Raw genomic sequence first — 72,089 nt, 5'->3', positions numbered from 1 at the left:
ATTTTATATTGCTTTATATGAATTTTAAGAAAAGTAAAAATGTACAGGAGAAAACATGCCATGACATAGTGCTAATAAAGCACAGTAGTTAGAATTCATGGAGAATTAAAATACAATTTCAAAAAGTACAATAAGTTAAAATTGATATTATGTGACAAACTCATGGACTTATCTTCACTAATTGACCATTTTCCACTGTCTGTGTTGCATACACCATGCTTTGGTTTGTCCTGAGTTACTCAGAAGGCAAACTAAATGATTCACAAGAAATTTCAAGAAAATGCACAGAGCAATAATCAGCATTATCTAAATTAGCAAAGTGTGTTGAATGAGAATAGCAAAGTTCTTACATTGATAAAAATGATAAAGATCATAAAAATGAGATGAGTGAGCGCATTCATTTAGAGAATAGGCATCTATTTCACTAGTAAAATTTAAAAAAAAAATGTACTGAGTTTATCCCCTTCCTAGATGAATAGTCCAGGAAACCCACCAGAAGAAAATCTCACTGAATGGATGGAATTTGTTCTTTTGGGATTTAGAGATGTTCCCCACCTCCAGTGGTTTCTGTTTGGATTCTTCTTCATCATCTATGTCACTGTGTTGTTGGGCAATGGCACCATAATACTAATTACAAAAGTGGAGCCTTCTCTCCAGACTCCCATGTACTTTTTGCTTGGCAACTTCTCCTTTTTGGAAATCTGTTACATGTCAGTGACTCCCCAGAATGCCTGTGAACCTTGCAACCTAGAGGAGAACCATTTCTGGTTGCCTGTGCTGCACAAATGTGCTGGGTCCTTATATTGGGAGCCACCAAGTGTTTCCTGCTGGCCATGATGGCTTATGACTGCTATGTGGCCATCTGCAGCCTTCTACACTACCCTCTAGTCATGAACCACAAGGCCTGCACCAAGCTGGTCATTGGATCCTGGTTCAGTGGCATTCCAGTCCAGGTAGGGCAGACATTTCAGGTTTTCTCTCTCTCCTTCTGTGGTTCTAGCCATATTAACCACTTCTCCTGTGACATCCTACCACTGCTTCAGCTGGCCTGTGGGGAAACCTTTGTGAATCAGTTGATGGTCTACATAGTTGCTGTGTTGTTTGTCTCTCTTCCGTTTCTGCTAATCCTTATCTCCTACAGCAAAATCATCTCCACAGTCCTGAAGTTTCCATAAGCCACAGGTTGGTCCAAAGCCTTCTCCACCTGCTCCTTTCATCTTGCAGTTGTGGTCTTATTCTTTGGATCAGCCATTATTACATATTTAAGACCGAAGTCCAGCCGATCCTCAGGAACTGACAAAGTGCTTTCTGTTTTCTATACTATTGCAACTCCCTTGTTTAACCCCATGATTTATAGTCTAAGGAATAAGGATGTCATAATGGCACTGAGGAGATTATTATGTAAATAATATGTTTGAAGAAAACATGAATTTTCAGGACTTGCTTTTTATGTATATATAATAAAATTTCAAAAGGTATCTATCTTTTGTTCTTTGTCTTATCTGTCTTTACAGTGATCAGTTTTTTCATACTAAACCTTATAAGCCTGAGAGATACTTCTCCCTATAAGAATTATGCAAATGTCACCAAATCATAAATCATTCCATTTGTAATTCTATAATTGTTTTGTGTAATAACCATTATCACAAGAACTATTGGCACTGATGATGCAACTGATTCAGTTATATACTAGAGATGGTTATTATGCTATAATGTACATTACAAGTCATATAATTCATTTACATATGCATCTGCAATCTTTCTAAAAGTAATATAGGTAAAAAACCAGTAAATGAAACACATACAGATATATTTTGATCTAAAAGCAACCAATCTATAAAGTTAATTCTTAGCTAAAGATCAATATTTTGGAGTACGTAGTTTTGAAAGTAGGCTGGTACAACAAGAGCAGTGAATATCATTGATGTTTAATACATACATAAAATTAATTATTACTATGTGGTGTGTCACAGAATTTCTTAGAATAAATATTTCTAAAAGTATGGATATAGAGCCAGGTATAGTGATATAAGACTATAATCCAAACACTCTGAGAGACTGAGGCAGAAGAATTATAATTTTGAGTCCAGGCTGGGGAACACAGTGATATAGTAAGATTATACATTGGAAAGGGAACTAGCTTAGCAGGAAAAGACTATTTTCAGCCACCAGTACCTAATTAAATAGAAAAATGTACTTAAAAAGAACTTATTTCATCTGTATCAAAGTCAATATGGCCAGATCAAAATCACATTTATCTGCAAGTATCTCAGAAAATCACTATGAATCTTGGAGAGTAGAACAATCAGAAGTTACTAAAATCTACTGGAAGTTATTTATAATGGGAGAATGAAAGGGAGAAAAATACAGTAGAAAACCTTCAAACAAATTTCCAGGCAGGTGTGGAAGTTCAGTCTATTGCAAGTAGAAAGGGGTGAGGGAAGTTTTATTTATTTGTTTTTCTCCTTGTCCCTCTTTTCAAAAGTAGCAAAAGGAAAATTGAGAGAATCAAGTTTGGTGGGAGCCAAACTCTGACTCTAGTAAGAATAGCGCATTGGTCTGGTGTGGTGCAGCCAAACTGCCAGGAGACAGCTGGCTGACCACCTTAGGAAGCATTGCTGTGGGAAGAATTCTGTGTAGTATTACATATGCTCCTGACAGATGGACTACTCTTCACTGGCTCTACTCAGACAGAGGGTGAAGATTGGAAGTTCACATGCTGAGCCCCTGCCTATCCTCCCATGCACTGTGTCAGTGTGGTCCCTTGGTGCATGAGCTCATTGGACTGTGACCATGGTAGCAGAAGGAGGCTGGATGGCAGCTACAGGATGGTTCACTTCTCCACTGGAACATTACAGACCTCCTCTGCTGAGGTCACATTCACATGGGAATCACTCACATGGGAAACTCATGCCTCCACTTTCTGTGAGCATTCCACAAGACCTAGTCACATTTCCCTTTCAGAGACATTTTTTGTGATCAACTTTCCACCATAATCCTTCCAATCCCTGACTGTTTAGTCAGTCCATTAGCTTCTGCCAATGGATGGGTTCACAACCTCATCTCCGGCTATTTCTCCTTCCAAATACACTGCTGAGAGTTCTGCCCCTGGGTGTACACTCTTCTCCAGTCTCCTTTAGGGATAGCCCCAGAAGTGGTGATGTTGTTGCCAGCTTCTGATCTGTGATGATTCCTGCACATCACATAGCACCATGGAAATGACTCTGTAGCAGACATCCCTGCCCAGGATTAGCAGGCTGTAAGTGGCAGAAGCTTCTTGCCTCTCCATAATTCGGCTGTATTATATCCTAATATGTGGCTCAAATGGGCATGTCATATAGCCAAATAGAACCAAGTTTTGGTCCATGAAGCAGCAGAGCCCTGCTGAGTTAACTTCCAGCCAAGGTCAGCTTGACTTCAACTAAATTCTTTTCCTCTGAATTACCTGTCTGTTCTCTTCAGCAAGATATGCTAGTGACTCCCTTTTACAGTCCTGTCTGCAATACTCACTATCACCAAAAAGCATACCCTGCTCCCCTCCTTCCCATACTTGTAAAGAATAAACACTGGATGTCTTGGTGCCTTTTGTCTTTGCTGCCCAGAACAGTTTAGATCAGTGCTAGTCTCAGCTTTCTCTTTAAGTCTCTGTGTCTCTCTTTTGTTCTCTCTCTCTCTCCCTCTCTCTCTCCCTCTCTCTCTCTCCATACTGTCTCCTGGAAGATCAGAACCCACTGCAGGGGTGTTCAATACTATTTCCAGGTTTTCTCTTGCTCAGGCAGCTGCTCCGAGGATTCTCCCTTTGAAGCCACAGGTAGGGAATTGGAGAGAAGACTGAAGGAGCAGAATCAAGCCTGAATGTCAGGCCCCATTCACGCACAACTAACTAAACATTCAGGGTCTCCTCTAGTTCTGTCAACCACACCAATTCCATGCAATCTCTGGAATTTTGGACTTCATGATGTTGTTTACAAACTCATTTTCTCTAATATGAGCTCTACAAAAATGAACAATTTTATTTTCAGAAAAGATAATAGTTGATGGATTTGAAAGAATCAGTTTTATCTAACCAGAATATCATTGTGTTGTCACAGATACTCTTCAATATTCCCTTCACATGGACTTTGGATTCTGATGTGCATGCTTCCCTTTATTTCTGAGGTATTCTAGTTGTGACTTGTCTCTATTTTCTTTTCAGTCCTCAAAAAATACATAATGTTTTGAAGTTTACATATGACAAGGTTTTTGTCTTTCAGTTTATAAAATCTCAATTATTTCTTCTTTTTAATTTTTTCCTTCTGCTTAATTTGCTTCCTATCATTATGCTCTCTTAAGTTATTGAGGTTAAATCTTAAATTATTAAATTTAGGTCTTATTCTAATGTTCTAATAGAAATAGTAAGTGCTGTACAACTTCTACAATGTATTGTTTTAGATTTTATGTGCCCCATTGATATTAAAATACACTACAATAATTCAAAGATCTCCAAATACTTGAACAGAAATGGCATGGTTCTTAATAATCTATGAGTAAAATAAAATCTTTAGTGATTTTTTAAAAAGTAAAACAAAAATACACTGCATTAAATTTTATAGAACATTCTAAAGTATTGCTTAGATGGAAAAGTATAGAGCTAAATAATATTAGTAGAGATTTAAAATGTCTGCCATTAATAAACTAAGTATACAAATTAGGAAAATTAAAAATACAGAAAAAGAAGCAAAATATCAAGAAAAATCTAATGGAGTGCATTTTGTTTTATAATCAAACATCAATGAAATAAAAAATTGGAATACAAGAATAAAATACACATTTAAAAGTGAAACCATTTGGCTCGCTTGTGTATTTAGAGTATTATTTCAATTTCTTGCTGCAGGTCAATGTAAATATCATATATCATATTTTTGTAAGTCATTTTTGATATGATGTCATTCTAGAAATTTATATATTTGTCTGAGATGCCTAATTGCTTGGTGAAATATTTGTGTCCAGTTTACAGCAATTTTAATTCTTTCAGTGTGCCTTGTGATATATGTAAAAGAAAGTGTAAAATCACTGTTTTAAGTTACTGTTTTACCTATTTGCATTTAAGTGATATAAAAGGAAGTAGGAATAACTATATGCATTATGCTTTACAATTGTCTTTACCAGTGATCCTTTTTGTAATTTTTAGTTTTATTTGTTGTCACCATCTTTCAACTTAAAGTCTGTTTCATATAACTCATAGAGCAGGACTTCCAGCCGCAATCTGCTGAAGCTATTAATTTTGTTTCTCTGCATAGCTCACACTTTCTTCTTAATTTAGTTTCCAAAGACTTTGATTAAAGCTAAATAAACAATTTATCTAAATTACTAAAGGAACTCTGGATTTTATTCATATCTGGGAAAGTTTGTTGTTGTTGCCATTTATTTTTTAGTAACTTGTTGGGAATAAGTTTCAGAGAATTGCTCTGCTTTACAGTGTGAAGTGCCTGATACATTTAAATTGTAATTGTTATTCATATTTAAATGACTGACTTCACATAGTCAGTTCTCACATTGCTCAGCTGTGGTTTGATGGTCACACAATGATACTGTCCTTGAATATTCTAAGCCAGCAAAACTTTTACCATTTACTGATGAATCCATGGTTGATCAGGAAAACAAATTCACATTTCATCAACTGATTACAAACTTGTGGTAGATTTTGCTTTCTGCATTTAAAAGCTCACATTCAATCCAAGAGTTCTCTGGACTCTTATACTAGTGTGTGCAGCCTTACACTTGCACATGGTCTTCCACATCACAACACATATGACTTTAATAATGTCCACTTTCATTTCCTCATTCCACAAAAATCCCTGCGAAATGTCTTTTCTAATCTGTTCCAAAATTTATGGAGACTCTAGAGTAGAAATAATATTGGCCTTCCCTGATTATTTATACTGAGGTTGCCATTATTTGTGACAATAACCTTGGTAATTACAACCCCCTCCTTCTACTTGAAGTTGCTGTGCCTTCTCCTATCAGCATAATGGAGCTGCCTGCCTTCCAGCATGTGGAGGCCTAGTCAATATCTATTCCATGTGGCTGAGACCATAGGGAAGGGTCCGTTGCGAAAACAGTACACTGATGTTCTTCTTACTGAGGTTGCTTAAAGTGTCTAGAACATTCGTAATTCCTTGATGCCTATATCTCTCCAGATTTTACAAAAATATCAATCTGTTTGTGATACATACTGGATTGGTTCATTGTGGTGAGTTGACACATACACATACACATATCCCATTTAGCCCTAAGAGTACAGTTGACAGTTGTGTCTTATTTTACTGTTTTCTGCATTGGTCTTTCCAGTACTTTGGGAAGCTTGCGCTATTGTTTGTTGGGAAAGATGCAAAGGTTTTTCAATGAAGAGAATATGTTCTTTTAAAATGCATGACTTTGGAGAGGTTGAATTTTTGAATACAAAGAAAATCAAACCCCAAACCCCAAATTCATACCTTAAGAAGCTCAAAGATGCATCAGTGGCTTAATAATAGAATGTTAAAGAATACAGTTGTTGCAAGACAATATATGAAAAAGTATTTGTCATGAGTGACAGGGATCCTGCATTGATGAATCACCAAAGGCACAATCCACAAAATCAAATATGAATTTGATTTTATCAGTGCTGAATCATTTTATTCTATGTTGATATTCTTAACAGAATGAAAGTACAAGCTCAGAGTCAATAAAATTTTAGCAATTCACATATCCATCACGGTAAATATATGTGGCTTATTTGGAGATCTCTCTAAACACAACAGCTTGAGAAGAAATAGACTGAAATATATGAAGGAATTGAATAGATGGCATACTTATTTTAATAAATATATATATTTATGAGTTAAATAATCACATCAAAGATGCTTGTCATCATTGACAATTATTAAAATGCAAATTACAACAAAAATCAATACTGCATATGTAATTTACTATATAGGATTAAAATAAATTAATCATAGCTTTTCAAAATTGGTAGGGAAATATATAGACCTTATAAATGGTAATTTTCTACATGTATGTGATGAGGTTGTATGTTTCTAAAATATAATTTTTCGTTAGCCTAATCATTAGTCTTTATATTTGTATGCATATCCTAGGCTGCTGCAGCTATATCTAATATTCACCTCAATCACATTTTTTGAGTGTGAGTCTATGTGTGGAGTGCCTGCAGAATACTATTTTACTTACAGAAAACTATTTTATTGTTTTATAATCAGCCTGAAGAGGTCCTTGACCAGGAACTCTAGCAGCAACTAGTTGAAATTCTGGGTTACAACAATAGAAGAAAATTAATGGAAAAATGAAGAAATTTAGTTGGATACATAGCAGTCTAGCTAGTCATGATATTTCATAGCACTGTATATGTGACTTTCTATTAGATCATCTTAATTTGCATCATGTGTAATCTGGAGTTACAGATTTTTAATGCTTTCAATGTTTGTATTTCTAAATAATCACAAAAAATGAATAGAAAAATTATAGAGAATGGTAGATGAAGAATGTTCTGGCTTGTTTTACTAACTAATTGAGTGGCAGGACCAACAGGTTCCTTCAGTTAAGATGTGCCATGGGAAGGGGATGCACCCTAGGGTACAGAAGATTCCTACTTAAAGAACACTGCTCTGATAGTAGACTGTACATCAGAAGAAGGTTACCCTGTACTACAAGTAAAAGCAGACTCCTAAATTTAATGAAAAATCCAACTTCTTTGTCCTTGTCTACTTTTTGTCAGACAATGAAGGTAAGCATTATAATTAAACTAATTCCAAACATATAAACCTGAACTACTCTTGACAAACATGAAATTTATTTTACATATGCTTTCATTTATTAACATTGGCAAAAAGATTATATTACAGAAAATATTTTAAAAAGAATCATTCATTGATGATTAGTTTTATCTCAAAACTGTTCTAACATTTGATATTATTAGAAAAAATGAGAACAAAACGTGAAATATTTTTAATCTAAAAAGCTAATATAGTAAAGATTATTATTACCATTGCTTGATAGTCTTTTATGGGTTAGAATTTGTTAAGTGATTTTAATGTGTGAAACAACTATTTAAACATTTTACATGCATTAAATGTGAAGATTTTACCTTATGAAACCACAGTTACCCATAACAGAAGAGCAAAAATATTGAGTGGACATTATTGAAGAAGTAGACATCACACTACTGTCAAAGCTACACTTCTTAAGAGGTAATATTTATGACAAATGAATATAAAATCTTAGAGAAATACTAGCATGTTTTCATTTTTCTATTTAGAATCTTCTTCCAGGAGAAATAAATATTTCTGAAATGTATGTACTAATAGCTACTTTTAACTCCTGCCTTCTGTTTAATTTCATAAACTTAATTGGAGTAGAAGCTCTATGTTCACAGTGATGCTTTTGTTATATAAAAATATCTACACCAAGATAAACCATTGTTTCAAAGGAGATGTAACTATAATAAACTTGAAGTATTTAAAACAAAGTTTTGAATTTACCTTAAACATCTACTGCTATTTATTTTATCATGATATAGAAATTTCTAAATTTTTTCAAAAATGAGAGAAACCAGTGAGAATTTTGAAGGATTTGAGGAAATTCTTTTGGCAAGATCATGTTTAGAATATGAGTACAATTTGAATAGATTACAGTACAACATTTATAATTTTACATAATTTTTGCACAGAGAATTTCATTGAACATTCTTAAAATTGCTGTTATGTTTTCAAATAGAAATGTGGGGCAGTTTCATCAAACAGAAAAAACAAAGAGATTTCAGTACATGCGCAAGTCTGCTCCGGTGTGTTTTAATTTTTATTATCTGCTTTAGAAATCAATATAATTTCCTTTGTAAATGTATACTCCTGCTTGAATAGTGGATAATAACATATAGCACAGCAAAGAGCCTAATACAAACAGAAGATCAAATAAAAAGAAAAATATATATAAATTTCTGAGGACAATGTTTATATAAATGAATGTGGGATATATAAGCAGGGCAGTCTCCAATAAACTGATGATTCAGTCAAGTTTTCATCATTACCCATCTCTTAATTTTGCATTTAATTAAATAGTGGCATATATGTTTGCAATTTTAGGATGTTACATTAAAAAATTACACCATGGTATAGATTGTATAGAAAGCCTTGAAATCGTAGCTCATAATGACTCTTGTTACATAATTGTCTCTAACTTGGAGTTGTAGTTAAAACATGTTTACATACTAATATCACAATTTTCATTAACTTTAAGAATCCTCACTACTTTAGTATTTAATATTTTACAAGGAATAACAATTGCTATTTACTATTTCTATTGTCAATTAAAGAAACCTCAGTATGCCCAGGCTGGCATGGACTGTTGCTCCTTCTTCATTTCTCTCTACACTTTGAGGCTGAAATCCTCCATTCCCTTCTTAACCCGTGCTTGGCCTGTGCCTCCTGTGTGCAGTGAGTTAGTCCCTTTGGGTTTAAGTTAGTTACAATGAAAATGGAAATTCATAGCCAGTATTTACTACAAAGAGAGGGGTTGTTTCTCCAGGAGTGAATGAGTTATGCCACCTCCTACCAACTCTGCACTGTGAGCCTGATCACTATGTACTGCAAAACATCTACTAATGAAAATAAAAATAAAAATTCAAAACAAGAACCAACCTCAAAAATATATCCTAAATTCTACACAGCCATTTCTCACACACACACACACACACACGTACACATACACTTAGCAGACAAGAACAAATTATATGACTCATTTGAAATTTATACTAGGAGTCAGCAGTTCAAATTGTATGGAATAAATATACTATACATTACAAAGAAAGTGTGTATAGCATATATCCAAAGAAACTCTAACAAAGGCATGGAGATAAATAAAACATAAATAAATAATAACATGACAACATGCTTATGTGGGAACTTACACAAACACATGCAATTGAGCAGAGTGACTGAATAAATGAGCTCTGTAGAAAGCAGTGGCATTGATGCTACTACTGAGAATGTAAATGATTTAAGTAACAAATTACAGAGATGAATTGTGATTGATGTCTGTTTTATAAATAGGTTTTTCTTCAGAGAAAAGATCTGCAACTTCTATTTAGAATTGTTTTTTGAATAATGAGACTGCTTCTCTACTCTTGAGGTTCTCTGGATAGGAAACCTACCTTGATTTTTTATACCATTCCAGTTTTTTAGCAACAATCTAAAAATCACTTATACTACAATGTCTAATAGAAATGCATGGCTTTGGATTTCATAGACTTTAGAGTGTGATGAAAACTTTTAAGGGTTAAATATTGTAGTATAATACTTGGAAGTCAGTTGATGATTTAAAAAATAATAAAAGAAACTATAAACAGAATGTCAAAGCTAAAAAGTGGGATTACTTTACTGTACATCACTTTTAAAAATTATAAGTATATACTTCCTGAAATTATTTTAAGTATCTCAAAATGTTACTACACAGTGGAATTAATCATTAAATTAGAATAACAAAATAAACATTGGTAAGAAAGAAAGCAACTAATACAACAGAAACATTGATGTAACTGAACAAAAATCTAACTTTGCATTTGTGAGTGTTCATGTGAAAATTTTAAGAGACATGCTTCCTTCTCAGAAACAAGCGTATGAAAAAAACTTTAACAGAACAGTAATAAAAATTTACTTATGGATATACAAGCTAAGAAAAAGGATGTTTCACTAAAAATTCGTACCTCATGAAAGTCATAGGTTTTGATCATACAGAGAATTAGGAAATTTGGAAACAAATCATCTTTGCTTTATATATAAACAAAGAAAGCTAAATAGAGAGAAGTAACTTCATCCTCTGGCTGAATTCTTCCCACAGATGACACATGAAGAGATAAATGCAGGAGACAATGTTTCATGGAGAGGCACTTTGTCCTGCTGGGGGTTTCTGACCTTCCGAACCTCCAGGGGTTTCTGTCTGGGGTGTTTGCCATCATTTGCTTGGTTGTGCTAATTGGAAATGGCCTCATAATCATAATAACAATCCTGGACCCTGCACTACAGAGACCTATGTACTTTTTCCTGGCAAATTTTTCTTCTTTGGAAATCTGTTATGTTTCAGTAACTCTTCCTAGGATTCTGTTCAACCTTTGGACACAGTGCTGTGCCACGCAACTGTGTTTCTTCCTTATACTAGCAGCCACTGAATGCTTCCTACTAGTCATGATGTCCTACAACCGCCATGTGGCCATCTGTCACCCTCTGTGCTACTATCTGTTCATGAACCCAAAGAAGTGTGCTCAGCTGGCAGCCAGCTCCTGGTTGGATAGAATCCCAGACCAGATAGGGCAAATGTGCCAGATATTCTCTCTGCATTTCTGTAAGTCCAACCAAATTCCTCACTTCTTCTGTGACATACCGCCATTCTCAAGCTGACCTGTGGGGACACTTCTGCTCACGAGGTGTCTGTCTATGTAGTAGTCATGTTGGTTGCTGCTGTCCCTTTCATGCTGATCCTTGCCTCTTATAGCAAAATTGTTTCCACCATTCTGAAGTTGCCAACAGCCCAAGGATGAACCAAGGCCTTCTCCACATGCTCTTCCCACCTGCTGGTTGTGGTGCTATTTTTTAGATCTGATACCATCGCCTGCCTAAGGCCGAAGTCCAGCCATTCTGCAGGAACTGACAAACTGCTGTCGCTCTTCTACACTATTGTGACTTCCGTGTTCAACCCCTTGATATATAGCCTCAGGAACAAAGATGTGATTGCAGCACTGAGAAAATTATTGCTAAAAATGTAGTGATGGGAGTTTAATGTTTTTTAATCTTCTTATGATACAGTTATCAGACAAACATTTCAATTCCCTATATTCTCTCTTGGAAAAATCAATCACTTCAATCTTATGATGTATATGTTATTTCTGAATACTGGAGTGAATTTACTCTGCTTGGACATTTTCTAGGCAAATTATCTATGTTCAATATTCCTTGCCTAAAGAAAATATTTCCTCAGCAATAAAATTATTTTTATCCCATAGTCTATGTTAATACTATGAGCAATATATAAAGATGTAACATAGCTCTTTTTCTCCTAGCTGTAAAATGATCAATAGAGTGAAGAGACAACCTGTGAAATGTGAAAAATATAGTCAGTCCATATATTTTATAAGTGGTTCCTAGAAAATATGTATAAGTGTGTATAGGGAACTAAGGAAACTCAATATGAAGCAAATAATCTCATCAAAAATGGGGTAAAGACATGAGTAGACAATTCTAAAGACATGAAAACAACTAACCGATATGTGAAAAAAACTAAATCATCACTAATTAACAGAGATGAGCAAATTTAAAGCATGTCACTTTACTCCTACTGGAATGACTATTAACCATAAGTTGAAAACAGTGCTGGTGCAGAAGCAGAGAAAATAATGCATATTCCCACTTGGGTGGTAACAAAATTAGAATGAGCATCTTGGAAAACAATATGGAGGTCCCTCAAATAATTAGAAGTAGGATTCCAGTGTGATCCTGGAATTACCTAATCTTTACATATTCAAAGGTAACAAAGTTGATATGATGAAACATAACTGTGGATGTGATTTATTTTGTTTCTCTGCATAGCTCATACTTTCTTCTTACTTTCCTTTCCAAAGAGTTTGATTAAAACTGGACAATTTAATGCACTAAACAACTCTGTATTTTATTGTCATCAGGAAATGTTCATTTTTGACATTTATTTGTTTAATCAGTTGTTGGGACTAATTTTCAGAGAATTGTTTTGATTTTTTAAAAAATTGTAATGGTTATTTATATTTAAATGAGAGACTTCATATAGTCAGTCCCCACATTGATCAGCTCTGGTTTGGTGGTCACACAATGATACTGTATTTGAATATTCTGAGCCTACAAAACTTTTAGCATTTATTGATGAATCCATGGTTGATTTGGACAATATATTCAAATTTCATTAATTTATTACAAATTTGTGCCTGAAGCTGCAATATTAATTGTGTCTAAAGCAGGCTGTAAGCAGTGCAGGCTGCAAAGAGTGAAATGCCTCAGTTGGCTTACTTTATGAAGTGAGTCTCACTGAAGCTGCTTGACTCACAGAAGCACCTCATGAGCACTGTGGTAGCACATGGATTAGCATGATCTCCCTGCTAATGGCCACAGCAAAGACTGGAGAAATGGTCTGTGAAGCCCTGGGGCTTACATGAGATAACATAGTAGCCCAGGTTAGAGTAACTCACACCCAAATTCCATTCCTGTGACTAAAACCTTCTTTGTTTTATATATAAACAAAGGAAAGCTAAGGAGAGGGAAATTAACTTCAACTTCTGGCTGAATTCATCCCACAGAGGTCACATGAAGAGATAAATGCAGGAGACAGTGTTTCCACTTTGAGGTACTTTGTCCTGCTGGGGTTTTCTGACCTTCCAAACCTCCAGGGGTTTCTGTCTGGGGTGTTATTAATGCTGAAAATCTAGTGACCCCAGTGTAGTTAGAATTTTTTAATCTTCTTATGATACAGTTATCAGACAAATATTTCAATTCTCTACATTTTACTTTGAAATATCAATCACTTGGAGCTTCTGACATATGTGTTATTTGCATGAAATTTACTCTCCTTGGACATTTTCTAGGTAAATTATCTATTTTCAATATTCCTTACATAAAAAATATTTTCTCATTAATAAAATTTAACATTTATCCCATATTCTATGTAAATACTACAAGCAATATATAAAGGTATAACATAGCTATTTTGCTCATAGTTGTAAAATGATCAATAGAGTGAAGAGTCAACCTGTAAAATATGAAAAGTATACTCAATCCATATATTTTATATGTGGTTCATATCAAATGTGTATAGTGAACTCAGGAAACTCAATATGAAGTAAATAATCTCATCAAAACTGGGAAAGACATGAGTAGACAATTTTAAAGATTTAAAAACTAGCAGCTATGCAAAAAAATTTAAAACATCACTAACAATCAGAGAAGTACAAATTAAAAGCATGAGAATGACTTAACAAAAAGTTGGAAAAGGATGTAGAGAAAATAAAACATGTTCCCATTTGAGTAGTAATAAAATTAGAATAACCATCTTGGAAAACAACGTGGAGGTCCCTCAAATAATTATAAGTAGAATTCCAATGTGATTCTGGAATCAACATAATCTTTACACATTCAAAGGAACAAAATCAATATGTTGAAAGGTAACTGCTCTGCCACGTTAACTGAACCATAATTTACAAGTCAAGGCACGGATTAAACTTATTTACCCATTAAGTGCTTATTGGATAAAAGAGATATTTTATATACAATTTAATTCATTTGGATCTCCAAAAAGAATGAAATACTGTTATTTGTGGTAATGTAGAAGAACCTAGAGTGCATTGTATAAGGTCCTGTAAGCCAGGCTTGTGTACAGTTCCCTTCCTGAGACTGACTTGCTTTACTTAACTTAATACTCTCCAGGTCTATCCATGCTAGCACATATGAAGGGATTTTGTTATTTTTTGGCTGAGTAGTTTTTTATTGCATGTATGCACCGTATTTTGTTTATTCATCAGCTGAGGAATATTTGGGTTTTTTCTACTTCCTGGCTCTGGTGAATAGTATTTCACTCAACACGGGAATACAGACATCTTTTGGATACACTGGTTTCATTTTCTTTGAAGATATATTCAGCAATGGGATTTCTGGATCATACCATAGTCTAACTTTCCTTTTATGAGTAATTTCCAATACTGCTTTTCATAATTGCTGTACTATTTTATCCTTCTTCCAATAGCATACAAAGCTTTTTTTCTCTGCATCAGCAATAGTTTTCATTTGTCTTTTGGGCAGTAAAAATTCTTCCAGTAGCGAGGTGATGCCTCACTGTGGTATTGATACATGTTTCTCTGATTCATGATACGAAACATTTTCCATATATCTGTTGGTCATTTGCATGTCTTCTTTTGAGAAACATCACCTGAGTTCTATTTCCCAAATAAACTTCTACAAATTTAAAGTTTATACAGGTTAAATTGTTTGAATAAATACATGTATACAAGTTAAATCTGATATATATCTTACTGTGTAAAATGAAAATTATTTGAAGGAGCACTGCATTCGACAATTCCAGGGAGTGAAGAGAAAATAAGAATATTATTGTTCACTGAAATTATACAATGTGGTGGTTTGGGGATGGTCTCTATATTAGCCATGAATAATTTTCTATATGTCTTGAGTATTTCACCCATCAATCTTGATTATAAATATAAAATTAAAATTTTTGAATCCTAAGGTATTTGTATATGTAGGTGGAGTAGATATGTGATTTATTTTAGGAAGGTGAATGACAATCCTCACTGCAATATCAAGATGCTGGCTTTTCCACTCCTTCACCAATGTTAGATATTTTGAATATTCTCATTTTAACCATTCTGTAAAAAGAAGTCATATTATTGAAATGATGTTCTGATTTTTATGTGCTTGAATGTGAATGAAGCTATATATCCAATACAATAATATGTATATAAAATTCAAAATTTGAATGAGACTAATTAGCTCTGTTTACAAATTTTTGGACTTCTGAAATTCATACTACCACTACCTAGCTGGCTTCATTTCCACTGATTCCAAATTTTTAAAAATGAAAGAAAGAAAAAAAAGAAAATGTGACAGATGTGACACAACCTTTTTGTACAAAAATGAAATGACTCATCTCTAAAATCTCTACAGTACTGGGGATGGGTCTACATGGCAATAGAATCATGTCAAAGAAACAGTATGACAGGTGGAAAGAGCCTTGTCAATAACCTAGATCAAGGCTATCCTTTATGTAAAGATTGAAGTAGATTATTACACATAATTTTATATAGAATTTTTGAGAGCAAGTATTAAGGAAGGAGTTAAAACATAAAAACTTTATAATATAATTAAATTTCTCAATATGGACACTGGGAATATTGTATTTGGAGTTCATTTACCATCAGTCATTGGTTGACATGAAGCACAATGTGATTTAGATAGGTTTAGAGGGGAAGGGTGTAATGAAATTGAAACACCAGTGCAGTATATCACAGATTTTATTTCGTGTTCAGTAATTCTGTAGAATCTCAAGATAGAACAGTCATAAGTGTCTGCTCATGTACCTATATAGTCATTATATCTCTAAAAATAATTAGTAATAATGCATTTTCTACCTCATAAATTAAAAAAGTTGAAGTCGCAGACAAATTAATTTACTGTGATTTGCATGCCCTTCTATAGGATTTTAGTTTTCCTTAAAATTAGTTCTCACCAATCATATTCAACAAAAGGGGCCTGATATGATCTGACACTTGAATCAATCTCCAGATGCTATAATAAAGGGGAACATCCAAAGGGGTAGGGGAAGTGGGAGAGGTAGGGGAAAGGAATGAAGGGAAAGAAAAAAATGGAAACAAAGCCTTTGCCAATAGGAAGGGGTGGAGGGGTTGAAGGGAGGGTAGGAGAATGGGGAAAAAATAAGAACCAAGATACATCATGTAAAGGTACAAGTTCTCAATGATGAATGTAAATGTATTATATACCTAAAAAGTAGCAATAAAAGAATTTAAGAGAGAGAAAAAAAAGAGGAACATGAGCTAATTGAAAGAAATTTTGCATGTTTATATTATCTGCAACCCACTGGCATTTGATTTGCTTGTATTTTAATGTATCTCCCTGCTTTTTGCTGTGTTGCTGTTCACTGGGACTTACTGAGCTTATATACCAACATCTACTAGACTGTTACCCTGTAAACAACTGAAACTTACTCTGCACAGTTATGGAGGTGGGAAATCCAAAATCAGGACACAGGGCTTTTTGTCTGGAGAGAGCCCACTTGGTCATTCTGGACAGCTTTAGTTTTACTGTCATTACCTGGTCGAAAGGGAAGTGAGGTCACAGCTCCTGTTTTGGGGGCCACTAATTTGTCTCTGTGGGCTCTGTCCCAAAAATGTATCACCTCCCAAAGGCCCCACCTCTTCATTCAGCCATTGTGAGTTGGAATTTCAGCAGGTGAGGAAGCCAACAATATTACTGCTCAAAAGTCATCACTAGAAGAGTAGGTTTTTCATGACCTAACCTGTTTAGATTTCTTTCATTACCTAAAGTCCTGGATCTGCTAACCAAAAGACTTCCCTAATGGTCAAACCTTCTGCCTTAGGGATGTAACTTGGAATCCTTTTCTCTCCCAAACAATCAAAATTTCAGAGTGAAAATTATATACTCCCAGCCTGTAACAAAAATTGAGAAAAGAGTTAAAATTCTATTTTGCAATTAGATCAATGACACCAAGATGGAGTTGGAACCCCAAACTGGAGTCTGATGAGCCATGAGCTGTGGGGAGACCCTGGCCAAAGAGTGACTGAACCTGAGGCTCATAAGGAAGGAAGCTTGGGGAACAATAGCTCCCATGCTCCTTGATTGTATGGTTAGAGTTTAGAGCAGAGCTTGCAGCACAACAATCAGCAGAATTAAAAGCTAGTTTTGTCAGAGAGGTGAGCTCTGGCCTATGTGTTCCCTCTGCCCTGATAAGATTGTTTAAACTAGGGCGGCCTGTGTCATGTAACAAATCATCCCATCCCACCCTGACCCTGAACAAAAACTCCTATATAATATGTCTCATAATGCTTTTCTTCTACATCTTTATTCTCATGCTCTTGAGTTACAAATAAATAGCCATGGAACATTCAGTTGGTTACTGTTTCCCTGAGCCTCTCATGCCCAAGAAGCAGTCCCTCTGAGTTCTCAGAGATTGAAGTAAATGTCATCTCCAAGTAATCTTTCTCATCCTCTACACATCCACTGTCACACACTGGGACAACAACCCTCCACTGTTCTAGCAAAAATATCTACTAGTATCCTTTGACAGTCTAGGACCTGGCCAGAGTATGACCAATCAGGCAGGCCATTGGCTGATGGACACAAGTACTCTGCATGAGCCCTATGTGAACACTGCATAGACAAGACCCTAAAAACTGTACTGCCTCCTACAGGGTAGAGATTATATGGATTGCACAGTGGCCTGAGCTCCCTTTGAAGCCCCTTAAAAACTCCTAGATGAGGAATCTTCACGGGCCACCAATACAGAACCCGCTCCTGGATAGTGGGAACTTTACTCCTTTGCCTTTATATGGTTTACTTTCTTAACATTGTATTTTATAAATAAATTTGCTTATGCCCTACATCCTCCATTCATTTTCATTCTGTGTCACCCTGACATACAAACCTGGTGTCCCAGAAACAATCCACAGAAGAATTTGTCATGCACACTCCATTTAGACTTGTTTATCTGGAATATGGGCCACACTCTTTATTTTAGGATTGTTTTGAGGCTTATGTGGATTGAGTGTTTGGATAATGAATGCCTATTAATTCACCTAGAGGATAAGATTCTCAAACCACACTTTTTAAAAAATTTCACAACTGTTTTTAACCTTGTTGTGGATGTTGGGGTGTCTAATGTAACACCAATTAATTAGTGTCTAATGTAGCATAAACTAAATGATAAGATTCATCAGTAAATAAACTACTGGATTTGTCATAAAATACAAAGCATCTACATCCATAAGTGGATAACTAGTAAGCACTCACTAAATCTTAGCATAGTTGAGACAATACCCAAACGAAAGAAGTAACAAATAAAACTTTGGCACAAATGAAGTTTTCATCAAAATGCTCCCTGAGTTGGAGTACCATATGTCAATTTAAGGCAAATATTTAAGCATGACATGCTTGGATATCTGTAACATTTTCTTATGATTAGAACTTAGTGCAAATACTTATTTTACCAGAAGAAATTATGTGATACGTCTTTGTTTCTTCTGAATCATACAACATAATTTTACAAAAACAACAACCATTGGAAGTATGTCTGTGTACAGTTGCTCAAATCCATCTTTTATTTCTCAGTTTTTCCAGTGCTTCTTTCACATCCTTGTTCCTAAGATTATAAATGAGAGGGTTCGGGATGGGAATCACCAGGGTGTAAAACAGTGAGGTCATTTTTTCTTGATCAAGGAAGTAGGAAGTACTTGACCTGAAATTCATGAACAGCAGTGTTCCTGGAAAATGGCAACCACAGTCAAGTGGAAGGTACAGGTGCAGAAATCTTTGAGCCTCCCCTCAGCAGAGTGGATCTTTAAGACTGATAAGATAGCCATAGGAGACCAGAACTCCTGAGATGGTACCCAGTTCGATGAATCCAAAAACGGTGAGTAACATCAGCTCATTGATTTGTATGTGAGAACAAGAAAGGAGAAAAAGTGGAGGTAAATCACAAAAGAAATGATTAATCTCATTAGACCCACAGAAACACAGGTGGAATGCCAAAGTTGTATGTATGGAAGCATCTGCAATTTACCTAAATCATCAGCAGGGAGCACAGCCTGCTGGACATGTGGGCTGTGTACAGCAGGGAGCTGCTTATGGCTTGGTAGGCCTGGTACCAGTCAAAGGCCATGACTGCCAGCAGCAGACACTTGGAATCTACAAAGATACAGAATGTCAGAAACTTCACAGCACAACCAAAGAGAGAAATTGATTTATTCTTAGCTATGAGATCCACCAACATCTTGGGTTCAATCGCAAAGGAGTAGCAGAGGTCACAGATCGAGAGGTGGCTGAGGAAAAAGTACATGGGTGTGTGAAGCTGGGAGTCCATTCCGATTAAGATGATCATCCCCAGATTTTCCAGGAGATCAGTGACATAAACAGAAAAGAAAATAGTAAATAGAGTCACTTTCAGCCTAGGACTGTTGGTAATTCCTAAGAAGATGAATTCAGTCAATGAGGAGAAATTTTCTCTGTTCATTCTTCCTCGTTCTTGCCTAAAATTTTATAAAAAGAATAGAAACTACATGTTAAATTCCTCTGTACAGTTACAATATACTTGTAAGACAGAATATACTTTGTTTCTTTAATTTTTCTTTATTCTCCAAAAACATACCTGTTTATGAATCATTCTTTAAAGAAGGAGGAAGCAGGTACTGGAGGCAAAGGGGAAATAAAAGGAATTGAGATGTGTTATGTACATGTCCCCACTCCCTAAGATGTATGTCATAATTATGTACCTGCAAACATGCAACTCTGTCTAGGTGACAATGATAATGAAAAGTCAGAAAAAGCCACTGAGAAACTCATTTAAATATAAATGCCATTCATGAAATATGTGGCTTTCTACAAGTACTTGACTTTAGCTGTATCATTTCTTATTTTAGGAAGTGAAGTTTTACTGTACTGAAATCTTACTACATTTTAAAAATAGTATGACCCCAATACCAGTCTTAGAGAATCTAACAGATACATAACTAAGCATTTGATACACTTGAAAACATTCATATTTCATATGAATTTCATATATGATCTTCCTCAGAAATCATGGTTTATTTAAAAACCACTGTTTTAGCTCTAGAAACAGGGTGCTATCACTGAGTTGTAATACAGTTGGTATTTTACTATTGTTAATCTCTCTGCTATTGATTATTGGATGAGAAATGAAGTATTAGTAAAATAATTAGTATTATTTTTAGAAATTTGTTATGATTCTGGCACAATGCTCATTGTATATTTGTTGGGGAGGTCTGGGAAAAAAAGGATGAGTCTCTTGATCATTTGAAGAGAAATGGTAAAAAGCATTAGGTAAACTGCAATTTAAAACATACTCTCAACATAACTATTTTAAATGGAATTCTGTACTTAGAAAAGGAAAACAGTAGGGAAGACAATAAATGTTCAAAGCTATATAAGATTCCCTCATTGGGCCAGGGATTTAGCTCAGTGGTTCCAGTGCCTGCCTCACAAGAGCAAGGATCTGAGTTCGATCCTCGGTACCAAAAAAAAAAAAAAAAAGATTCCCTTATTGATAGGTTTGTGCACTCATGTTTATTTTCATACATGTCCCTGTATGACTTTTTATTGATGGAAGAAAATTGGAATATGAAGGGTAGCAATTTGTGGTCATTTTTGTGACCCTAAGAAAGCATGTTGTCTGATTCATACAGAGTTAATGTGTACCTATTCACATTTGTAATGTGGTGCCTGAAAAATTTTAATTCAAAATGAAACAAATAAAAATCTTTTAAGTCCATATGACTCTGCATAAGAACCTAGATTAAAATAGAATAATTAAAATGTTACTTTTCCCCCATTAAGTTTATTGGTACATTTTTGGTATAAAATACAGTTACATTCATCATTGGGATCTTGTACCTTTATATGAATATCTTGGTTCTTATTTTTCCCCCTTCCCTTGCCCTCCCTTCACCCCCTCCACCATTCCCTATTTGCAAAGACCTTGTTTCCATTTTATTTCCTCTTTTCATATTTTTTCCTTTCCCTTTTTTCCCCTCCCCTACCCCTCCCAATTCCCCTGGTCTTTTAGACCTTTTCTTCCTGTTACACAATATCAGTTATACATTTTTAAATTAAAATATCAAGACCTAGGAGGCCTTACCACAGATTTTACAGAATATAAAAGGATATAGAAAGCATATTACAAAAATCTTTTTTGAAATAAATTTGACAACTTCTAAGAAGTACCTTGGAAGACAAATCAATGAAACTAACTCTGGAGACAATATAAAATTTGAATAGCACCTATTAAACAAAGTATATTCCTAGCTTAAAAACCTACCTATATGACAACAGCAGGCTCATAAGCATTTTAACTGATAAATTATATCAAACAATTTAAGCAGAAGAAAGAAGGAACACTTCTCCCCTCATTTTAGGAACTTAACATTGTGCTAATCCTAAAACTGGATAAAGATAATAGAAGAAAAAAGTATGAACATAGATAGAAATTTGTTTAACAAAGCAAACTATTGGAAGTCAGATCTGGCAGGATGTAGAAAGCGGTTTTGTTATAGGGATGGCAGTGTTGGTTCAGCATTGGAAGATCCACCCCCAAAATTCATCATTTTAACAGAGGAAAGGAAAAAGCCATATGATCCTGTCACTAGTTGGAGAAAAAGTATTGGATTAAATTCTACAGCTGTTCATGGTAAAAGCTATCAGGAGACTCGAAGTAGAAAGAACCTTCTCAACAGATTAAAGACATGTACTCCATACTTCCAGTGAGAATGCCTTATATAAATGGAGAAGATACATTGCTTTCTCCTTAAGGTGGGGAACAAGGGCAGATATGCTTACTCTTTATCTGTGCCTTAAACTTTGAAACCTAGGCCCCACCAAAATAGTCTGGCAATAAAATGACACAACCAGGATAGGATTGGCATGGCAGAAGCAAAATCTTTATATGTAGATGAAATGATCATCTACAGAGAAAATACTAAGAAATCTCTAGGAACCCCTAGAACTTGTACTTGAATTTAGCAGGATTAGAAAACACAAGGTATATATAAAAATTCAGGTCTGTGTATACTTGCTATAAATGAAGAATTGGATATTGAAATTTAAAAGTTATGGAGGAGTGCAAAGGACCTAGAAAAGTTAAAAACAAGAACAAAAACAAAAACAGTGTTGGAAGACGTTTAGTACCTAATTTTAAGATGTCTTCTAAAGCTACAGTAATCAAGGGAATGTTGGTGTAAGGAAAGACATATAGATCATTTGAATAAAACAGAGAATCTAGAAATAGAACCACATATACAAGGTCCACTGTGTTTTGAAAGATTATTTAACATTAGCATTTTATAGAATATGAACTCAATTCAAGAGCCGAGGAAGAGAGAGTGTTTGCAGCAAATGGCAATAGAACACCTGTTATCCGTATATAAAAAAATAATCTCAACTCTTTTTTTCCATACATGAAAATAACTTGAAGGGATCTATGAACCTAAATAAGAAAGCCTAAATGTATAAAACTTTAAGAACAAATTATAAGGCGAAATATTTATGAATTCAGGGCAGGCAAGAACTACCTAGGATACAAAAAAACATGATGTATAAAAGAAAAAATTGATAAATGAGATTAAATCAAAATTTAGAACTTTAAATGACATCATTAAAATGAAAAGTAGTCCTTAAACAGACCATATTTACAATACATATAGCCTATGACTAGAAAATATAAAGAATTCTTAGAGCTCATTAATAGACAACCCAATTAAAATGTAGACATAAGAAGATTATAAATAGCCAGTATAGCACAAGGAATGGTGTGCAATTCTAGAATCAGAAAAATACTAATCATTACAATAATAAGATTGAATTATACACTCATTAGGGAGATGAAGTTAAAAGTTTTAAAAGTCTTGTCATAACTTTTTCTTTTTGTTGAATTCTCCCCCTTTACATTTAATTTCTCACACCCAATGGATTCATTCTGTTGGGTTTCCTGGGGTTGTGACCCTCAATGTCTGTTCCTAGGATATTGTGTAAAATACTTTGGAGTGCTGGTTTGGTATTCACGAAGTTTCTAAAGTGCTCTTTGTCATGAAAGTATCTTATTTCTCCATCAATTTTGAAAGATAGTTTTGCAGGGTACATCAATCTGGGTTGGAGGCTATTTTCCTTTAGGGCTTGAAATACATCACTCCAAGCTCTTCTTGCCTTGAGGGTTTGTGTTGAGAAGTCTGCTGTGATTCTGATGGGCTTTCCTTTGTATGTGATTTGTTTCTTTTCTCTCACTGCTTGTAGAATTTTGTTCTTCTGTTGGATTTCTGGAATCCTAACTATTATATGCCTATGTGTAGATTGGTTTTGATTAAGGCTAGCTGGAGTCCTATATGCCTCACTTATCTGTATGTCAAGTTCTTTTCCCCTGCTTGGGAAGTTTTCTGCCATCACTTCTGTGAACAGTTTTTTTATGTCATCTGCAGTCTCTCCTGTTTCTTCATTGACTCCAATCAGTCTTATGTTATTCTTCTTTGCATCATCTAGCAGCTGCTGGATTGATTTCTCATGTTCCCTTACAATTTTAAAGCAATTTTTCTTTTCCTCCTCACTGATTGCAATCTTGTCTTCTATATGTGAAATTCTATCCTCACATTGGTTCATTCTGCTGTGCAGACTTTCAATGGAGTTTTTAATCTCTTGGAAATCTGTTTGTATCTGTTTTATGGATTCCATTTGTTTCCTATGTTGGGATTCCATCATGTTGCTCAGATCGTCTATTTTTTTATCTGTGTCCTCTGTAGATTTATTAATCATGTCTTGCACCATGAGCAAAATGTTTGCTGTTATATGAATAATTATTTCTGATTTCCTTTTTCCCAGATCCTCTTTTGTTGCCAGTTCAGAGAGTCCAGGTGGTTGAGTATCAGATTGTTCCATCTCGTTTCCCTTTCGGGTTGCTTTAGGTGATCCAGAAGTCTGTTTTTGAGACTTGTTTACCTGTCTTCTCATTTCTACTGGAGGGGGTGTTTCTGGCGCCCACACAGCTCACCTTCTGTGCCCTAGGAGCTTGGGATGGCAGTGGGGGAGCTTCCTTCTGGGTTCTGGGACTGGCTCAGCTTCTCTGCCCTAGGAGCTTGGGATGGCAGTGGGGGGAGCTTCCTTCTGGGTGCTGGGACTGGCTGAGCTTCTCTGCCCTAGGAGCCTGGGATGGAGGTGGGGAGCTTCCTTCTGGGTTCTCAATTAAAATGTTATTTTGCAGATACTAATAAGTTCAGTAAAGTCTTCCAGTTCAGAGAAGTATCATTTTTATCATTACACTGCAGAATTTAATAAAATGGTTCATTTACAATTGTCTCATTTCCTTCTTGAAGTAAAATAAGTTTATGGTATTTTTTAACCTCATATCATTAGCTTAAAATCTCAGGAACTTACTGGGGATGAGCAGTTCTTTGATAGCCAAGCACTGAACAGAGAATTTTTATAGTAGCAGGTAGAAATTGGGATGAAATCTCTTAAAGCTTTGTCCCTAAGGAATTGGCATTAGGTAAACATGTGATTAATTATATTTATAGTTGTGTATTTTCCCTTGGGAATAAGGTAATATCACTAGCAAAATTACTTTAATTTTTTACTATTGTCATCAAACTAATCTATGTCATGATGAAAACTGAAACTTAATTTTATAGAATAACATATAGAGAATGTATACATTGATATATATGAGATATATATCATACTCTATAAAATTTATATTCTTCTTGTTCAGTTAAGTCAGAATAATAAAACACAATTGCTCCCCTATATAATAATTTCTAACACATGTTTTGTGATTTTTCTGTCATTTTTGGTTTTTTCCTTCATATTAATAAAGTATTATAACATTTCAATGATATTTAATTAGAAAAAATTCATGTACTATAAAATCCAGAATTTTAAAGTAAACACTTCTTTGGCTTTTGGTACAGTCACAAAGGCAAGCAGCCCTTACCAGGTCCACTTGCAGAGATTTTCCAGGTTTAAAAGAAACACTCCTTAGTGGTCACTGTGTTCCCTTCCTCCCCTTCACTGGCAGGTCTACAGGAAATACAGAGTGAGACACATGGTGATTTGTATCAGTATTTTTTCCATTTACCATAATGTGAAAATCTATTCATGTGGTAGCATGTTTGAGAAATTCCTTCACTTTCATGACCAAATACTGTTTCATTTTATGGATATAAAACACTTTGTTTATCTTTCTCAATCAGTGGACATCTGGGTTAGCTCTATTTTTTCACTGCTAAAAAATAGCAATATGAACACTGACCTCAATGAAAATGTGCAGTGCTATTTTCACTACCCACCATCGCATTGCTGTGTTCCCATCTGTATGTTCATACTACTCTCCACATAACATGATTCTGTGTCTGTGACACATTCTCTACATTCAACCTGAAAGGTTTGAATTATTCTTATTACATTGAGACAAGAATCTCTCTACTAAATGCTTAGCTTTTAAGAATTTAGTCTTAAATTCATGTTGATGTTTCTGTATTCTCCAGAATCCTAACAAAAGCATTTGCAGCTACTTTTTATTTTATTTTATTTTATTTTATTTTATTTTTTTATTGCAGCTACTTCTTAACGAATCTGGAAAACTATGTGAGGATAGTTTTTAAAAAAGGAAGTGGTGGTCAAAAAGTAGAAATACACTGAATTAACAGGTGTTTTTCTACTAATGTAGCTCATCTGTATAAGAATGATTCATTTTTGCTGCTCCAGGCCCATAGGAAGGGAGTTCTTAGTTGCTTTTCCAATGCTCCAGGCTCAGAGGAGGTGAGCCACATGGGTGGCCACAGCACACCTACACCGGTCAAAATGAGAAGACAGGTAAACAAGTCTCAAAACCAGACTTCCAGATCACCTAGAGCAATCCCAAGTGAAACTGAGTTGAAACACCCTGATACTCAACAACCTGGGCTCCCTGAACTGCCAACAAAAGAGGATCTGAAAAAAATGAAATCAGAAATAATTTCTCAGGTTGCACCAGAGATTGTTCTCATAGTGCAAGACATGAATAGTAAATCTAGAGAGGAGCTGAGGAACATGATGGAATCCCAACATAGGAAACAAATGGAATCCATAAAACAGATGCAAATAGATTTCCAGGAGATCAAAAACCCCACTGAGAGTCTACACAGCAGAATGAGCCAATGTGAGGACAGAATTTCAGATATAGAAGATAAGATTGCAATTAGTGACCAGGAAAAGAAAAATTGCTTCAAAATTGTAAGGAACCACAAGAAATCAATCCAGCAGCTGCTAGATGATGCAAAGAAGAATAACATAAATCTGATTTGGGTCAAAGAAGAAACAGGAGAGAGTGAAGATGACATAAATAACTGTTCACAGAAGCAATGGCAGAAAACTTCCCAAGCAGGGGAAAAGAACTTGACATACAGATAAGTGAAGCATATAGGAATGCAAATACCCTTGATCAAAAAAAAAAATCTACACATAGGCATATAATTGGCAAGATTCCAGAAACACAACAGAAGAACAAAGTTCTACAAGCAATTAGAGAAAAGAAACAAATCACATACAAAGGAAACCCCATCAGAATCACAGTAGACTTCTCAACACAAACCATCCAGGCAAGAAGAGCTTGGAGTGACATATTTCAACTCCTAAAAGAAAACAGCCTCCAACCCAGATTGCTGTACCTTGAAAAACTATCTTTCAAAATGGATGGAGAAATAAGATACTTTCATGACAAAGAGCACCTTAGGAACTTTGTGAATACCAAACCAGCACTCCAAAGAATTTTACACAATATCTAGGGACAGATATTGAGGATCACAACCCCAGGAAGCAAAGCAGAATGAACCCATCTGGCATGACAAGAAATTAAATGTAAAGGGGGAGAACCCAACCAAAAGAAAAAGTCATGGCAATGACAAGTCAGTACATTTCAGTTATAACCATCAATGTTAATGGTCTCAATTCACCAATCAAATGAAATAGACTGGCAGAATGGGTCAAGAAGCAAAATCCAACAATATGCTGCTTACAAGAAACACACTTAAATCAAAAGGAAACTCATAGACTGAAAGTTAAAGGGTGGAAAACAATACTCCATGTGACGCGAACCTGATAAAAAGCAGAAGTAGCTATCCTCTTTGCAGATCAAGTAGATTTCAAACCAGCACTGATTAAGAGAGATGAAGAAGGACACTATATCCTTGTAAAGGGAAGAATCCAAGAGGAAGAGATGACAATCTTAAATATCTATGCACCAAACACTAGTGCACCCAACTATATAAAACAAATACTAACAGGCATAAAAAGTCATATATGCAGTAATACAATTGTAGTGGGGGACATCAATACCCCACTGTCACAAATAGATAGATCAACTAGACTAAAGTAAGTAATGAAAAACTAGAATTCAGTTGAACTCTTGAACAAATAAACTTAACAAATGTTTACAGAGTGTTCCACCCCACAAAATCAGAATACATATTCTTCTCAGCTGCACGTGGGTCATTCTCCAAAATCGACCACATACATATAGAACATGTTTAAGTAACTGCAAAAGAATTGACGTTATCCCCTGTATATTATCAGACCATAGTGCAATGAAATTGGACATTCATAGCAAAAGAAATGAAATATTTCATAAACACGTTGAAATTGAACAACACACTTCTGAATAAACAGTGGGTCACAGAGGAAATTAAAGAAGAAATCAGACAGTTCCTTCAATTAAATGACAATGAAAATACAACATATCAGAATCTATGGGACACAATGAAAGCAGTCTTATGAAGGAAATTCATAGCAGTAAATACACATATTACGAAATCAGAAAAAGCCCAATTAACCTGATGCTGATCCTCAAGCTTCTAGAAAAACAAGAGCAGGAAAAACCCAAACCTCATACAAGGGGGAAAATTATAAAGATCAGAGGAGAAATCAATGCAATGGAGACTAAGAGAATGATACAAAAAATCAATGAAGCCAAGATTTGGTTCTTCAAAAGAATCAACAAAATTGACAAACTCTTAGCCAAACTTATTCGAAAAAGGAAAGAAAAGGCCCAAATCCGTGCAATTAGGAATGAACAGGGTGAAATTACAACAGACTCTGCAGAAATCCAGAGGATCATCAATACCTACTTCCAGAACCTATACACCAAAAGATGGAAAATACAGAAGAAATGGACAGATTCCTAGATACATATGAATTGCCAAAGTTGAATGAAGATCTAAAAATACTAAATGACCCAATATCAACCAATGAAATTGAAAATGTAATTAAAAACTTACCAACTAAGAAAAGCCCAGGTCCTGATGGTTTCACTGCTGAATTCTATAAGACATTTAGAGAGGAACTACTGCCACTACTCTTTAAACTTTTCAATGAAATTGAAAGGGAAGCAATACTCCAAAATTCATTCCTGGAAGCAAGCATTACCTTGATTACTAAAGCAGAGAAAGACCCAACCGAAAAAGAGAACTATTGGCCATTCTCACTCATGAACATAGATGCAAAACCCTTAAGAAGATACTGGCAAATAGAACGCAGAAGATCATCAAGATCATACACCCTGACCAAGTGGGATTCATCCCAGGGATGCAGGGATGGTGCAACCTATGCAAATCAATCAATGTAATATGCTATATCAATAGAGCCAAGGACAAAACCATATGATCATCTCAATAGATGCAGAAAAAAAAATTGACAAATTCCAACATGCATTTATGATAAAAACCCTACAAAAAATTGGAATAGGCGGTCTCTACCTCAAACTGATAAAAGCCATCTATGAAAAACCAACAGCCAGTATCATACTAAATGGTCAAAAACTGAAGTCCTTCACACTAAAATCAGGAACAAGACAAGGATATCCACTATCACCACTCTTGTTCAATATAGTTTTGGAAATATTAGCCACAGCAATTAGACAAGAGGAAGAAATAAAAGGAATAAAGATAGGAAATGAAGTCAAATTGTCTTTATTTGCAGATGACATTATACTGTATATAGAAGACCCTAAGAACTCCACCAAAAGTCTTCTAGACTTAATAACCAAACTCAGTAGAGTAGCTGGATATAAAGTCAATACACAAAAATCAATAGCTTTCCTCTACACGAACAACAGACTCACTGAGAGAGAAATAGGGCAAATAATTTCTTTCACAATAGCACCCAAAAAACTGAAATACCTAGGAATCAATCTAATGAAAGAAATCAAAGAACTCTTCTCTGAAAACTATAGCACTGTGAAAAGAGAGATTGAAGATGATATCAGAAAATGGAAAGACATCCCTTTGTCCTGGGTAGGAAGGATCAATATAGTGAAAATGACCATACTTCCAAAACTGCTATATAGATTCAATGCAATTCCAATTGAGATCCCAGAAGCATACATCATCCACCTTGAGTAAACAATCCAGAAATTCATTTGGAACAAAAAGAGACTCAGAATACCAAAAGCAATTCTAGGAAACACAGTCAAGGCAGGGGGTATCACAATCCCCAACTTGAAACTATACTGCAAAGCTACTGTGAGCATGGTACTGGGAAAGAAACAAACCTGAGGACCAGTGGAACAGATTAGAAGATGCTGAAACAACTCCAGACACACTCAGGCATCTCATCTTCAATAAAGGAGCCAAACATACTCACTGGAGGAAAGACAGCCTCTTTAATAAATGGTGCTGGAAAAATTGGGTTTCATCTTGCCAAAGATTAAAACTAGACCTGTAGGGGCCGGGAATTTCGCTCAGTGGTTCCACCGCTTGCTTTGCAAGCACAAGGACCCAAGTTTGATCCCCGGTATCAAAAAAAAATCTAGACCTATATCTCTCACCATGCATTAAACTAAAATCAAAACTGATTGATTAAACATATAAATATTAAAATAGAATTTCTGAACTGGCTGGAACAGAGGTTAGGTAGAACCCTTGAAGATGTTGGTGTAGGAAAAGATTTTGTGAACAAAACATCAGTGGTGCATGAACTAGAACAAATGATAAACAAGGGGGATCTCTTCTTATTAAAAAGATTCTACATAGCAAAAGAAAGCACCTGCAGTGTGAAGAGACAACCCACAATGTGGGAAAAATTGGTGTTCCTCAGACAAAGGTCTACTATCTAGAATCTATAAAAAAATTTAAAAGATCAGACCTCCCAAATTTAAAGACACAATCCAAAAATGCGCATCTAAAATGAACAGACATTTCTCATAGAAATAGAAAGAACAAATAAATACATGAAAAAATGTTCAACATCACTGGTCATTCAAGAGATGCAAATAAAAACAGCGCTGAGATTCCACCTCACTCCAGAAAGAATGGCTTCTATCATGAAATCAACTAATAACAAGTGCTGGTGGGACTGTATGGAAAGAGGAACCCTGTTCCACTGCTGGTGAGAGCATCGACTGGTGCAACCACTGTGGAAATCAGTATGGAGACACCTCAAAGAACTAGGACTGGAAGTCCCATTTGACCCTGCTATTCCCCTGGTGGGGATCTTCCCCAAAGAATTTAAAGAATCATAGCACAGTGATATATGTGCACCCATGTTCATAGCAGCACAATTTGTAATAGCTAAAACTTGGAAACAGCCCAAATGCCTATCAACTGGAGACTGGATAAAGAAAATGTGTTTTTTTAATAAAATGGAGTACTACTCAGCCATAAAAAATGAGAAATTAGAGACATTTATAGCTAAATGGATGCACATTGAGGTGATACTCTTAAGTGAAATAAATAGGGCACACGTGTAAATACTGAATAGTTTCTCCAGTGTGAGAAATTGATAGTGTGAATATGGATTAAAAGGTATAATAGATAATGTGAAATAGGAAGAAAAGGTACAAAAGGGAAGGGGAAGTGGGATGGGTAGGGGAAAGGAAAGAAGGGAATGGAATTAATAGTAGAAAATGGAAAAAATGGAAACAAAGTCTTTGTAAATAGGGAGGGATTGAGGGGTTGAAGGGAGGGCAGGGGAAGGGGGAAAAAATAAGAACCAAGAGAGATTATGTAAAGGTGCAAATTTCCAATGATGAATGTCATTATATTGTATACCTAAAATGTACCAATGATTAGAACAAATAATCGATAAGGCAAAATAGGAAGAAAAGGTCCAAAGTGGCAGGGAAAGTGTAAGGGGCAGGGAAAAGGAAAGAAGGGAAAGGAAAAATTATGAAAATGGAAAAAATGGAAACAAACTTTTGTAAATAGGGAAGGGTGGAGGGGGTGAAGGGAGAGCTGGGAATGGGGAAAAAATAAGAACCAAGATGCATCATGTAAAGGTACAAGTTCCCAATGACAAATGTAAATGTATTTTATACCTAAAATGTACCAATAAAATGTAACAATGAATTAAAAAAAAGAATGAGTCATTTACAAATTATGCAAAGATAGGGTTTTTTTTTGCAATGCACAGTTGTAATAGTTTTTAAAATGGTTTAATTTACTATTATTTGTACAAAATTTTGGCAAATTTTTGAAATTCTTAAATATTAAACTTTTTATAATTCAAATATCAGATAACAATGAAATTCTCTGTATTCTATGACCTTCACCCCCCACTCTATTTGGCTTGACAAGGCTGCTTCAAAAGGACCCAATCTAATCCTCCTTCCACAATGATCTGATGGTAGTGTCTGCCATAATTTTTCTATAAGTGTGCTCTCTAAGTAGTGCTTAATCTGTGGCTTTGGTAGGTTGTTGTACAGCAAAAAAAAGAAAAGGAAACACACACACACACACACCTAATTATCTACCTTTGTTAAAACCTAAGAAATCAGAATGAGAAATTTCAGAATTTTACCACAGACTGATGATAGTTTCCATATGATGAAGACAGCTATGTACTTTTGTAAACATATTCCTTTAGAAGCACAGCGGTCATTTTATTTCTTTGGGAATCTTGCTATCATTTGATTGCTTTGACCAACAAAAGTAGGTAGAAATCACTCCATGCCTTTGTCTCCTTGGCCTTGAAGAAAACAGCCAGTGAGAGTCATGAGTTGCTATCAAGAAAGCAAAGCAATCTTGTGAATATGGAAGAGACCCAGTCTCAAAAGTATGCTGGGAGGAGCAGTGCCTACTGATTCCAGTCTCTAGACCATCACAGCTGTGTAGAACAGGTTTACAATCCAGCCCCACTTTCCACTGAATACCACAGTGCAACCTCAGTCAGCCAATATGAAGAGCAAGGAATTGTCCAACTGTGTGTAGGTCATGCATTTATAGAGTTCATGTAGCTAAAGGCTTTTAGAACAATATTGATAAAGTATAATTCAAGATGATATTTTGAAGGTTTTTGGTATGATGTGCTATGTATGCACATATAGAAAAGTTTACATGTATGTGCATATATATATGAAAAAGAAAAAAATAGCATATTGATTTTATTAATATCTGGGCATTCAGTCAATTATTTCACTGGATAATGGATAAAAATGAGCCCTGTGCATAAAAATGGAAGCTTGTTTTTAAACTCAATTATTTGGCTAGTTTTTACCCATTCATTCATTTGAAAGCCATTGATGTTCCTATCATGATAGTGACCTAAAAAAAGAGGAATGCACTTGAGAGAAGAAATTGTGGGATTTTTTTAATAATAAAACTAACTGCTAAGTGATTACATTGTGAACAACATATGCACCTCACTAAAATATAGAAATATAGTATTGATTAAATTCTCAGCACAAATGAATTACTACTATTAATATTTTCTTTTAAAGATAGGGTTCCAGTTTATTTACCAGATACAAAGAGAAGCAATATAAATCATTATAAGTGGAGTGCTAATGTAAATATTATTCTTCTTTCCTTTGAATATATATTTATGGTAATAATTCTTTCTTTACAACTTAAATTGCATTGATTAGGAATTTAGTTAATTTTACTTTAAGTACAATTTAATAATAATAATAATACAATAAAATGTTATGAACCCACGGATGGAGGGAGATGGAGGCTCCTTTCCCAGGAGTCTGTAGGAAGGTCCAGTCCTTCATAGCCAGCTCCCATGAGCACTTGCTGCAGAGTGGCCAGAAGCCCCTCCCTTTGCTTAGAGTGGGCCCGGGAGGGAAGGGCAGAGACTGAAGCCTGACTGCAAGTTGCATGAAGACAGTGAGGCTGCTGGTCCTGGGGTGCTGTTGATAAAACTAAGGCAGGCTCCTGGGGAAATGGGAGTCTGAGAAGAGATGTTATTTATGTCAAAAGACTCCTGCTCCTAATATTTCATTCAGCCTAGGTGAAGAGGGGCATGCAGGCAGATTTCATTGAAGATGAACTAAAATGAAAGATGGGGAATTGTTTCCTCATAGGTATGCAAAATCTGCTTTTCTCATGAGTCTTGCAAGGGACTTTGTTCATTCAGTGAGTGTTGCTGAGTGGCACCCTGCTGTAGAACATTGTGATAACAAAGCCAAACACAGTGTAAGATGGGAAAGACAAGAACATTAACTTCCTGTAATTTTGAGTCTAAAGCAAGAGATCATTTGTTCATTTTTATTTATTTTCTACATACTTATTTCTATTTGTTATAATGGACATTTTCAAGGTGAGCATACATACGAAGGACACAAACAAAACTAAATTTCATCCTGTGAATATTCCTTCTGGTTCAGCTATTTTATTAATTATACCCATTTTTAAAATTTCAAACATATAAAGAAGATGATGAATTGTGTGTGGGAACAATTTGCAAATCCCAGGGACACCTCACTGGGGTAGACTTATCAGTGAGGGGGGAGGGATGACAGGACCCTGTTTGCAAACCAACAAAATGATGCTCTTTCTATTCTGCCTTAGCTTAGAAGGAAGATGGAGTGAAATTACTGCTCCTCACACTCAATAAAGGCAAAATAATAAGTCATGAAAAATATCTTGAAGGTTGGATTGGTGAGATATCATGAGTAAGTACTTGAACTTTATTCTCAGAATTCTCAATTCATTTTGTATGGGAAAGGTGATTTTACCCAGAGCACCATGTGGTGCAGATTGCTTGTTTCAGAGCAGTCTTCACATCTTTGTTCCTTAAGCTGTAGATCAGGGGGTTGAGAATAGGGAATGATGACTGTGTAGAACACAGAGGCCATCTTGTCCATTTCCATGGAGCAACTCAAGCTGGGTTGGAAAAACATGAACAGGAGGGTATTGTGAAACATGGCCACAGCTGCTAGGTGGGAGCCACATGTAGAGAAGGCTTTGTGTCTGCCCTCGGCTGAGTTCATCTTGAAGATGGTGATGCTGGAGCTGTAGGAGAGGAGGACAGTGATGACACTGCACCCCAGGACACAGCCAATGAAAGTGAACGTCACTATTTTGTTGATGGATGTGTCTGCATAAGACAGGGCCAGCAAGGGCTGGATGTCACAGAAAAGGTGATCGATGACATTTGTGTTGCAGAAGGAATGTGCAGCTAGTGTGGATGGCTGAATCCACCAAGCCTACGATATAGATGCAGGCCACTAGCTGGGTGCAGACCCTCCTGGACATTGCAATGGTATAAAAAAGTGGATTGGAAATGGCAATGTAATGGTCATAGACCATGACAGCCAACATGAGACATTCCACATCCACAAAGGCTCCGAAAAAATACATTTGAATGGCACATAAATTATATGGAATCCTCTTCTGCTTGGATAGGAAATCAGCCAAGACAGTTGAGAAATAGTAGACATCACAGAAAGACAGATTGTCCAGGAAATAATACATGGGCATGTGGAGCCTGGGGTCCACTTTGATGAGCAGGATCATCCCTAGTTTGACCATCACAGTCATGCCATAAACAAGGAGGAAGAGCGCAGAGTCCCTGCTGCACATCTTTTCTGCTGGAAAGTCCCAGGAACACAAATTCAGCAAACACAGTGCAGTTCTCCTCTGTCATTGCTCAGGTCTGGAGGTTACTGGGTGTGAAAAGTGGAAAAGAAAATAGAAGGTTTTCATATTCTGACTGCATTCACAGTTAATTTTTGGTCCTTTTGTTACATAATCAAAAACAAATGACATAACAATCATTTGAAAGTATGCTGCACTGCCCTTATTGGAAGTATACCTGTTTTTGTGTAAAGAAATATATTTATATTCTTCTGTATAGTTGATGTAGCACACATTCATCTAAATGCAATAATGGTATTTCCAGTTTTACCTGTGTAGCCATGGAGACACATGACTGTGATCCAGACTTCTAGGAGGCTGAGGCAGAAGGATAACAATGCCAAGCCCAACTTGGTCAATTAGTGACCCCCTTACTAAAAATGACAAAAGAAAGGACTGTGAATAAAATTCAGTGGAAAAGACCTGGATTCAATAACCGAGAGAGAGAGTGGGGAAGAGGGAAGAGAAGAGAAGAGAAGGGGAGGGGAGGGAGAAAGGAGAAAGAGGGGAGAGAACTATGTATTATTATTTAGGGTAATTTTTATTTCTTTCTTAAAAGTGAAGAAATTGATGGCTTCAAAAGTGAAGGTAATAGTTCTAATAATTAGTTATTCCAGATTACGCACATCTCTTGGTAAGACTGTTGTTGTCAATTTTGTAGAAATATTGTCTCACCTGTCATACAGAGGTATATAGTTAATTGAGGAGTGCATGTAATGAATATATCTTGTCTTCTTTCCCTTCATGCCTAAAATCATGGCGCAGATAGAGTTGAGGCAGAGCTATTCCTGGCTGTTACATCCTTACTCTTTCCTATCAGACATGCAAGTCCTTTCTAGCTTTCAGAAGTAAGCCTGCATGTCATCCTCACTAGGAAGGACAGTGTCTGTGGGTTAGGACCCGCTGGAGCAAGCAGGTTGGTGCTTGCTCCAGAAATAGATGGAGAGGTCTCCATGAGGCATAACTATGAGGATAGCACAGATATGTTAGTGCCTCTCATCCCCTTCTGAAGCTGCTGTTGTCCAGGTGTTATTCTGTATTTTAAACCTAATAGCAGAGATATTGCTAGCAAAGGTGATGCAAATGTAAACAAAGTTTTGTGGTTTACTAGATGAGTCCATCTTATCAACTAAAATCCACATCATCTATTCACAACAGATCAGAAGTGGGCAATGTAAGAAAAAAATCACACTTTCTCTGTCCCATAACCTACAAGAAATTTGTTCCTAAGAGGCATTCCTTTTAGCAGTTCTCCAAAGTATATTACATTTTTTGTTGTTTACTTTGATGGTTATTTCTTTTGTAGGCCAATGAAATCTGCCAATCTTTAGATAAAACCAGTGAGTTTTCTCTAAGAGGGCAAATGAATTCTAGGACTCACCGTTATATTTTACAAATCAAATCATATATCACATGATACTATTCATGTCCCTCTCTGGTCTATGGGACACATAAAATAGGTGGAATTAAAGGTAGATGAATTTTAAAAAGATAAAATATTAATACAAAGATTAATTTGTAAGTCTCAAAATTTCAACATAAACTCATTTAAATATCTATAGGCAGATCTTTTGATGATTCCATTTATAGTATGATTACATTCTTTAAAAATATATGAAAATGCTAGTAACATATTAAAAACAATATATGATGCTTTCTCACCCCTGCAATCATGTTAATGCTGCTTTCCTATTATTTCTGTATAGCTATTAAAATGCTAATATGTAAAGTAATTAAAATTGATGTTTGCATCATCTCATACTATCATTTGGTTTTATAACAGGGTTTATTGCCAAAAACCTTAAAAATGTACAAGTGATAAAAACACCACAAAACATCAGTTCATGACCCAGCACTAGTGATGTCATCAGTGGATGGAGCTCTCTCTGCAAAGGGAGCAGCACTGCCTCCTTCCTGCCCTGGGTCTGCACCCCTTCTGACCTGGTCCCTGCATGTTGAACACTCAGAATCTCAGGAATCATTGAGAGATCCAATAATATGTTCTAACATCTGGTGTGTCTTACAAGTAGGATGTTTGAGAAAAAAGTGTATGCCTCTTAACAATATTTTCTTAGTCCTATCTAGCATCATGCTCACAATTATGTCACATTAGCTGAATACACGACTGCACTCAACCAGCATTTTTACTTCCAGTTCACCTGTCCCTACATGAGCATTTCCCTTTTTACAATGAAGTACAAAACTAGTATGCACACACATAGATGCACATCCACAAGTACGCTTCACTAGAAATATTTACAAAGACTGCTGTGATTTCTGCAAAAACAACACTTATTTCATACACTAGAGATAACCAGGCTTTGTTATCTGTATTACTGTATTTCTAATTTTTAAACAATGATGTCAGAGTAAAACTGTATATATTATAACTAAAGACAATGTATTTCTTTCTAGTTATGTACATTAATTTATTTAACGTGTCTTGTACTTATAGGCATTTATATTATATCTAATTTTTTCATATCATAAAATGTCTGTCATAAGTAAAATCATACATCCAAATTGTATTATACACAAATGTTTCTTTGAAGTAAATTCTAAGAAATAGTCTACAAGTACAAGTATTAGATTTGATCTTAAAATTTGTCTTCTCATTGTAGATATTTTATGTTATCTATACCACATATGGTCATATATTTTCCACAATACCACATATGTCCCTAATTGTCCCTAGCAACCTCATTATTTGACACAAATTTTAAAACCTCGAGGTGAAAAGTCAGTGTCTAAACTCTCATAGATATTGTTTCAATGAATCCATTGAAATTGCTTACAGAAGATTGCTCTGTTCAGTGCAAAGAAACAGGTTTGTGGTTCAAACAATTCTGAGTCTTCACATGTCATATAATAGTACCTTAAAGTAACGTTTGAAGATGGACAAAATTATTGAGCTCCCATGTCCTTGGAGGTCTGTTAAGTCCACTTTTAAAGCAAGGCAGGATCCCAGTTCTGAATGAAGGCAGAGCTCAGAGATAGGAAGAGTTGGCACGTGGCAGCACATTGGGTTTATTTACATGAACCTGGCATTCTCACACTATTAGTATAGATGTGAATAGAAAGTGATGTGGAGGACCGCTGGCTTGCACAGGTGCAGAAATTATATCGAAAATAGTCATTCTACCTCAGGATGGCACAGCCTGGCAGCCTTGGGGAGAACTGAACCCTGGCTGCTTGCCAAAGGATGTTTCATAATATGCGAGTCTCTGTCATCTACTGAGAAGCATAAGTTACTCTGCGATGATCAAATTTGTTCTGTCGATGATATTTAAGAAAATGTAAAATAATCATGAACATTATCTATACATCATGAGTCTTAATACGTACAGCTTATCTGCCACAAATCCTATTGATGAAAGTATGGAAAAATTACAGTAAGGGGATGTGAGAAATGTCCAAGGTTGTCTCTCTGACACTTCAGGTAGTCTTATGTTTCTACCAAAGTCCTGCTTGGATTTAACCATCATAGCTGTTGTGGTGAATATTTTTGTTTGCATAGTTGTTGTTACAAAGCCTTTCTCTTCTTCCTATAAATGTAGTATACACATTCAATGAAATTCGAAGACATTAATGTATTTTTAGTTTTTTATACAAATGATTCTCAGTGATCATTTGGATGACTCTTTTTTTTTTTCTTTTTTTTTTGGTACCGGGGATTGAACTCGGGTCCTTACTCTTGCGCAGTGGGAGGCGAAACCACTGATCTAAATCCCCAGCCCCTTTTGAATGACTCTTGATGTTTCATTGTCATTTTTCTGTATGATGTTCCAATACCCAGTGCACTCCTCTGGGAAATATTATGGAGGCAAACCTCTTCCATCACTAAACTCGAGAAAGTAAAGTTTTCTGTTATCCAAGAGCTTCATTAAGCTTCTAGTGCATATTTAGAGGAGGTGGGCTTTTTCTTGGGCATATTCTTCCCATTTCTTCCTCAAATCATTTTTTAGTTCCCTCAAGGTTTTCCTCATCTCCATTAAAACCAGAGCACAGGTAGCCATACATTGTCACAAAATTGTAAATCTAAGTTCATCCACAAAGAGATTTGTGTTTTAACATGGAATTGCTTTGCAAAAATCATAGAGTGAAAAGATTTAAGGTGGATTTAAAGACATTAGAGAGAAACAACTAAGGAAAGCATGAAACACAATCATCTTTAAATGATTTTTGGAGTCACCGGTACCCCTAAACACAATAAGAAACTACCTATTTAAAAATCTCCCCATCAGAAGATGGCAGCCTGGTCCCTCCCAAGTCATGGACCATTATGAAGTAAGTAAGTTCAAGGCATGATCCTAACAGAGGAAACCAGGTTTACAGATTGTTCCATTGGAAAAAGCAAGAAAGGACTGTGGATGCCAACGTTTTGTATAAGCAAAGCATCACATTTTGCAGAATATAAAAGATATTCTATGAGAGTTTTGTGCTTTACTAATCTTACAAGCAGCTAAAATGTGTACAAGAAACTATTACATGTAGATAATAATGAAATATTTCAATTACCTGCAAAGTAATAATAATGTTTGCTTTTAGAAAACTATTCAGTATTTACATACTCTTTGAAAGAGCAAAAGCAAATGAAATTTAAGAAATGAAAACATTCCTGCAATACAAATCCAGATCTAAAAAAGAACAGAACCAATATTTCAGAAGTTATCTGTGTGTTCTAACATAAATTTATATCTAAAATAGGTTAGCTTTATATTTTTTAAAGACCTCATTAGAAATGAGGTCATTTATAGTGGTAGCTCGGTTCATAAACATTTCTGTTCACAAAAAATTAGGTTCTCAAATAAAAGCACTTAACAAAATTTTGCTTCTGTTCACACACCCCACATCAGGTGATAGACACAACTGCAGCATGTTCCCCACAGAAAACCATATGTAGATATCTTCCCCAAAATTATAAAACAAATTAAATTTGTGAACCAAGGCACTACTGTAGTTTGTGTCATTTTACATTTATGTATGAATTATTTCACTCTTTTTTGTATGTGAGCTCTTCATACTGTTGTATGTAGTGAAAGTTTATTCATTTCTGTTACTGGAGAGAAATCTAATAAATCAACATGTCAAATATATTTTATCAAAGTGAAAATGATAATACAGTAAGACATTTTTGTACCAGCTTTGAGTATACATATACACTTAGTTATTTTGGATATAAACCAAGAAATGACGTACTGAGGTGCTAAGGTATATATAAGGTGTAATACTGAATAACAAATACTTTCTAATGGAAGGTCAAATTATTATTCCTGTCAACCTATAAGAGCTAAACTTGTCATGCCTTCATGTGAATACTTGAATTTATTATTGTCAGATATTTTAATCTTAGTTTTTTGTTGTCATAACAGTATTCTGAAATTTCAATTTGCATTAAGCTGAATACTAAGGGTTATATAAGAATGTTTGTCATGTGTCTATGTGAACATAAACGCTGCATAGGAGGCCATTAAAGAGCATGTGATGAAAGTGTCCATCTCCTCACAATTCATATGAGTTGGCTGGTGCCATTGTTACTGCCATTCCAGATCACATCCATCTAGAGACACAGTGCAGCCATTTTCTGCAAAGATGAAGCCCTGTATACTTTGTGTGTACTGTTGTTGTTTTGTTTTGTTATTATAAATATCTCTAGTAGTGGGGAGGTTTTAGAGGGCAGTAGAATCGTAGCCATATGGAGACAAAACTTGGCAACAGGAAAGGATCTTATAGATCATCTGCCATGAGTCGATCTTTTACAGAAAGGAAGATGACTTTTAATGAGGAAGAGTGACTTGCTATATATACTGTCAGTTGGAGTTGCTTCAGATTCCTAGCTTAGGATATGGAGGTGGGGAGGGGGGGGAGAGAGAGAGAGAAAGAGATCTAGCCAGAAGATTAAACTTGTCATCTGTGACTCTAGCCCAGGGCCTCCTACTTAGTGGTCCACTGAGCATCCTCACTGCTGTATGTTAAGAAATGTGCTCAGAGAGCCTATCAGCGGTACCAGCCTGTCATCCACCATGTGTGTCACCCACGTATCCTAATTGACAAGCGCTATGGCAGTGTTATGTTTAGGTACTTCAGTAGGAAGGCTGAAGGAAATTAGTGGAAATATAAAGACATGCCTATATTGTTAACCCACTACTTAGGGTGACTGGCAAATGTACTGTATGTGGCATTTTCTACTGAGCTGCTATATATAAAAAAGACTAACAAAAGAATAGGGCTAATTGGAATGTCCAGGTACAAGACCTTGAAATCGTTTTCTAAAAGCAGTGTTCCTCCCACAGGACTGGTTCTATCACCACTCTTTCCTGTAATCTATGACAGGTCCCATGGGTGATACTATGAAAAGCAAGAGGAAACACTTGGGCTTTACTTCCACTGTGGAGATGTTTTCTGAGAAAGACATTTTGAAATGACGTCTAGAAAATATTAGATGTTCAAGATCATTTAGCTTGTTCAGTTTTAATGCATAATTGAGAGTGCCATACCTCTGGAAATTTCTTCAGATCTATGGCCACATCCCCGTTTTTCAACAAGCTCCTTACAGTGCTTTGACATCTCAAATTTGAACAGAGTCCAAAGGAATAACCTAACGTTGATAAAGTACATTTTTCACTTCCTGTGTTTAATATGTATGCCTTTATAGATCTATTACATCAGACACAAACATTTTGTATTCTTTCTTAGAAGCTGTAAGGTGTGTATTCAAAGTGCATGTCATAATAATTTGGTATCTAATAAGCCCTCACATATTACTGCAGGGATTGATTTTTATTATTGATTTGTTTTTCCACTCTGGGTCTTGGTCACAAGAAGTTGCTAGAATTCCAGGCAGAAAAGCATGGTATTCTTGAGCATAAAACGTTCTCCTTCTCAAATTGGAGGAGATGGTCTACTACAGAGAGTAATGTATACAATAACACACTAAGGAAGGTATTATTTAAGAACCACAGTTATGGGTTTTAAAATTAGTCTGAGAAAGGAAAGTGGGTAAGAGAAGTAGAGATATAGTGACCAAGCGGAAAATTTCAGCACAAGGATGGACCTTACATGGGTCATTCATTTTTAATTACATTGACTTTTCCCCAGATTGTTCTAATTCATGGGTAGCATATGATGTTGAGAGTCATATATACATTATGTAATGATCAAATGATTAGTAAATCCATCAGCTCAAACTTTCCTCATTTATTTGAGCTGCACCAGTCAAAATACTTTCTCCTACTTATTTTGAAACATACAATACACTGTCATGGACAATATACACCCTACTATGCAGTCAAACACCAGAACTGATTCCTTTCCTCATACTTAGCCAGCTCCATAGGAAATGAAACTAAACAAACAGTAAGCAAAAAATTGAATGAAAAGGTCCAAAAGATTCAAATAGACATCTCTCAGAAGAAACATACAAATAGCCAACATGTAAATGAATATGTGTCTAATATCAGTAATCACTAAGGAAATGTCAATCAGAATCACTTTGCTCTTTATTCCTTGCATCTTGGCCCTATGTTCCTCCAAAGGGCTACTTTCCTATCCACATCCAGGTTACTAATTCTCAGCTTCTCCATATAAAATCCTTCCTTCCTGCAGCATCATTCACTGGATCTCTACTCCTTGTTTAGATCTGTAACTAAATATCCCCCCTTCAGAGAACAACCTTCCCTTTGCCATCCACATTTACACATTTGGCTTGCACTTAGAATAGCCTGGTTTTTAAATTAATAGCATTTTATGATTTATCACAAATTATTTATAACTTTAATTAATAATTCTAATTTCTAATATATTATAGGAAACATTAACATGGAAATTATTTATCCCTAAGATGCTAATCACACAACTATGTAAAAGGCAAACACTAAAACCTCAATAGAATAATAACATAAAAGCATGAAATATTCTACTAAACAAGTGACAATCTGGAACACTTAGCACATAGAGTGGAAATTTACCAAAAAGAAATAGCACCCTTATCGTATTGGAAACATAAAATGAAGTTGGGCTAGTTAGGAAACTACAGAACATTGATTTATTATTGCTTGATAAAATATTTCTTATATTGCATTAAAAACCTTGAGACAAATTTATAACATATAATTAGAAGGCAACAAGAGTATAGATTTGTATGAATTAATCCATATTTATTTGTAGTATATGGTTCCTTACTTAATAAAAACTTTATTTCTCAGCTTTTGCAGGGTATCTTTAACATCTTTGTTCCATAGGCTATACATCAGAGGGTTCAGCATGGGAATCACAAGAGTGTAAAATAGTGAGGTCATTTTGTCTTGATCTAAGGAATAGGAAGAACTTGGCTGGAAAGCAGAGTTCCCTGGAAAATTAAAACTGTAGTTAAGTGTGAGGCACAGGTGGAGAAAGCTTTGGACCTTCCTTCAGCAGAACTAATCTTTAAGACAGATGAGGCGAAATAGCAATAGCAGACTAAAACACCTGAGATGGTGCTCAGTTCTATGAAACCAAAAATGGTGAATATTATTAGTTCATTGACCTGTGTATCAGATCAGGACAACTCTAGGATAGAAGGGATATCACAGAAGAAGTGATTGATTTCATTAGAGCCACAGAAACAGAACCTAAAAGTCATCATAGTATGTATCAAAACATCTACAGATCCCACCAGGTACACTCTGACCAGGAGCTGGCAGCACAGCCTGCTGGACATGTCCATGACATAGAGCAAGGGCTGCTGATGGCCTGGTACTGACCCAAGGCCATCACCGCCAGCAGCACACACTCTGCACCTATAAAGACCCAGGTGAGGAAATGCAGAGCACAGCCAGCAGAGGGAACTGATTTGTTCTCAGCTACGAGGTCCACCAGCATCTTGGGCCCAACTGCACTGGAACAGCAGAGGCTGGAGAAAGACAGATGGCTGAGGAAAGAGAACACGGTGTCTGAAGCTGGGCATCCACTCTGATTAAAATGATCATCCCAATATTTGTCAGGAGAATGATGAGATAAATGCCAAGAAAAATGGTGAAGAGAATCACTTTCATGCCAGATTTATTGGTAACTCCTAAGAGAAAGAGTTCAGTGAATGTGGTGCAGCTGTCTTTCTCCATTCTTCTTTAACCTTGGTGTAAACTGTTTCAAAAGTTCTCAAGAAAATCATTAATTAGGATCTGATGTTTTCTAGATAGGTAAAAATGTCCATAAGGTAGAACATAATTTCATTGTACAAATAATTTTCATTCCACTTAGAAAATAGTCTGGAAAATGTCACTCTTAAAGAGAAATGATCATGTTAAAAGAACTAAAAGTTTCTAGTGTAGAAATTTATAAACTTAGAATTTAAATATATGTATAATATCTGATATATGTTCATTATCTTGGCCTCTATCACCCATTCTTAGGAAGTAGATTTAAGTAACCTAGAATCAGCTGTCAGATCCAAAATGATATGAAGGAAAACAGCAAGATTAAAAATGCAGGACCACCGATATCATAATTGTTAGGAAAGGATCACATGGATTACATTATTCGGGAAATATGACTGAATTTACCACCAACAATGACATGCATGGAACAAAAGTTTTAAAATGAAAATCATTGTACTTTCTTTTATATCTTTAAGGTTTATTGAAAAATGACACATGTATCAATGAACTATTTAGCCATTCATTATCATTGGTTTGTGACAGTGTTTATAAGTCCCTTGCACAATTCAGTAGATTCCAGGTTACAAATCTCTTAACTTGGAAAATGACTTCAAATAGGAGGAACAGCAGACCACAAACACACACACGCAACACACACACAGGAGCGCATGCTTATCACTGGCTTCTAATTTGACCTTGGCAATAAACTCAACATGGGAAGAGAGGAGGAAATGTTTCTAGACATTCTATCTTATATTCCTTCTGTTTTTTGCTTTCATCTATGCACTTATGTGAGAGGTCCAGGTGTGTATTTTACTAGATATTTGAATGTGGAACTTATGTGATCCTGTTTTATTATTTCTAGACTTAAATAGTATGTTAGGCCCATAGGTACTTGAATTTACATATGTTTTTATCTGTGATATGTTACCTGTAGCATTATTTGAATAAAACTTTATTCTAAAAAATTAATAAAAATTTATTCCAATTTTAAATTTACATATACCACCTCCTTTTCAAAGTGATTTCAAAAAGGAATGGTTTACTTATCTCAATTAAAATATGAATAAGTAAATCCTTTACAATCCTTAAATAAATGGCTATTTAATTTATTAAAAATGACAACACAAGTCTAATAAGAAAACATCATTGGCCATTAGATGATGAATAAGAAGATATAAAATCATTCACTAATACATTTCTCATTGCTAATTCCTCATTTTTCACAGAAAGTAATGTTTTATTTGTCCTCTTTTTTTTTAATATACTCACAGAAAAGCCTACCTGAGAGCACAAAGACTTTGTGTACTTACTGTTGGTGCTGAGCAATCTGTGGATCATATTTGTTCTCACCTAGAGACTGTTGGGACCTAAGTCTCCTGCTTTCCATCCTTTACATCATTCACAAATAATTGATTAGATTCCTGTATTCCTCTTTCCCCAGAGAATGGTGGGTCAGCAACTCTAGTAAAGGCTGAAATTTAATTGCTTGCCCTTGTCAACAATTTGATCCATTTTGAAACTGAGGAATCACACTATCTTTTCATGAAACTAAACATTTAATAGAATTTAAATATAGTCTTCTTTTTAATTTTTACTTTTAAAAAATTTATTAGTATGTATTTGCAGTCCCTACTGATTGAATAATAATGTGATCTACATCTAAAACATATATTTTATACAACATATATTAGTATTATATTACATAGATGTATGTGTGCAGTTCTAGAGGCTGGAAGTGAAAATCCAGGCACAAATAGATTCATTAGACAGAGACAGCCTGGTTCACAGATATCCAGATGTTCAGATTTTACATGGCACAAGTAGCCAGAGAAAGAGAAAGCTCCTTTGTATTAAGGCAATCATGATTTCTGATGACTCTGCCCATATAAACTCCACATGTTCCAAAAGCCTCCATATTAACCCAAAATAAAGATTTTGAGCTTAGGATCTCAACATATGCAAAAACAATCAGAGCAGAGAAGAAACCGCTGCTGACATGGCAGACACAGGGGAGGATCAGGCCTGCTTTTAACATTCCACATCCCCAGACTCTAGTGAGCCATGGTTAACTGGGCTAACCCTCCTGGAGAATCCCAGAAAGAGGGAAGTCCCGATTTTATGATGTCATTTTCTGGGAGAGGCAGCAACAGCCCATCCAGCAGGCCCCTCTGCCCCCATTCTCAGGAGTGCCACAGTCCAAACTGCCCCCAGGACAGCTGCAGCTGGCAAGGACACCTGGTTCCCTTCACAGTGATCTGATCCCTGACCGCAGAAGGCTGAAGTTTGAACCAAACAGGGGAAGTTAATTAAGACTGAGCTGTAAACTTGAATAAGAGGCTTGAATTTGAAACATGTGTTACTAATTAGTATGCTTGACTTTGGAGTAATAGCCAAGATTGAATGTAAACCAATTACAAGCCTGCTGCTGCTGTACAGGAAGTGTGATCCAAAAGCAGTGTTTAAATATTTTAAAAACTTATTACAGTAAAACATATGTTGCTATCAGTCCCCCTCAGTATACTCCTCCTCACTCCAAAAACACTTGTCCTGTCTTTCTTGCTACTTCTGAAGCAGTTCCAGAAGTCATTTTTTTCTTCTCTTTAGTTACAATCTCACGTTGGCCTTGATGTCCTGAATCAATTCAGTGTTTACCATTCATGATCATTTTAACTCTGGGAAAGAGCCAGAAGTCCTATGGTGTCAAATTTGGTTACTAAGGTAGATGAGGAGACACAGGGATAGTTCATCAAATGTGCCATTCTATTAGACGGCACTTGACAGCAGCACTCACTACTGTTTTTTAATCACAGTACACATAGACACTTATGAAAGAGGACTTCCAGATCTGCTTCAGGAAGTAGCAAGAATGATGGGATAAGCATGTTCAAAGCAAGAGTGCGTTGAGAGGGATTAATGACAGTGTGTATTTTACTGTAGTAAGATTTTTTTTTAATTTAAACAATCTCTGTATATCTTAATCATTCCTTCTAAACAGGAGTCCTCTTCAGTTAGTCCAAGAGGGTGCCCTCTTGTGTGCTGATCCCCTGTTGTAGGGCAGACCCACCATCCATTGGTCTGGTACATCTGCTTATAATTTATTCCTTCCATAGATCTGTAAACCTGCTCAGCATCCTGGCTCATGCAGACAGAATAGGTCTCTTAAAGAGAGAAAGGGCAGTGACTATGAACATGAGGGGCTGAGAGCCCTGAAGCCATCTAGAGACAGTGGGCAAAGTCAGCATAGACAGCTAGTGAACGTCAGTCATGGAGACAGCAGTGTGTGTCAGCCACAGTGTCCAGCAGTGGCGGCTGGTGGTGGCAACCACTGACAACCTGTGAGTGGCAGTAAATGGTAGCATTGACAGGGTTACAGTGCAGACAACAGTTCAGGAACTGGAAATGTGGGGCCCAGAGCTCTACCACTGTGAACTACAGGATACAGGTACACAGAGCACTGATGTCCCAGGGCAATTAGCAGTTAAAACTCAGAGCCCATAGCAGACCTGCACTTTGCTGATTCATGCTTACTACTCAAATTGCACAGAAGAACCCTGGATTGCTTGGTGACACATGAACCCTAGAATTTACCTGAACTTTATATTTTAAACAATGTTTTGGTTGTGCTGCTGTTCAACAAAGGGGCTGTGTAAATTCAGAGTCTGTGGCAGTGGAAACTTATAATGTGGTCTCTAGAAGAAGTATTTGCCCCGTACATTTTTGGATCATCATAATTTCCCCAAACCTGTAACAGTGTCTTACAAATGCCACTGTGAAGAGCAACAGAGATTCTGAGACTTGATTTTCTTTATGCGATGTTTTCACACAAGGATGTTTTATACATAATTGCACACAACAAAACAAAGGTTTTCAGTATCTTTTAACTTGTACAGTTTTAATAGATAATCAACATTTTCATAGAATGTTGTGTCATTCCTGAAATATATAGTAATATCTATATGTGCTCAGCAAGGTTCTTCTAGAGGTTTTCCACTGCAAATTCAAGTTTAGTCAGCTGATTAATCAAATACTAATTAGGTATTTAGATGAATGTTCTTTATTTAATGTGCACAACTTTGTAGATTGACTACCTTAGAATCCAGAATTATATTCAAAATACATGTCATGCACTGAGTTATTATCAACCATAAAATTAGTCCTCAAAATATTTCTACGAGAGTTGATTTCAATTTCTTATTTATTTTTCAACTTGTAACTCAGCCACAGTACGGGTGCTAGAATGAAATTCAGTAAACTTTGTGTGCATCAAGATTTTTCATAGTGTTTTATTAGAGGAGATGGTTTAAAATAGAGAGTTATAGGTAGAATAATGCTTTCAGGAGAGTATTATTTATGAATCACAAATGTGGAAATTAAAACATGATATATGAACAATAAAAGTGGAAAAACAGTAGAAATGACTCCATTGAGAATTGTAGAGTAGACTTTACAAGGACCCTACACTTTTCAATTATGTTTTGTTTTGAATCTTTTTGAGTAGTTACAAATTTGCTCAATTTTATGGGTGGAATGAACAGTCATATATACATTGTGTAATGATATAATCAGGGTAATTGGGAAATCCATCCTCTCAAATATTTATCATTTCTTCATGTTGTAAGAATAAAAATTGTTTCTTATATTTATATAAAAATAAATAATATAGTATGATTTACTATACTCATCCTGACATGCAGTAGAACCATTTCTTCCTAGAACACATAACAACTCAATAAATAATAAAAGAAAATAAAAATCCTTCCAAAACAAATACTAGTATGAAAAATGAGTACAAGAAATCCAAATAAATATTTCTCAAAAGAAGACATTTAAATTGTGCAGAAGTATATAAAGAAATTTTCAACATACTAATCATTAGGGAAATCTCCTTTCCACTTTTTTTCTTGCAACTTGGACTTCCTTTCCTTCTCGGTCCGTTTTCCTGACCATTTCAGGATTTCTAATATCCAAGTTGTCATATAAAGCAATTTCTTCACCCAGCACCCCTCCGTTATGTTTGCATTCGTTGTTTAGATATAAAACTAAGTGTCAGCGCAAGGACCCAAGTTTGATCCCCGGTACCAAGAAAACAAACAAACAAACAAACAAATAACCTAAGTGTTCTCATTTCACAGAATGTTTTCTTCTTTACAGATCAGATTTAGATATTTTACTTTTCCATAAAGTGTCCTGCATTTTCTTCATGCTAATTTATACTTTATTATCTAATATTTGTATGTTTAGCTATTTAATGTTTCTAATTCCCAATACATTCTTGGGATCCATAGCATGACATCCATTTCACCATGAATTAAATGAACATACAGGTACAAATGGGCATCTTCAGTAAATCTTAACAATAAAATCAATGCCTACAGTACACATCAAATAAATGACAGTTCTGCACATTAAAATAAAGACTGAAAATATTTCCAAAAATAAATATCTCCATGTCTTTAGAAGATATATAATAAAGGATAAAATATTTGGGAAATTATATTTACGTAGATATAGATATAGATATATTGGAGATTATTAAACTATTAAGTTTAATTAAGGCATTTGACAAGACTATCGGTTATAAATATAATGTGAAGAAACCACACATATACATTGTGTATAAACACATATTTATTGGTACTATATACTAATTAACCTAAGATAAAATTTTATTTTAATTAATTTATTTATTTTGGTACCTGGGATCAAACTCGGGACCTTGCACTTGTGAGGCAGGTGGCAGAACCACTGAGCTAAATACCTAGCTCCCAAAATTTTATTTTTCAACCTTTTTGTGGCCTCTTTCACATCCTTGTTCTGTAGACTATAAACCAGGGGATTTAGCATGGGAATCACCAGGCTGTAAAACAGTGAGGCCATTTTGTCCTGATCTAGGAAGTAGGAAGAACTGGCCTGGAAGTACATGAAGTGCATGGTTCCCTGGAAAATGGAAACTTCAGTGAGGTGGGAGGCACAGGTGGAGAAACCTTTGACCTTCCCCTCATCAGAGTGGATCTTTATGACAAGATAATATAAAAATAAGAGACAAGGATTCCTGAGATAGTGCTCAGTTCTATAAAACCAAAAATGGTGAATATCAATAACTCATTGATCTGTGTATCAGAGCAAGATATTAATAAGATAGGAAGAATATCACAGAAGAAATGATTGATCTCCTTAGAATCACAGAAACACAAGCGGAATGCCAATGATGTATGTATCAAAGAATCTACAACTCCCAACAGGTAGATACTGGCCACAAGTACAGAGCACAGCCTGCTGGACATGTCTACTCCATACAGCAGGGGGTTGCTGATGGCCTTGTACCGATCAAAGGTCATCACTGCCAGCAGCAGACACTCAACATCTACAAACATGTAGAAGAATTGCAGAGCACAGCCAACAAAGGGAATTGATTTGCTTTGGGTGAGTAGGTCCACCAGCATCTTGGGTCCAACTGCACTGGAATAGAAGAGGTCAGAGAAGGAGAGGTAGCTGAGGAAGAAGTACATTGGTGTGTGAAGCTGGGAGTCCACTCTGATGAGCGAGATCATACCGAGATTCACCAGGACATTAATGAGATACACAACTAAAAATATGGCAAATAGGGACATTTTCATTTCAGGATTATTCGTTATTCCTAAGAAAAAGAATTCAGTTAATGAGGAGCAGTTTCCTTCATCCATTTTTCTTTGTTCTTTCTATAAATTGTAATAAAAATAAAGAGAATTTATACTGAGATTATATTTTTCTACATATCCAAAATATAATATTTATGGAACAGAATGTGAATTATATCTGTCAATTGTCTTCTTTTTTTTTCATAATGCATCTTGGTTCTTATTTTTTCCCCATTCCCAGCCCTCCCTTCACCCCCTCCACCCTTCCCTATTTACAAAGACTTTATTTCCATTTTTTCCATTTCTCACCATTTTTCCTTTCCTTTCTTTCCTTTCCCTGGCCCTCCCAATACCCCTACCCCCTTGGACATTTTCTTCCTATTTTGCATTATCGATTATTCATTCTAATCATTGGTACATTTTAGGTATACAATAAAATGAATGACATTCATCATTGGAAATTTGCACCTTTACATAGTCTCTCTTGGTTCTTATTTTTCACCCTTGCCCAGCCCTCCCTTCAACCCCTCCAGTCCTCCCTATTTACAAAGATTTTGTTCCTATTTTTCCATTTTCTCATATTAATCCCATTCCCTTCTATCCTTCCCCCTAGCCCTCCCACTTCCTTCCACTTTGCCCCTTTTCTTCCAATTTCACATTACCTATTTCACATTACACTTTCAGTTTCTCATACCAGAGAAACTATTTGGTATTTATACATGTGTGTCCTATTTATTTCACTTAAGAGTATCACCTCAATGCGCATCCACTTAGCTATAAATGTCTCTAATTTCTCATTTTTCATGGCTGAGTAGTACTGCATTTTATAAAAAAAACAACATTTTCTTGCCCAGTCTCCAGTTGATGGGCATTTGGGCAGTTTCCAAGGTTTACCTATCACAAACTGTGCTGCTACATATACTGTTGTATGATTCTTTGAATTCCTTGGGGGAAGATCCCCAGCAGGGGAATAGCAGGGTCAAATGGGACTTCCAGTACTAGATCTTTGAGGTATCTCCATACTGATTTCCACAGTGCTTGCACCAGTCTACACTCCCACCAGCACTGGAGCAGCGTTCCTCTTTCCCCACAGCCCTGCCAGCATTTGTTATTGGTTGATTTCATGATAGCAACCATTCTTTCTGGAGCGAAGTGGAATCTCAGTGTTGTTTTCATTTGCATATGTCAAATGCCCAGTGATGTTGAACATTTTTTCATGTGTTTATTTGCTAGTTCTACTTCTTTGTCTGAGAAATGTCTGTTCATTTCAGATGCCCATTTTCGGATTGGGTCTTTAAATTTGGGAGGTCTGATCTTTTTAAGTTCTTTATAGATTCGAGATAGTAGACCTTTGTCTGAGGAAGAGCAGGTGAAAATTTTTTCCCACATTGTGGGTTGTCTCTTCACACTGCTGGTGGTTTCTCTTGTTGTGCAGAAGCCTTTTAATTAGAAGAGATCCCACTTGTTGATTGTTTGTGCTAGTTCATGGGCAACTGAGGTTTTGTTCATAAATCTTTTCCTACACTGATGTCTTCAAGAGTTCTACCTAACCTCTGTTCAAACTGGTTCAGCACTTATATTTTAATATTTAGATCTTTAATCCATTTTGATTTTAGTTTAGTGCATGGTGAGAGATATAGGTCTAGTTTTAATCTTTGGCAAGTTGAAGCCCAATTTTTCCAGCACCATTTATTAAAGAGGCTATCATTCCTCCAGTGAGGGTGTTTGGCTCCTTTATCTAAGATGAGATGGCTGAGTGTGTCTGGCATTGTTTCTGCATCTTCTAATCTGTTCCACTGGTCCTCAGGTCTGTTTCTTTGCCAGTACCATGCTGTTTTTATCACACTAGCTTTGTAGTATAGTTGCAGGTTGGGGATTGTGATACCCCCTGCCATGTCTCTGTTACCTAGAATTGCTTTTGCTATTCTGGGTCTCTTTTTGTTCCAAATGAATTTTTGGATTGTTTTCTCAAGGTCCACGAAGTATGCTGCTGGGATCTCAATTGGAATTGCATTCAATCTCTATAGCAGTTTTGGAAGTATGGACATTTTCACTATATTAATCCTTCCTACCCAGGAGCAGGGCATGGCTGTCCATTTTCTGATATCATCTTCAATCTCTCTTTTCAAGAGGTCTTTGACTTCTTTTGTTAGGTTGATTCCTAGGTATTTCAGTTTTTTGGATGCTATTGGGAAAGGAATTATTTGCCTGATTTCTCTCTCAGTGAGTCTGTCATTGGTGTAGAGGAAAGCTATTGATTTTTATGTGTTGACCTTGTAACCAGCTACTTGACTGAATTTGGTTATTAAGTCTAGAAGACTTTTGGTGGAGTTCTTGGGGTCTTTTATATACAGAATCATGTCATCTGCAAATAATGACAATTTGACTTCTTCATTTCCTATCTTTATTCCTTTTATTTCTTTCTCTTGTCTAATTGCCATGGCTAATGTTTGCAGAACTATATTGAAGAAGAGTTTTGATAGTGGACATCCTTGTCTTGTTCCTGATTTGAGTGTGAAGGATTTCAGTTTTTGACCATTTAGTATGATATTGGCTGTTGGTTTTTCATAGATGGCTTCTATCAGTTTGAGGTAGAGACCACCTATTCCAATTTTTTGCAGGGTTTTTATCATAAATGCATGTTGGATTGTGTCAAATGCTTTTTCTGCATCTATGGAGATAATCATATGGTTTTTGTCCTTGGCTCTATTGATATAGTCTATTACATTGATTGATTTACATATATTGAACCATCCCTGCATTGCTGGGACGAATCCCACTTGATCAGAGTGTATGATCTTCTTAGTGATCTGCATTCTGTTTGTCATTATCTAATTAAGGATTTTTGCATCTATGTGAGATTGGCCTATTGTTCTCCTTTTCAGCTGGGACTTTCTCTGCTTTGGGGATCAAGGTGATGCTTGCTTCCAGGAATGAATTTGGGAGTATTGCTTCCTTTTCAATTTCATTGAAGAGTTTAAACAGTAGTGGCAGCAGTTCCTCTCTAAATGTCTTGGAGAATTCAGCAGTGAAGCCATCAGGGCCCAGCCTTTTCTTAGTTGATAAATTTTTAATTACATTTTCAATTTCATTGGTTGATATTGGGTTGTTTAGAATTTTTAGGTCTTCTTCATTCAACTTTGGTAATTCATATGTATCTAGGAATGTGTCCATTTCTTCTGTGTTGTCCCTCTTATTGGCATATAGGCTCTGGAAATAGGTATTAATGATCCTCTGGATTTCTGCCTGATGTGTTGTAATTTCACCCTTTTCATTCCTAATTGCATGGATTTGGGCCTTTTCTTTCCTTTTTCTGACAAGGTTGGCTAAAGGTTTGTCAATTTTGTTGATTCTTTCGAAGAACCAACTCTTGGCTTCATTGATTTTTTTGTATCATTCTCTTAGTCTCCATTGCATTGATTTCTGCCCTGATCTTTATATTTTCCTCCCTTGTATGAGCTCTGAGGTTGTCCTGTTCTTCTTTTTCTAGAAGGTTGAGGTGCAGCATGAGGTTGTTTAATTGGGCTCATTCTGTTTTCCTAATATGCGTATTCATTGCTATGAATTTCCCTCATAAGTCTGCTTTCATTGTGTCCCATGGATTCCAATGTTGTATTATCATTGTCATTTAATTGAAGGAACTGTCTGATTTCTTCTTTAATTTCCTCTGTGATCCCTTGGTTATTCAGAAGTGTGTTGTTCAATTTCCACATGTTTATGAAATTTTTTGAGTTTCTTTTGCTATGGATCTCCAATTTCATCACACTATGGTCTGATAATATACAGGGGATAACTTCAATTCCTTTGCACTTATTTTAACATGTTCTATGTGTGAGTATGTGGTCTGTTTTGGAGAATGACCCATGTGCAGCTGAGAAGAATGTGTATTCTGATTTTGTGGGGTGGAAGACTCTGTAAAGATCTGTTAAGTTCATTTGTTCAAGAGTTCAATTGAGCTCTAGTATTTCATTAATTATTTTTTGTCTAGTTGATCAATCTATTTGTGATAGTGGCGTGTTGAGGTCCCCCACTACAATTGTATTACTGCATATATGACTTTTTATGCCTGTTAGTATTTGTTTTATATAGTTGGGTGCACTAGTGTTTGGTGCATAGATATTTATGATTGTCATCTCTTCCTCTTGGATTCTTCCCTTTACAAGGATATAGTGTCCTTCTTCATCTCTCTTAATCAGTGCTGGTTTGAAATCTACTTGATCTGCAAAGAGGATAGCTACTTCTGCTTTTTATCAGGTTCGCATCACATGGAGTATTGTTTTCCACCCTTTAACTTTCAGTCTATGAGTTTCCTTTTGATTTAAGTGTGTTTCTTGTAAGCAGCATATTGTTGGATTTTGCTTCTTGACCCATTCTGCCAGTCTATTTCATTTGATTGGTGAATTGAGACCATTAACATTGATGGTTATAACTGAAATGTACTGACTTGTCATTGCCATGACTTTTTCTTTTGGTTGGGTTCTCCCCCTTTACATTTAATTTCTTGTCATGCCAGATGGGTTCATTCTGCTTTGCTTCCTGGGGTTGTGATCCTCAATGTCTGTTCCTAGGATATTGTGTAAAATTCTTTGGAGTGCTGGTTTGGTATTCACAAAGTTCCTAAGGTGCTCTTTGTCATGAAAGTATCTTATTTCTCCATCCATTTTGAAAGATAGTTTTTCAAGGTACATCAATTTGGGTTGGAGGCTGTTTTCTTTTAGGGCTTGGAATATGTCACTCCAAGCTCTTCTTGATTTGATGGTTTGTGTTGAGAAGTCTGCTGTGATTCTGATGGGCTTTCCTTTGTTTGTGATTTGTTTCTTTTGTCTAACTGCTGGTAGAACTTTGTTCTTCTGTTGAGTTTCTGGAATCTTAACAATTATATGCCTATGTGTTGATTTTTTTTTGATCCCGGCTATTTGGAGTCCTATTTGCCTCACTTATCTGCATGTCAAGCTCTTTTCCCCTGCTTGGGAAGTTTTCTGCCATTATTTCTGTGAAGAGATTTTTTATGTCAACTGCACTTTCTCCTGTTTCTTCATTGAGCCCAATCAGTCTTATTCTTTTTTCATCATCTAGCAGTTCCTGGATTGATTTCTCATGTTCCCTTATAATTTTGAAGCAATTTTTCTTTTCTTGGTCACTAATTGCAATCTTTTCTTCTCTATCTGAAATTCTGTCCTCACATTGGCTCATTCTGCTGTGTAGGCTTTCAATGGAGTTTTTGATCTCCTGGAAATCTATTTGCATCTGTTTTATGGGTTCCATTTGTTTCTTAGGTTGGGATTCCATCATGTTCCTGAGCTCCTCTCTAGTTTTAGTAATCATGTCTTGCACGAGGAGCACAATTTCTCCTGTTATCTGAGAAACTATTTCTGATTTCATTTTTTCCAGATCCCCTTTTGTTGCCAGTTCAGTGGATCCAGGTGGTTGAGTATCAGAGTGTTCCATCTCATTTCCCTTTGGCGTTGCTGTAGGTGATCTGGAAGTCTGGTTTTGATTCTTATTTACATGTTTTCTCATTTCGACTGGGGGGAGTTGTTGGCACCTGAACAGATTACCTCCTGTGAGCTGAGAGAGGTGGGATGGTGCATCCTACTGGGAGCAGTGGTAGGGATGGTGGCCCAAAAGCCTTTTCCTGTGGGCTAGGAGCAGCGGGAAGGATGGAGGCGGGGAAAACCTTTCCTCTGGACCAGGAGTAGTGGGAAGGTGTCTCAGAATACCCTACCTCTAGGCTGGGAGCAGTGGGAGGGATGGTGGCCCGGAAGCCCCTTCCTCTGGACCAGGAGTGGTGGGATAGAAGGTGGCCCAAAAGCCTTTTCCTCTGGGCTGGGAGCAGCGGGAGGTATGGTGGCTGAGATACCCCCTCCTCTGGACCAAGAGCAGTGGGATGGTGGCTCAGAAGCCCCTACCTCTGGGCTGGGAGCAGCAGGACTCAGTACTGTGGTCTGATGGTCTGGTGTCCTCTGTGTCTTTGTAGTGTGGAAGCAGGTGGCTGCCTGTCTGCAGTGGACTGATTCGGCGTGTTCTGCATGACTCAAGACCTCCTCAATTTTCTTCTTTAACCTCAGAAAGCAGAAGAAACAAGTTGCCATCTAAAGAAGCAATGCCATATGAAAAAAGAAACAAAATATCAAGAAACGGGGCTAGATGAAATTTTATTCTAAACATGTATAACTATTAATTGCTTTTTCTGCATAAACCATCCTCACACTCTAATTTGAATGTACTAAAAGCTAGTACCAGATCGAAAGTCATGAAACGAACCCCTGAGTTAAAAGTAACTACAAGGCAGAACGTAAAAGGCATCATCTCTCACAGTTCTCAAAACGATCACATGCCTAAGAAACTGTACTATTTTCTCACTGACATCATATTGAATGTAAGTTAATGAGTGAAAATTATGGTTCTGCCTGGTGTCCTTAGGTCCCACTGAAAAGTAAAATGTTTAATTGGACCACTCTGCTCCTAATCATCCCTGTCATATCAGAAATTTTAGAAGATTTTCATGTAACTCAGCCGGTTCCCAAGGATGAATCCCTGGAAAAGCCAAACAGAAGGAGTAAAAAGAAGTGGGAATAACAGACTACAACATGCACCTCTGCTTATTGTTGGCTTTTATATTTCTGGTAACAGAGATTGAACTCAGGACCTTGCACTTGGAGGCAGGCACAGCACCACTGAGTTAATCTCCAGCCCTTATTGTTGGCTTTTAAGTGATTTTTTCACAAAAACTGTAATGGGAAAAGAAACAGTGCAAGTTCCTGTGACATATGAGCCTCAGTTTAGTATGTTCATATATGCATTTCTGTGTGTATGTGGCATGGTGTCTGTGTGTATCTACTGATGCATGAAATCAGGGAGCTCATCTTTCCTCTAGATTAACAACTACAGATGCAGTCTATATGGACTTGAGTTGGTATATGTTGGTACATGTAATATCATACCTCTATTATATTTACTTCCATTAAGCAAGAACAAATTTTACATTCACATGAAACATACTACTTGCAGAAAGATTTTGAAAAGGAATTGTGTACTTATAAACTGTGAAAGTGTAAACTTCACAATCCTTATACAAATGACAAATGAAGTCAACTTCACATAAGTCTAATAAGAAAACATCTCTGGCCATTAGATTGCAGAATGTGTTTAACTGAGTAAGCAAGCATTAAATCATTTACAACACATGTCTCAGTTTTAATTCCTCACTTTCTCCAAAAAGCAATGCTTTACTTTTCCTCTATTGTTTTGGTATAGTCACTGAGAAGCCTACCTGAGTTGACATGGACATTCTGTACTCACCACTGTTACCTGAACCATACACAGATCCTATTTATTTTCACCCAGTTCCTATGGGGAAATAAATCTCATAAGCCCCCCCTCCTGTGCATTTTGTGATTCAGATGTGATTGTTTGCCCTCCTGGCTCAGGGTCCCCCCAGGAATCCTGTAACAACAGTGGCAAAGGTTAAAGGCCTCATTCTTCCCTGATGTCACTGAATTGATCGCTGTGAGAAGCTCAACCAGATCATGCATCACACTCTCTCCCAGTGAAACTAGACATCTTCTGAAATTGAAACACATTCTCGACCTCATGAGTTTTGTGTCCTTTTCTTTCTTCCATCATGTTTCCTCTATTTCTAAGCACTACTCTTTACTATACCATTTGGAAGTGTGGCAATACACCATAATGACTTTTTATTAATCATTGTCAGATTCCACTCTCCCATCTCAATTCCAAACACATTAATCTCAATTATTTTGTGCCATACACTATCCGTGACACCTACTATGCTCTTTCTGGTGGGTTTTCTTAAATTACCATACATGTATGTCTCTGCATTCACACAATTCCTAGAACATAGATTTGCAATAGCAATGGAACAGTAAATATGTGTTATTAAATATTTTCAGGCTGTTAGCTTGGGAGACACTTAGTAAAAAGTAGAAAGAAAGAAACCAGTTTGAGATACATAGACTATTCCCATTTTCTGCACTTCCCAAATCTCATTAACAGTGCACAAATTTATTTCTGAAATAAATAGAATTTGACTTTTTCCTTGAAATCATTTGCCTGAAAGCAACATACGTTTTCCAATAATTGATCATTATTATGCATATGAAGTATATTAGTATAAATCATCTCAAGATACATGGATTTCCACATGTGCTGTGAAGTCTGCTAATGACTGTAAGGCACAATAAAATATCTCTTTACATTTGTCTCAATTCAGGTAAGTTATTTTTATCACAAAATGAGTAAATAAAAAATTACATGCACAAAAAATAATACAACAGCACATAGGCTTAAGCAATGGGTACACTCAAATAATCTGGGTGATTCAAGTATCTTCTCAAATCCAACCCAATCCAAGAGTTCTCAAAGGCACAATTGTTCTGTAAAATCCCAATAAACCTAGGTAATGCTTCATGCTAACATCTTTAAAATATTCTTGACTGGGGAAAAGGGCTCCTTTGTGATACACTTTAGTGCCCTTTCATGTTTTGCTGTCATTTATTGAGTAATTGTACTGATTATAAATATAGAAAATTATTGCCATAGAGATATTGAGGCAAGCTCATTCTAAGCAATTTCAATAATTAGCCATATATTAAACTGAAGTCACTGATGACTGTGTGCTTCCCAAGAGCTCTGACAATTGTTTTCTTCCCTGGTGCTCATTTGAGGGAATGGGAATCATCTTTGGTCCACACTCATTAGGTGACCCCCTGTCACCAAGAATGACAAATCTCTTCAGGTTGCAATTGTTTAAAGAGCACTTAAATTTCGATTTCTTAACACGGTGACGACTGTGGGTGACATCAGTGAAAATAATTTGAATTTTATGAAACACAGTGTAAGACTTAGAGAAAACTATCTACATAATAGTTTTATTTCAAAACTACTTCAAGACCTCTTTCACACCTTGTTCAATAGGATGCAAATCAGAGTTTTCAGCCTGGGAATCCCAATGCTATAAAACAAGAAGATAAATTTTTCTTGACCTAAAGATTAGGAAGAATCAACCAGAAACACATGAAGAGTAGAGCCCTGTAAAAGTGAAATGATACTTAACAGGGAAGTGCAGGCAAAGAAAACTTAAATCCTCCATCTGCAGAGTAGGTCTGAAAGAGTAATCAGATAATGGAACCAATAATGGTGAATACCATGAAGAAATGATTAATTTCATTAAATCTACAGAAACATACATAGAATGCCAATACTGTATTTATGAAAGCATCTACCATTTCCATCAGCCAAACTCTAACCCAGATCTGGGAGCACAGCCTACCTGATATGTGAGCTGTGTAGAGCAAGGTGCTGCTAATGGCCTTGTGCCTATCAAATGCAATCACTACCAGCAGTAGACATACAGAATTGCACTGACATGGATTATCAAGAATACACAGCACAGATGAAGAATATAATTGACTTGTTCTTGGCAATGAATCCTTTCAGCACCCTGAGTCCAATTGCTGTACCATAGCAAAAGTCATGGAAAGAGCCATGGCTTAGGAAAAACCACAGTGGAGTGTGAAACAGGAAATCCAGTCCAATTAAAATCACCATTCCAAAAATCACAAGAGGACCAAGGAGATGAACAATTATAAATGCACTAAACTGAGTGAAATTGATTCCAGAATTATTGGGAACTCACAAGATAAGGAATTTATTCAAGAAAAAGCGATTTTGTTCATCCATTCTTCTTCATTCTGAAATGCTACGAAAATGTCTTTTGATAGACAAAATTTTCCCACTCACTGTGACAATCATAAAAATACAATCTTCAAAAAAGGGTTTACTTCAGTAAGTAATTCAATTCAGAGAAGGAAAGGCTTATTTTGCCAAATAGGTTTTGAAGGTTTACTGAAACCTTCGAAGTCAGACATCCTCTTAGATTTAGCATCTGTTGCAAGAAAGTATATGATAGTGGTTGTACATAGCAAAGGAACCTGCTCACTCCATGGAAGTCAGGAAGTAAAAAGGAGGGATTTAAAATGGTCAGGGTCCCCAGAGTCCCCTTTAGGGCACATGCTCATATGGATGGAAGACTTCCAACTAGTCCTTAAGAGTCAAAGGCTCCATCCTCCCAGTAAAACTACAATTGACTAACAAGGCTTTCATACATGAGCTTTTAGCTTTTTTCATACACTTACTGAACTAGAGCAAATGCTAATAAAGTTGAATATCCACTACTATACTGTGTGTATGAAATTATAGATTTGAATAAAAAGCACCACATTTAAAATTATTTGACCTGAAACTCATACTATCTATCTGAAAGCATTGCTGCTTTTATTTCAGGTCAAACAAGATGGGAGATGTAGTATGATATATACAAGCATGAAGAGACTCCTCCTTTCAAACTCATTCCAATAACTGATGCATTTACTTGGGAGTAAAATTAGAATTCATAGGGACAGAATGTAGCAACTGGGGAGGACACTGGACATTTCCTATGTTAAGAGTCCTTTTAAAGTAAAAGGAGATTGAAGTAGACTGTGTTATTCATATCACCAAATATGTCATCTGTTTGTCATCCTAATAATTAGGGATTTCTTCTACACAGATAAAAGAGAGAATCAAGATGTAGAAAATAACTATACTCTTAACTCCCTCCACATAGTCACTGGCACTATAATATTTAGACAATATTTGCCATCGATCCCATTTGGCATGACAAAACAATGTGATTTATAGAGATTACCAGGGGATGAAAACTATGAGGATTTAACCAGCAAGTCTAAGATAGATCAAAGTCTTCAATACTGTATTCTCTCATTTCTTAAAAAACTCAGAAAGAAGGTCCAAATTATACTTTTCTATATTGTCTATTCCTGAATTTAATTAATGTTTAACACAGCTATTTTTAATTGTTGTATTTTTAACCTTGTAGTATATAGTCCCTCTCTGGATATGTTGATACATGATAACATTAAATAGTGCATTAAGGAGGTGATCATGAACCACAAAAGAATATTGGACAGGGTAGAGAATGAGGAATAGGAAAAGCAAAATTTCCAAGAGAAAGGAATTGGGGAGCTGATGTTTGAAAATTCCAACACACCAATGTATGCTACTAGGGGCTTTTGAATTACACTGTATATGCTGAGGTGATCAGACTTTGGTTCCAAATGTCATAGAACTAATGTACACACCTCAAGATTGCCCTAAATGGCAAAGCCTTGGCTTTGGCTCCCCTAGTTTCTCAAAGAAACATTGTTTCTATCTGAAACTTAATATTCCATGCATTGAAGCCTTTACTCTGCATTGTGAATTAGGACATTTTGCTATGGAATTTATTGACAGTCTATTTCATGATTATCTTGATATTATATGAATTATATGAATTCTGAGCTAATGTTTGTATTTGCACTACATAAATAAACTATATTTCTCCAAAATAAAAAATACATAAATGTGCTTAAAAAACAATTAGTAAAGTATCAAGAAATGAGCAAATAAAATCATGGCACAAATGAAAAAGGTAGCAGCATTTCTATACTGAAGAAATATCACATAATAATTTAAGACAAATGATAAATGTAAACACATTTACATATCTGCCATATTTTATTAGTACATTTTAGTACAGAAACTTTTTAGACAATTAAAAAATGTGACACAACTTATTTCTTCTCTGTTAGGCAATAAACTTTTATAGAAACAAGAACTGTCATAAATAACATGGCATGTAGGGACAGAGCAAATGTCTAAAACTAAATTTTCTTTTTTACCTTTTCAAGGGCCTCTTTCACATCCTTGTTCCGTAGACTATAAATGAGAGGGTTCAGCATGGGAATTACCAGGGTGTAAAACAGTGAGGTCATTTTGTCCTGATCTAGGGAGTAGGAAGAACTGGGCCGGAAGTACATAAAGAGCAGAGTTCCCTGGAAAATGGCAACAGCGGTGAGGTGGGAAGCACAAGTGGAGAAAGCCTTGAATCTGCCCTCAGCAGAGCTGATCTTTAAGACTGACAAAATGATATAGAAGTAGGAGATCAGTACTCCTGTAATGGTGCTCAATTCAATAAATCCAAAAATGATAAATATCACTAATTCATTGATCTGTGTATCTGAGCAAGATAGTAGAAGGAGAGGAGGGACATCACAGAAGAAATGATTAATCTCATTGGACCCACAAAAACACAAGCGGAATGCAAATACTGTGTTTATTAAAGCATCTGCCATTCCCATCAGGTAAACCCCAGCCAGGAGCTGGGTGCAGAGCCTGCTGGACATATGGGCTGTGTACAGTAGGGGGCTGCTGATGGCCTTGTACCGGTCGAAGGCCATCACCGCCAGCAGCATGCACTCAGAGTCCACAAACATACATAAGGTGAAGAACTGCAGAGCACAGCCAACAGTGGAAATCGTTTTCCTCTTAGCTAAGAGGTCCACCAGCATCTTGGGTCCAATTGCAGTGGAATAGCAGAGATCACAGACAGACAGGTGGCTGAGGAAAAAGTACATGGGTGTGTGGAGCTGGGAATCAAATCTAATTAAAATGATCATTCCAAGATTCACCAGAAGATTGATGAGGTATACAAGTAGAAAAATGGTGAAAAGGGTCACTTTGATATCAGCTTTATTAGTGATTCCCAAGAAAATTAATTCAGTCAAGGAGGAGCAATTTCTTCTGTCCATTTTTCTTTTTTCTTGTGTAACCTTGAAAACAAGTTTGAATAGATTCATGTTTAATTCTTCTGTACATTCACAAATTATCTGCAAGACAGATCACTTTATGTACCTGTAATTTCCTAACTGGAGAAAATTATTCTGCCATTTGTCACTCTTTAAAACCATTGAGTCTATTGATAATAACAGAAAAAAATAGAGAAAGCAGTTGAGAAACTCTGATTGAAATCTAGATGTCATCCTGTTGGCTGCTACTCTGTATACAATCTTTACTTTTTCTCCACCTCACCTTCCTTTACCTCAGGAAATATATTTCCAGTGTACTGAAATTTCTCTACATTTTCAAAATAACATGTAATAAACATCAATCTTATGCAGACTTGGGTGGAAGATGCAGAACTAATTATATGCTATAATCATCTCCAGAGATTCAAAACAATAAGATGTTCCTCAAAATTGTTGATTTGTTTTACAAAACAATGTATTGGTTCTAGAAATAATAGGTATATCACTGACTAAGAAAAACCAAGTTATCTTCTACTGTTCATGGTCGATGTGATCTTCAGTGTTTGATAATCTATTACATAAGTATTGCTTAATGTTTTTTCTGAAAGTATCTTGTGCTTGCTACAATGTTCTTCTCCAAAGTGGTAGTCCAGCGAAATCCTGACCTTTCAGAGACAAAGTCTAAAATGGAAGTGTATGCCCATAATGTAGCACACAACATAGTATATCACAATATGGCAGATTTTAAATGACTTTGTATTTCAAAAATGATTACAGCATGAGGGTCAATAAGTAGTTCCTGGATTCAGAGGATTCACATCGTTATGTAAATGTACATGTTTTCCTGAGCTTTCATGTGTGAATGTCTTTATTGATGTTAAAGAAGGAGAAATAACAGGAGTTGAATATTCGAGTGTCTATATTTATTTATTGACTTAGATAATTATGCTATGTGATTCATATGGAATTAAAATTGCATATGTTGTTATTTCTAATGTGGTATTTCAATTTTCTTTAACCTTATTTACCCAAAAGAGAATTTATCAATTGAATTGATGTGGGTACCTACAGAATCATAAAATGCATAAAGGCTTACATATGAACATAGAGTAAAATGCAAATAAAATGCTGCTTTGTAGATATTAAGTTCAGAGTTCTCCAGTTCTGAGTAGAAAATTAATTATGAATCATTGGATTTTAAATTCATTTGACTAATCTGTCATAAAATAATTCATTTATAAATCTTTTTTATAAAGGTAGTTTTCAAATGCACATTTTTAAACTTGGAAATTCAGGAACTTACCTGCTATGAGCAGCTGTTTGGTAGCTGAACACCAGGTAGACAGCATGTTATTATATGTACAAGGTATAATTTGGGAATTAAATTCTCTAGAGCTACTTCCCTCAGGCTTTCATTTTATGCAAACATGTGATTAATTATATTTATATTTCTGTATTTCCCTTATGTAAACATGAATTTCTTTACCAAATGAGCCTTAATTCTTTATTATTATCATTGTATAAGCTATGTCATAATGAAAACTGCAAATTAATCTGGTCATGAAAACTACGACACTGCATACATGATTTATTCTTTGAAATTTATTCAGTATCATCCTTGTCCAGTTAAAGCAGAATTTTATAAGATTATTTACCCTCAAATCATTTCCAACTCTTTACTAATTTTTAATTGCTTCCATTTTAAAGACGTTTTCCTCACTACTCCAGTGTAGTACTACTACATTTGAAGAAATATTAGAGACACAGTTTATATACTGCAAATTAAATCTCACATGATTAAAGCAAATGATTATGAGTTTTAATATAATCTCAAGCTTGGGAAACAAGCACCACTCTACTTCCAGAACATTTTCATCCCCTCAGTAAGAAAAACTTTCCTAATAGTGGTCATTTCTCTTAAGTTTCTCTTCTCAGTTCCTGGCAAACTTTATTTTACTTTCTGACTTTATATATATTTACTTATTCTGGAAATCAAATATAAACAGAAATATTTTATATGTGCCATTTTGTGTTGACTATTCTCTAAGCATGATATTTTCAAAATTTTTTCCTTTTGTGGTCAGTTTCAGAATTCCATATCATTTCATGGCTGAATAATACCTAATTTTAGGGACATAATATATATGACTGATACACTCATAATTTGATGTTTATGTAGTTTTTTCTACTTTTTTGCTTTCATGAATAATAATCGATGAGCACTAGAGTTAATAGAAGGTTAAAGCCAGTTTTTGCAGCCAGAATTGGTGTATTTTCACTCACCAGTCACACCCATCACACAACACAGATTTTATTACTGTATCATATTCTTTACTTGAGTGCTATTAATTTTGAATTATGTTAAGTATATTCATATAAGAGTTTTTGTATTACACTTAAATCTTTATAAATAAGGTCTGTATGTTCTCTTTTATTATTCCCAAAAATCTCTAGTAAAACAATTTACAAAGGTCATTGCTTACTACATATTGTAAATTATTTTAGGCTCCTTATAATGGACAATAGTGAACAGAAAGTAGAGATGTTCTAGAATTGGGAATTTCCCCTCCCATAAAATAGTTGATATGTGCAAGGATGTTTCATTTAAGACTTATTCAAAATTAACAATTTTCTCAAAAACTAGAGTTCTGTATTTTATAAAAAAAATTCATTTACTATTTTCAATATGAATTCTTTGTAAACTTGAGAATTACAGGAAGGTAGAGGGGTTTTTTTGTTGTTTATTTTGATAAATTGTATTTTATCCCATTACCCCTCTTAAACTGTGTGGAGATTCCTCAAAAAACTAGGATTAGAGGTCCCATTTGACCCAGCTATTCCCCTTCTTGGTATCTTCCCAAAAGAATTAAAACAATCATACCAAAGCAATATATGTGTACCCATGTTCATAGCATCCTTAGACCTTAAATCAGAGGATTCAGCATGGAAATCAGCAGGGTGTAAAACAGTGAGGTCATTTTGTCCTGATCTAGGGAGTAGGAAGTACTGGGATGGAAGTATGAGAAGAGCATGGTTCCCTGGAAAATGGCAACTGCAGTGAGGTGGGCGGTGCAGGTGGGAGAAAGCTTTGACCTTCCCCTCAGCAGAGGAGATCTTTAAAATAGATAAGATGATATAGCAATAGGAAACAAGGACTCCTGAAATTGTGCACAGTTATATAAAACAAAAAATAGTGAAAATGACTAGCTCATTGACTAAATATCTGAACAAGATCTTAAGAGGAGAGGAGGGATATCACAGAAGAAATGATTACTCTTTACTTTCTTTCCTCTGGTCTCCTGGTTGAATATCAAAGCTGGAGCAATACCCTCCCCCTCTACACTCTTTCTCTCCTGAGACTTATGTCGTGATACTCTTTAGAGTCTTTAGAAGCAGCAAGTTTTGTTTCAGGTCACAGCTTTAAAGGTTCAGCCATCCTCATTTGGCCCCTTTTTTGGCTTTGCAAGGTGTCCCAGCAGGGCGGCTGTGCATGCCAGAGGGAGCTGCTGACCATGTTGTACCTGGGAAGGAAGCAAGGAGAGGAAACAAATGTGCCAGGTCCTCAGTAACAAGTGAAGGACATGTTCTCAAATGGCTGGGAGATTTCCAGCTAGCTGCACCTCTCACCAGGCCCCATACTTCCAATAGCTCCCTGGTATGGTACAGACTTTCAGCACATGAGCCTCTGCATGACATTCACCCGTTCCATACAAGGTCCTATAAAGCTGTGTGTCCACTACCATGACATCTCCATGACATAGAATTTGAAGAAGTTACCATGTAAAAAGGGTGATCCTTAAATAGATTTCATCTTCTGGATCTCGTCCTACCTATCGGTCTTCATTGCCATAGTCTAATATTATTTACACACCTCAGGTGACTCAAATTTTTCATACTTGAACTAGGACTGTAATGTGTTTCCAAGTCATTCTTGACCTGTTCACACACATGCACTCTCTTTCTTTCTTTTCTTTTTTCTTTCTTTCTTTCTTTCTTTCTTTCTTTCTTTCTTTCTTTCTTTCTTTCTTTCTTTCTTTCTTTTTTCTTCCTTCCTTCCTTCCTTCCTTCCTTCCTTCCTTCCTTCCTTCCTTCCTTCCTTCCTTCCTTCCTTCCTTTCTTTCTTTCTTCCTTTCCTTCTCTTCAGTACTTGGGTTGAGCTCAGGACTTTACCCTGAGCCACATTCCTCCCCATTAATTATCTAGCTAGCTAGCTAGCTAGCTAGCTATCATCTATCTCTGAGCCAGCCTCTTCCTAATTTTCAAAGTACCCTAGGTTGGGCTACAACTTGGCACCCTCCAGGCTGAACATCCCAAAGTGCTGGGATTGGAGGTAGAGGAAGCCCACTTACCTTGGGCTTTTGTTCTATCCTAAAATGTTTTACTTTGGGAATGTAAAAAACATAAGGCCACTCCTGGCTGAAGCTTCAGCAATTGTATTGGATAATTAAGGAAGCCCGAGTGTCCTATGTTGGACTTCAAATGTACAGATATTCCCTGGGTTTCCCAAGAAGCTCATTCAGTGCCTGAGTCTCACAAAACTAGAGGTTATAACAAAGGAAAGTATCAAGGGGATACACAGATAGATGTTTCATATTCTCAGGAAATTATTATTCGTGCCTTTGTAGATTATTTACCTTCTCATTCACAGCTATTTTATATGTATTTAAACGGTACTGTGTGTGGAGGTATATGTAAATTTCTGTGTATTTTAGGTACTTATCATACCTTCAGGGAATTTTTGTATATCAACATCCAATAAGCACTCAAAATGTTGAGTTATCTTTTATTCTTTGCTTTCCTGTTCTGTGTGTCTCAGACATAATGTAAGTGCTTTGGACAGTAAAGACAGAAGGTGCAGCCTTGGGATAAAAAATGCTTACTTTCTTACATTGGAGAGAATGACTAAAGAAATAAAGATATATATCTATTTAAGGGAAATGATTGTGAATAGAGAAGCATTTCACTAGGGTGAAGATAAGGAAGAAGGAAAGAAAAGAAGAGATAGAGACACTGCCCAGGGCCTTTCAATTTTCTTTTTATATCGTAAAATGGTGGTGTTACTTACTACTTTTATTTCCAAACATAATGGACCTATCAACCTCTATGTGCCTCAGGATGTCTCTGATTGCCAAAACACTTGCCTAACATCCCCTCCTCTCTCCTATATGTCTCTACTTAGGTCTCACACTTAATTTCTCTAAGAATGACTTTCTCCTACACACTAAATTGGGATTCTTTTCAGTTACATTTTATTCCCTCTCTTAGAATATAAGATTCACAGGTAAATAAACTGGATTTGCCATGAAACACACACCACCAAAAGGCAATTAGTAAACACTTAATAAACCTCAGTATAATTGAAGTTGAATGGGAACATGAGCAAATCCTACTGTGGCACATCTGAGAAATTCAGAAAAACTTACCACAGGGAATAGCTTGGATCAATTTATGATAATAATGGAACATGGCACATGTGGAGATCTGCAACATTTCCTTACAATGAAAAAATATTTTAAACACTCATTTCAGTAAGTTAACTGTGTGCCACAATTAGTTGTCCAAAATATAATACAATTTTTCAAAATAAGCAATATTATATGTGTGTTACATCTAGATGTAATGCAGTTATTTAAAATCACTTTTTATTTCTCAGCTTCTGCAGAGCATCTTTCACATCCTTGTTCCATAGGCTGTACACTAGTGGGTTCAGCATGGGAATAACAAGAGTGTAAAACAGTGAGGTCATTTTGTCCTGATTTAGAGAGTAGGAAGAACTGGGACGGAAGTACATGAAGAGCAGAGTTCCCTGGAAAATGGCAACAGCAGTGAGGTGGAAGGTGCAGGTGGAGAATGCCTGGAACCTTTCCTCAGCAGAGTGGATCTTTATGACTGATAAGATGATATAGCAATAAGAGACAAAGACTCCTGAGATGGTACCCAGTTCGATGAATCCAAAAACAGTGAATAAAGCCAGCTCATTGACCTCTATGTCAGAACAAGAAAGAAGAAAAAGTAGAGGTAAATCACAGAAGAAATGATTGATTTCATTGGACCCACAGAAACACAAGCAGAATGCCAGTGTGGTGTGTATCAGAGCATCTGCCAGGCCCAGCAGGTAAACCCCCACCACCAGCAGGGAGCAGAGCCTGCTGGACTTGTGGGCTGTGTACAGCAGGGGATGCTGATGGCCCTGTACCGGTCAAAGGCCATCACCGTCAGCAGCAGACACTTGGAGTCTGCAAAGATACAGAAGGTCAGAAACTGCAGAGTGCAGCCCAAGAAAGGGATTGACCTGCTCTGGGCCACCAAGTCCACCAGCATCTTGATCCCAATTTTTGTGGAGTAGGAGAGGTCACAGAGAGTGAGGTGGCTGAGGAAGAAGTACATGGGTGTGTGCAGATGGGGATCCACCATTATTACAGTCTTCATGCCAATGTTTGCCAGGAGACTGAAGAGATCAACCAGGAGAAATACAGCGAAAAGCCTGACTTTGATATCTCCATTATCAGTAAATCCCAGGAAAATGAATTCATTCAAGGTAGAACATTTTCCCTGGCCATTCTTCTTTCTCTTGTCTAACTTAAAAATATGAGAGGTTCATTTTAATTCTTTTGTACATTGCAAAATATCTGTAAAGCAGAACACCTTTAGTTTCCATAGAGTTTTTTTATCTTCACAAATATTGGATGCTTTTGAGAACACTAAAATCATCAACCCAAAATAGCAGTTGAGAAATTTTGAACAAAGTCTAAATTTATAACATACCATATGTGCTTGTTTATGTCTCCTCTAATTTCTCTGGTCTTTTTACTGTCTTAATTTCAGCTAAAATATACTTGATGATTGAAATCTCAGTAAATCTTCCAAATAATATGAATGAAACACAAATTTTAGAGAAATTACATCATGAGAAATAGAGTTTAGTGCTTGCTATGCTTCTTAAAAATAATAATCAATATAAAACATTACAAATTTATCTTCTTCAAAATTTATTCACATCTTAAAAGACCATTTATTAATTGTAGAAATAATAGCACTACTGACAAATAAAGATAAATATTATTGTTCTACTCTTCCAGATCTTTAGTACTTGATAAGACACAAAATAATTATTGATGTTTTCCTTAAAAATTATTATGATTTTGCCACAGTGCTCACTACTTACTATAGAGGAATTTTCCAGCTAAAAGAGCAGGGTCCTGGTCACTCTAAATCAAATGCTAAAAAGCAAGTAGAAGAACATATTTTAATCCATATACTTTTATTATATCACAAATTATGAATGTATCTATTGTATATAGCAAATTGTATTTATAAAAAAATGAAAACAAGATGAAGTGCAATTATAAGTTTAGAGATATGTCCCTTGCCCTTGATTGTATGAACATTCATGAAAAGGTGATGTATTTTCACATGTGCATGATTCTTAATTGAAATATGAGAAGTGGAATGTATGGGGTGAATACTGGTGAGATTTATGTTTGATTTTTTTGATAAGGTAACTGTTATAAGGTACACATGGACTTAAATTTTCACATATCATTATTTATAAAGTGATACTTATTTGTAATGTTATATTTCAATTATATATTAAGTTAGAACATTCTGAAATTTATACTTACACAATGATAAAATGAATACAATCTTTCTATGAACTCAGATTAAAGAAAAATAAGGGAAATGAGATGTTGTGCATACTAATAAATTCAGTAAGAGCCTTCTTTCTGAGGAGAAATTATAAGCTTTGAAAATTTGATTTCACAATATGTTCTTCTAAGCAACCTAGTATGAAATCATTAACTTTTCTCATATCAGTTAGGTTTGTTCATTTCATTTATTTACATTATTTTTTTAATTTGGAAACTCAAGAACTTACCTGAGATGAGAGATACTTTGGTAACTGAACATTAGGCAGATACCATTTTATTCTAACAGGAACCTTTTGGGAATTAACTCTCTGAAGCTACTTTTATTAGGCTTCCACAATGGGTAAACATGTAATTAATTGTGTTTCTGGATCTGTGTTTTCCCCTGTGACTACAAGAACCACTGGAGCACAGGTAGAGCTTGTGTCTTGGATATAGTTCCCAACTCATATATGTCAGAATGAAACTATAAATTGATTTAAAACCATTTAATGCTTGCAATGCATACAAATTTTCTAGTATAAAATGTTATCTGTCTCATGTCCATCTACCTGGAGCAGAATGTAATTAAACAGCCCCCCAAAGAATCCTTACCAAACCATACCCCTCTTCATTTGTTTTTCAAGTGTTCAAACATTTTTTTATCCAAATTACTAAACTATTACTACCTTTTGATGATATTTGTATTGAGATATAATACATGAACTACAAAATTCACACTGAACACTTCCTTGGTGTATAGTGGCATCACAAGTCTGGAGAATAACCACAATTGTCTACTTGTAGAACATTTTCATCAGCTGAAGTACAAAGACATCGGAGTAGAAGTCAGTCCACTCTCTCTTTTCTTG

At 35.9% G+C, this 72,089-nt stretch overlaps 1 protein-coding gene and 7 pseudogenes across 1 annotated transcript; 2 read left to right on the top strand and 6 right to left on the bottom strand.

The window, feature by feature from the left end:
* Window positions 1–516: 516 nt before the first annotated feature.
* On the top strand, window positions 517–1,409 carry LOC106008072 (olfactory receptor 10AG1-like; annotated as a pseudogene).
* Window positions 1,410–10,869: 9,460 nt separating this feature from the next.
* Window positions 10,870–11,791, top strand: LOC106008151 (olfactory receptor 10AG1-like; annotated as a pseudogene).
* A 7,105-nt stretch (window positions 11,792–18,896) lies between these two features.
* LOC147828890 (olfactory receptor 5W2-like) lies at window positions 18,897–19,821 on the bottom strand (annotated as a pseudogene).
* Window positions 19,822–34,289: 14,468 nt separating this feature from the next.
* LOC101698226 (olfactory receptor-like protein OLF2) lies at window positions 34,290–35,213 on the bottom strand (annotated as a pseudogene).
* Window positions 35,214–43,371: 8,158 nt separating this feature from the next.
* LOC106008080 (olfactory receptor 5W2-like) lies at window positions 43,372–44,292 on the bottom strand (annotated as a pseudogene).
* A 3,287-nt stretch (window positions 44,293–47,579) lies between these two features.
* On the bottom strand, window positions 47,580–51,191 carry LOC147828889 (olfactory receptor 5W2-like; annotated as a pseudogene).
* Window positions 51,192–62,668: 11,477 nt separating this feature from the next.
* On the bottom strand, window positions 62,669–63,598 carry LOC147828888 (olfactory receptor 5W2-like). Its single transcript, XM_087207859.1, has one exon. The coding sequence runs from the start codon at window positions 63,593–63,595 to the stop codon at window positions 62,669–62,671; it is 927 nt and encodes a 308-aa protein (XP_087063985.1). The 5' UTR covers window positions 63,596–63,598.
* Window positions 63,599–69,227: 5,629 nt separating this feature from the next.
* The window catches only part of LOC106008070 (olfactory receptor 5W2-like), a 2,996-nt pseudogene continuing 134 nt past the window's right edge, over window positions 69,228–72,089 (bottom strand).

Source organism: Heterocephalus glaber, unplaced genomic scaffold (assembly GCF_053883595.1).
Source record: "Heterocephalus glaber isolate CG9 unplaced genomic scaffold, H.glaber_assembly_v1.0 deba00000896, whole genome shotgun sequence".
NCBI classification, from domain to species: domain Eukaryota; kingdom Metazoa; phylum Chordata; class Mammalia; order Rodentia; family Bathyergidae; genus Heterocephalus; species Heterocephalus glaber.
Note: the sequence above shows the minus strand (reverse complement) of the source record. Positions and strands in the feature narration are given on the sequence as shown.

Bases quoted from the DNA above. Each gene is read 5' to 3' on its own strand.
- LOC147828888 (XM_087207859.1), bottom strand. From the start codon at position 63,595: ATGGACAGAAGAAATTGCTCCTCCTTGACTGAATTAATTTTCTTGGGA.